Source organism: Trichechus manatus, unplaced genomic scaffold, assembly GCF_000243295.1.
Source record: "Trichechus manatus latirostris isolate Lorelei unplaced genomic scaffold, TriManLat1.0 scaffold00299, whole genome shotgun sequence".
In the NCBI taxonomy this organism is placed as follows: Eukaryota; Metazoa; Chordata; class Mammalia; order Sirenia; family Trichechidae; genus Trichechus; species Trichechus manatus.
In genome coordinates, this window is record NW_004444235.1 from 483,123 (window position 1) to 555,211 (window position 72,089).

General features: G+C 39.4%; 2 protein-coding genes across 4 annotated transcripts; one reads left to right on the forward strand and one right to left on the reverse strand.

The window, feature by feature from the left end:
• Window positions 1-6,551: 6,551 nt before the first annotated feature.
• Window positions 6,552-39,837, reverse strand: CPOX (coproporphyrinogen oxidase). Of its 3 annotated transcripts, XR_002822953.1 has the most exons (9): window positions 39,176-39,837; window positions 35,220-35,363; window positions 34,492-34,602; window positions 32,982-33,123; window positions 30,206-30,424; window positions 25,346-25,450; window positions 22,777-24,269; window positions 18,873-18,947; window positions 6,552-7,066 (listed from the first exon to the last, which is right to left on the reverse strand). XR_002822953.1 is itself a non-coding variant. In XM_004390444.2 (7 exons), exons 1-7 carry the CDS (start codon window positions 39,696-39,698, stop codon window positions 24,182-24,184), a joined length of 1,332 nt encoding a protein of 443 aa, XP_004390501.1. In that variant the 5' UTR covers window positions 39,699-39,837; the 3' UTR covers window positions 22,529-24,181. The 3 variants fall into 3 exon arrangements, 1 of the variants encoding a protein (XP_004390501.1); XR_002822954.1 differs by lacking the exons at window positions 6,552-7,066; window positions 18,873-18,947 and adding an exon at window positions 22,457-22,480; XM_004390444.2 differs by lacking the exons at window positions 6,552-7,066; window positions 18,873-18,947 and having other exon boundaries at window positions 22,529-24,269.
• A 22,972-nt stretch (window positions 39,838-62,809) lies between these two features.
• LOC105756957 (ferritin, heavy subunit-like) lies at window positions 62,810-66,334 on the forward strand. The gene is made up of 4 exons (XM_012559729.1): window positions 62,810-62,911; window positions 63,587-63,730; window positions 64,775-64,900; window positions 66,188-66,334. Exons 1-4 carry the CDS (start codon window positions 62,810-62,812, stop codon window positions 66,332-66,334), a joined length of 519 nt encoding a protein of 172 aa, XP_012415183.1.
• Window positions 66,335-72,089: the final 5,755 nt, after the last annotated feature.

The window sequence follows — 72,089 nt, forward strand, 5'->3', positions numbered from 1 at the left end:
CACCAATGACTGCCCTGACAGGGAACACAACAGAGAGTCCTGGATGGAGCAGGAGAAAGGTGGGGCGCAGAACTCAAATTCTAGTAAGAAGACCAGACTTAATGGTCTGACTGAGACGAGGAAACCCAGAAAGCATGGCCCCTGGATTCTCTATCAGCCCAGAACTAAAACAATTTCTGAGGCCAGTTCTTCAGACAGGGATTGTACTGGACTTTGGGACACAGAGTGACTCTTGTGAGCAGTATGCCTCTTAGCTCAAGTAGATATAAGAGACTAAATGGGCAGCTTTTGTCCAGAGGTGAGATGGGAAGGCAGAGAGGGTTAAGAGCTGGTTGAATGAACAAGGGGAATCAGGGGTGGAAAGGAAGAGTGTGCTGTCACACTATGGGGAAAGCAATTAGAGTCACATAACAATGTATGCATAGATTTTTGTATGGGGAAAAAAAAAAAACAGTGTATACAATGATAATAATTATAAAGATTCAGCTAATATGTATTCAGTGTTTATTATTCAATTACTGATTATTCCCATTTACATATGAAAAACTTGAGGAATGGAGAAGTTAAACAATCTTTCCAAGGATATTACATACTGTTTTATTTTTTTTTCATTTTCAATTTTAGCAAATAATTCAAAAATATATTTTTAAAAAATGAAATTAGAATCCAAAGTTTTAGGAACTCCTGAAGCGCTCCTGCCAAACACAATTGGAAAATCACTGCTTTGCAGGCAGAGCCAACATGGTGCTATAGACAGAAGCACCACACCATCCCTCCACAGCAAAGACCCAAAAAACTAAGTAAAACAGAGACAAACGTCAATCCTGGAACCCTAAGCATCAAATGAAGAGATAAAGAACTCAGCTGTCTTAGTCATCTAGTGTTGCTGTAACAGAAATACCACAAGTGGATGGCTTTAACAAAGAGAAATTTATTCTCTCACAGTCCAGTAGGGTACAAGTCCAAATTCAGGGCACCAGCTCCAGAGGAAGGCCTTCTCTCAGCTCTGAAGGAAGGTCTGTGTCATCAGTCTTCCTCTGGTCCAGGAGTTCCTCCGCACTGGAACCTCAGGTCCAAAGGACGCACTCTGCTCCCGGCACTGCTTTCTTGGTGGTAGGAAGTTCCCATGTGTCTCTGCTTGCTTCTCTCTTTTATATCTCAAAAGAGATTGGATTAAGACACTGTCTAATCTTGTAGATGTCATCAGTATAACCTCATCATAGTGACAGAGTTTACAACACATAAGGAGATCACATATAACCTCATCATAGTGATAGAGGTTACAACACATAAGGAAATCACATCAGATTACACAATCATACAATACTGGGAATCATGACCTAGCCAAGTTGGCAGATATTTTTGGGGGACACAATTCGATCCATGACATCAGCCAAGCACTGAATGGAATAAAAAACTGACAGAAAACAGAGAGCAAGGAGTGATATGTGCGGAGGTCCCCTATCAGCTAACGCAGCATGGATACGCCATCTTAGACTCCTGTCGGAGATCGGTGGGCAGGGAGTATGGGGAAGCAGCTTCATGGAGCTCCCAGCAGGAGATAGAGCACCTGGTAACCAGCGATATACGCTTTCCCACCCCCCATCCTTCTCCCCACTGCTCTAACTTCTCCGATTACTAGCTGACTGCAGTAGCTCAGCCGGCCAGGAAGTGCAGGGTCCCTGTAACTTGGATTCACCCCACTGACATCCAAGATCAGTGGACAGGGAATACAGGAAAGCAGCTTCACGGAGCTCCCAGCAGGAGACAGAACAACCAGTAACCAGTGATATACTCTTTCCAACCTCCCACCCTTCTTCCCCCCTACTCGGCCTCCTCTGCTTCCCGCCAGCCACAGTCTGGCTCCGGCCTTGTGTCACTTGGATTCACCCCGCCCACACCAGCTGGCTCCCTGAGTGCCATTTGTCTGTTGCTGGTGCTGATTTTTTCCACTTCTTTTGGTTTCTTCCATACCTCTCACCACCTCCCCCTCCTTTCTCTCAAACACCTGGCTCCATGTGCCATATTTGCTTCTTCTTGAAAGGCTGTGAAGCGCCACTTGACTGGAGAACTGCTTCCTCAGCCTGCGCCACCACATTGGTGGGATCCCCAGGGCTTTTCTTTGTTTTTGTTTTGTTTGTTTCTTTTTCTTTTCTTGGCTTGGGAGCCCCTTCTAGCTGGGCTGTACTGTACAGCTTGGGAGCCACATACTCGATCTGCACAGCTGTGACAGTGGGATCCTTGGGACATTTCATTTTTCTTTTTTTTTCCTCTTTTTTCCTTTTTGTCTTCTTCATTTCTCAGTTTCTCCTCTCTGTACTTACCTTCTTTTCCTGTCTCCTGAATACCTGGCACTGTGTGAAATCTCTACCCCTTCTAGCCACGCTATACTTCGAGGCCTGGGAGCCACTTCCCTGGTCTTTGCAGTCACATTGGTGAAGTCCCTGGAGGCTTTTCTTTTCTTTTTTTTCTAATTTTTATCTATTTTTTTTTCTTTTTGTTTTTCTCCATTTCTCAGTTTCTCATCTCTCCACTCCAATTGCAAGCTCCCTTAGCACTCTTTTTTGTTGTTGTTGTTGTTTTGTTTTTGTTTTTGGCTCCTGTTTCTCCTCTCTCTCCTCTTTCCCATACCCATCTTAGCTCCACACTTCACAATCTCCCCCTCCTTCTTGCTTACCTGCACCATGCACTGAACATCACAACCCCGAGCAGCAGAGGCATAGCCTACCGGAACCTGTCCTGCACTGATTCCCAGCCTGCCCTGTCCACCCTAGTACATGCATGCCACAAACAACACATCCCAGCCCCTCCCCTTCAGCTCGACCCGCCCTGCTGCACCATAGCTGAGAGACTGGCCCTACCCATTGGACAAAGAGGTGAAAAGTATCATGCCCACAGATGAGCAAACAACAAAGAATGCACAGCCCACCTACTCATACATAACCAAATAAAATAAAAAAGCAGGATGAAACAAACAAATCTACAATCAATAAATGAAGAAAATAACTACTGAATGTCCCAAAGACAGCAGGCAATATCAAAACATATAAAACAACAGGACAGGATGGTTCCAGCAGCTGTCCAAAATAAAATACCAGAGATGACTTTCCAGCAGAAGAAAAGGCACTAGAACTACCTGATAGGGAATTCAAATCTCTAATATTCAGAGATATCCAAGAGTTGAAGAAAAAAGCAGACAGAAATGAGGAAAAAATAGACAAATTCATGGAAAAGGCAGACAAATTCATGGAAAATACAGACAAAAAAAATGGAAGAATTCAGGAAAATAATACAGGAACAAGATGTCAAAATAAATTCACAGCTAGAAAGCATACAAAAACAACAGTTAGAAATCCAAAAGATAAGCAACAAGATTTCAGCAATGGACGGTGTCACAAAAGGGCTGAGAAAGAAGTTTGAAACTATGGAAGACAGGATCAGCAAAATTAAAGACAAACACTTGGAACATCACTGCTTTGCTGTTCCAACACAGAACCAGTGGGTGGAAGGGCAGATTTTTATTCAATACAATATATACATTTATTCATAATTAAACTGTTGGGTCCTGGAATAAAATGTCTTGAGAGTTTTTTTTTTTTTTTTTTTTAAATGGGAGAGATAGCAAGCGCCCTGTCATTGGAAATGTTCAAGCAGAAACAGGTCTTTCGCCTTTAGGTATATCATACCAGTAACCAACCAGGTGCTGTCCAGTGGATTCCAGCTCATGTCAACCTCATGTGTGGCAGAACAGAACTGTGCTCCATAGAGTTTTCAGTGGCTGATTTCTCAGAAGTAGATCACCAGGCCTTTTTTCCAAGCTGCCTCTGAGTGGACTAGACCCTCCAAACTTTCAGTTAGCTGCTGAAGTGTAAGTAGCATACAGTTGGACTCCCTTTCAAATTTAAGATCAGATGTTCCTATGAGAATAGACTCTCCACTGAACTGAGTTTAAGCTTCTGGTTGCAGAAGGCTGGTATTGCGGGGTTTTAATAATAAGTAAACACTTTTAAAGTGCTTATTATATTTTAACTGCTTTACATATGATTTCTTCTCCCCTATATGGAAACCCATTGCCATCGAGTCAATTCTGACTCATAGCAACCCTGTAGGGCAGAATAGAACTGCCCTATAGGCTTTCCAAGGAGCAGCTGGTGGATTTGAACTGCCAACCTTTTGGTTAGCAGCCTGAGCTCTTAACCACTGTGCACCACAGCAACAAGTTTGCTTTGGTATTGAGGTACATATTATCACAGAGGAGGAAACTGTGGCCCAGAGAGATTGAGTACCTTGCTCAAGATCACACAGGATTCTAACCTCGCAATCTGGCTACCAAGTCCATGTTCTAAAGAAGTTGCAGCCCCGGTGGCGTAGTGGTTAAGAGCTCAGCTGCTAACCAAAAAGTCAGCAGTTTGAATCCACCAGCTGCTCCTTGGAAACCCTATGTGGCAGTTCTACTCTGTCCTATAGGATCATCATGAGTTGGAATTGACTCAACGGCAACGGGTTTGGTTTAGTGAGATATTACAATTATACCTTAAAAGCAGAGGAGGGTTTAGCTAAAGCACTGCAGATAAATTAATAAACAGATGCAGGAAGTGGTTTCTTGCATACTAGGCAGTTTCTATCCGTGAATCTATAATTATGTCACCAAACCACAAGTTGACACTTCAACAAAAATCAGTGCCAGAGAAGGATAAGACAGTACACAATACTGTGAAATCTAGCACAACTTGTACAAGGCAAGGTCATGGAAGTTCCATAGACACATCCGAAATCCTTGAGGGACCGAATTGCTGGGCTGAGAGCTGCAGGGAACCATGGTCTCAGGGAACCTCTAGCTCAATTAGCATAATATAGTTTATAAAGAAAATGTTCTACATTCTGCTTTGGTGAGCAGCGTCTGAGGTCTTAAAAGCCTGTGAGCAGCCATCTAAGATACTCCACTGGTCTCACCCCTTCCAGAGCAAGGGAGAATGAAGAAAACTAAAGATACAACAGAAAGATTAGTCCAAAGGACTAATGGACCACAACTACCACAGCCTCCAGCAGACTAATTCCGGTATAACTAGACGGTACCTGGCTACCACCACTGACTGCTCTGAAAGGGATCACAACAGAGGGTCCCAGACAGAACTGGAGAAAAAAGTAGAACAAAATTCTGACTCACAAAAAAAGACCAGACTTACTGGCCTGACAGAGACTGGAGAAACCCCAAGCGTATGGCCCCCAAACACTCTTTTAATTCAGTAATGAAGTAACTCCTGAGGCTCACCCTTCAGCCAAAGATTAGACAGGCCAATAAAACAAAATGAGACTAGTGGGGCACAACAGCCCAGGGACAAAGACTAGAAGGCAGGACGGAACAGGAAAGCTTGTAACGGGGAGCCCAAGGTCGAGAAGGAAGAGTACTAACATGTCATGGGGTTGTTAACCAATGTCATAAAACAATCTGTGTACTAATCGTTTAATGAGAAGCTAGTTTGTTCTGTAAACCTTTATCTAAAGTACAATAAAGAAATAAACAAAAAAGAAGGAGGTGATAGGAGAGAAAAAAAAAAATCAGTGCCAGAAAAGCCTCAATAACATCAATATTCCTTGATTCTCAACTCAGTAAAAGTCAGCTTAATCTAATTTAAAATATACTGTGAAAAAAAAAAGGAGGAAACACAAAAACAGTATTAGTAGAGTATCAATTCTGTAGCCTTTGTAAAAAATTGTTTCCATAACAATAGAACATTTTTTCTCAGAGAACAACTACGAGACATTTACAGAATATTTATTGAATGATTGGATGCAAAATATGGCTAGGGGCTGTGAGGCAAGAGTTTGATTCCTTTAGAGCTTTCAAAACTCAGTGGTTTTGAGAGCAACCTTGGTGCCGGATTACTTTGGCTCAATATTTGCAAGCTCTGTTGTCTTGGGCACAGTACCTCACTCATACGGTTATTTCAAATATTAAATAGGTTATTCCATGTAATTTTAGAAAACTTCCTGTCACACAGTAAACCCCCTACTAGTGTTAGCTATTATTATTAGCTGGCATGAGGGAACTAGAACCTGGAAATACAAAGGGGTAAATAATATTCCAGGGTGTTATGTGAGAGACAGAAGAGAGTTACAGATACTAAATATGCCTAGGTTCAAAGTGAGGTGAGATCATTGTGGGTGTGAGCTGTTGGGACCACATGGGGAAGGCTGTCAGGGTGGTGAGTTGTGAGCAGGGCCAGGAAATAAACTCTTCTGTCCACCTTTGATGTGGCACCTGCTCAAATGCTGTGCAAGTATACTGTTCTCAGCTAAACTAAGGTGGTCTGAAAAGCACACTTGACCACAAGGAGAAACACAAAAAATAAGAATTAAGAGATTAAACAGCAGATAGGAAGTCAATACTGAATAATAAAAATTAAAACACACAGAAGGTAACAGGTTATTCCCCTCCCAAATGAAAAATAAATACATATAAATATATAGGTGTAATATTTTGATATATTTATTTGTACTTTTACAGAATTGCTTTTCACTTTTCTAGCTAAATCCCTCCTTTAGATTATTCAAATTTCTTAGTTTAAAAAATGAAGTATTATTATTGATGTTGACTACGAAAAGTGAAATACTTACCGATGTATCTATGTATAACATGTAAATGTATCTGCATGTATATATTTTCCACTGCAAGGGGAGCAAGAGCAATTGGGAATGACAAAACTCCACTCCCGACTAATCTAATCCACTCTTCCTTTTTCCTTCAAAGTGCTAACCAATCATTTGCCTAGTTTTTCTATTTATGAAATATCTGATAAATTGTTCTAATGTCTTCAGTGTGACTTTAACTGATTTACTAAACACCTGTGTCAGGGATCCCCAAGACCACCCTCAGGCTCAAAGATTTGCTAGAAGGACTCACAGAACTCAGAGAAGCTGTTATACTTACAGGCGCAGTTTGTTACAGTGAAAGGATCTAGTTTAAAATCAAGTGCATAGGGTGGCGTCTCGGAGACATCAGGCCCAAGCTTCCAGTTGTCCTCCCCCAGGCGGGGTCTACCACGTCCGGCAGATTGGTGGCTTCCTTTTTTTCAAAAAAAAAAAAATAAACATTTATTTTAATGATCCAGATAAAATAACATTTGACAAAAGAAAGTCCTGGGATATTCATGTTATTTTTATGCTGTCTACATCTATTTTAATCCTAAAATTCAGACAGAGGTTACCTAAAGGTCTAATGTTTGAGTTTCCTCTGTGCAATGGGAAATAATCTCCAAGACCAATGTGGAGGCAATAAAACATTAATGTTACCATGAGGACTTTTAAAGTAGTTTAAAAAAATACTTAAGAACAAACTGCTCTTCTAAAGCATTAGGTTGATTTGATGTTTAACATGATTATAACAAATTAGACATAATTGTATCTCAGAATTGTTAAGTAGAAAAATAACGTACTGATTTTCTTGTCAAAATTCAAAGGCCTTCTAAGATACTCCACTGGTCTCACCCCTTCCGGAACAAGTGAGAATGAAGAAAACTAAAGATACAAGGGAAAGATTAGTCCAAAGGACTAATGGACCACGTCTACCACAGCCTAGACCAGGCTGAGTCCAGTACAACTAGATGGTGCCTGGCTACCTCCAATGACTGCTCTGACAGGGATCACAATAGAGGGTTCTGGACAGAGCTGGAGAAAAATGTAGAACAAAATTCTAACTCACAAAGAAAGACCAGACTTACTGGCCTGACAGAGACTGGGGAAACCCCAGAGTATGGCCCCCAGACACCCTTTTAGCTCAGTTACGAAGTCACTCCTGAGGTTCACCCTTCAGTCAAAGATTAGACAGGCCCATAAAACAAAACGAGACTAAAGGGGCACACCAGCCCAACGACAAAGACTAGAAGGCAGCAGGGGACAGGAAAGCTGGTAATAGGGAACTCAAGGTGGAGAAGGGAGAGTGTTGACATGTTGTGGGGTTGTTAACCAATGTCTTAAAACAATATGTGTACTAACTGTTAAATGAGAAACTAGTTTGTTCTGTAAACATTCGTCTAAAGTACAATAAAAAACAAACAAAAAGATTACAGCCAAGAAAAAAACAATTCAAAGGCTTGATTGTGAAAGAGATCTACAGGAGGCAAGTTTAAACTAGAAATCTCGTGCTGGAAGATTACTGGTGCCGGAGCAGTTGCACGGACAGGGCTTAATTCTCTCAGCAGCTCTGTGTGACAATGTGTACAAAGTATGGCCAATCAGGGAACCTCCCCTGAGCCTTGGTGTCCAGGGTTTTTATTAGAGGTCAGTCATGTGGGTATGTGGTGCTCTTGTAACTGACCTCGGCGCCCTTGTGACTGACCTCAGTGACCCTCTCGTTCCACCCTGAGGAGGTCAGATTGATGCAGTGTGACCCAAAGCTTCAGCCATACAAACGCCGGCTTTCACCCTAGGTCACATTTTAAGCATAAACTATCTGACGTGGCCCAAGGCCTCAGACATACAAAGACACTGATCAAGCAGGATACTCCAAGGGCTCAGAGGTCTTCTCCCTGGAGCTGGGTGAAGGCCAGTTCTTGAGCAGTCCAGGCCTGTTATGTTAACCCTTTACTGACAATACCTAATGTCTGCACAGCACTTAACAGTTTATGTAACTCTTTCAATACATTAACCCATTTACTTCCCACAGTCACTTTGTGAGGTAGATGTTACTCATTCTGCCTTACAGATGAGGTGATAAGAGTAAGAGTCTGTGTGTCTTCTCCCGGATTACACAGATGAGACAGGTCTAAGATCTGGGCTCAGGGCACCTGCTTCCAAGTCCTTTATGGGGAATAGTATAAAAGGTTTAAGAAATGATCATTATGCATTTAAGCATCCTCTAGTGCCTGACTGGAACCTTAGTGGCACAGTGGTTAAGAACTTGGCTGCTGACCAAAAGGTCAGCAGTTCGAATCCACCAGCCACTCCTTGGAAACCCCATGGGGCAGTTCTACTATGTCCTATAGGGTCACTATGAGTCGGAATCTACTCGATGGCAACGGGTTTGGTTTTTGGCTTTTTAGCACCCGGTTAAAAATGAAAGTGGGGGTAAAAATACAGACTTGTATTTGGGCTTCTGCCTATAACTTTTTTGTAAGATATAATTTGTTTTATTTTTATTTTGTTTCTGTTTTTTCTTCTGAAAAAAAAAAAATCTAGAAAGTTATTTTTCCTCAGAAGCTTCAGAACCCTGCCAGGTAGAGCAACTCATTTCTACAACCCCTAACTGGTCTGGGCTGTGTATTCTTCAGGTGAGCAAGAGGTGGAGAGTGGAACAAAATCATCCTCTAGCAACAGAGATACACTGGACCTTTTCCCAGGAACTGTCCTTATTGATTCAGCCTCATTAGGGATTAAAGTTGTTGAAGCCACGACATTGTGTATGAGCTTCATCAAAACCCAGAAATTGAGAACTAGGGCAGCAAAGCCAGTTCCTACTGTAAGATCCTTCAGCAGAACTGGTGGTTCATGATGGGCCTGTACAATGTAAGGAATTATTAGTAACAGCTGGCAGATGGGGCCACTGCAGGAAGTGTAAACAGAAAGCCCAAGATAGCCCAGGAGCCTATTCATAAGCAGTCCTTGGCCACCAGAAAAGGGAGGAGCTTAACCCAACCCTGGCAATATAAACTCATGGCCTGATGACCTCTCTGGAATACTGCATCTCTTTAGCATAAGTAGAGTCCCTGGGTGGTGCAGAAGGTATTTTCACCCCCACTTTCATTTTTAACCAGGCACTAAAAAGCCAAAAACCAAACCTGTTGCCAACTGAAATGTTGGAGTCTCAACTCTACCGAGACGTGCCTCGGAAAGAAAACCTGGCGATCTACTTCCAAAAATAACAACCATTGAAAACCCTGGGGACCACAGCTCTACTCTGACACACATGGAGTTACCACAAGTTGGAGTTGACTTGATGACACTCATTTTAGTGTAAGGATTGAGGAAAAAGGAGTAAGGTGAAGCACAAGCACAAATTTATGGATTAGGGAAAATGGACAGGGGCATGTAGGAAGGAAAAGGAAGGCAAGATAGAAGCTAAAGGCAAGAAGGTTGGAGTCCACAGGCACTAAGGAGGGAACTTGAAGCTGGTGAACATAAAGCTGGGGTATAGCCAAATCGTGGCTATATTTGGCAAGTATTTGGGTACTGACCTCACTCTTGGCCCCATCTTAATTTTCCACCATTAGTTTCCTTCTACTAACTTTTCTTATTAATTGATTTTATCTTAGTATAGCTTATGCATTATGATGTTGTTAGTTGCTGCCAAGTTGGCTCTGAGTCATGGCGACCCCATGTGTGTCAGAGTACAATTGTGCTCCACAGGGTTTTCAACGGCTGATTTTTCAGGAAGCAGATCATCAGGCCTTTCTTCCTAGTCTGTCTTAGTCTAGAAGCTCTGCTGAAACCTGTCCACTATGGGTGACCCTGTTGATATATGAAGTACTGGTGGTGTACCTTCCAGCATCATAGCAACATCCAAGCCACCATAGTATGACAAACTGACAAACAGGTAGTGGATGTCATCTTAATTCCTTTCTGGGATAAGTCAGAAGTATAAATTAATAACTAGGTTATCGGAGAAAAATGTGGAACAGAACCTCAAATTCCCAAAAAAAAACAAAAAAACAAAAAAAAACCAGACCTCCTGGACTGGTTGAGACTGGAGGACTCCCTGAGACTATTGCCCTAAGATACTCTTTAAACCTTGAATGGAAACTAAGCTCTTAAGTCACCTTGTATCTAAATAACAAATTGGCTCAAAAAATATTGAATATCACCTGTAAGTACTATGCTCCTTTAAAAAAAATCACCTATATGAGATCTAATGTTCAACAATTACTTTATAACAAAGATGAGAATGTAAGGGGGCAGGGTAACTAGATTAATGGAAATGGAACAAGGAGAACAAAAATAACAAGAATCATGCATTGTGAAGAATGTAACCAATATCACTAAACAACTTGTGTAGAAATTGTTGAATGGGAACCTAAATTACTATATAAACATTCACCAAAAACACAATAAAATATTATCAAAAAAAACCTAGGTTCTCATCATCTGAAGCAACTATGTGAGGTTACATTTGGGTTTTGTTTTGTTTTATTTTTTTAACAAAGAAGGAAGGGACATGAGAGCTCGGCTGCTACCAAAAGGTCAGCAGTTCAAATCCACCAGCCGCTCCTTGGAAACCCTACGGGGCAGTTCTACTTTGTCCATAAGGTCACTGTGAGTCGGAATCATGTCAACAGCAAGTTTTTTTTTTTTTTTTAAAGAAGGAAAGGGTGAGGAGATATGTAGGACAAATTGCAAGGAATTAAAAAAGATATGCAAAAAAAAAAAAAGCGTAATAGAAGTTCCTTGTGCATGCAAGAGAGAGTATTTTAGTAATAGGACAGAAAGTATTGTGATTAATCCAGAGATGAAACATCAAACCACAAAGATTCAAACAAGAACCAAAATTTCTACATTAAAAAAATGAGTTACAAAAATGGAAAATGAATTTTGTGTTAAATTTTTATCAGCATTATATAATGAAAACATTTCTGATGAAAGAAAATTGAAGGATTCAAAGGAAAAACATATAACTGCCGAAAACATAATATCCTGCGTACATACATTTATCAATATGTGCTTACTTCCATCTCTGAAATGTTTTTCTGAGCTAATAAAAATTCAGATAAATTTTCATACTCTGTCAATAAGGAGGAGTTTATAGTGTTTCTGGCATTCTCTAAGATTATAGCAAGCACTAAAAAATTATGAGAAGTGAGAAACAATGAACTCAGAATATCACACTACAAAAGCAGAATAAGAATTAGAGGACTCCAATCCCCTCACACCTCAACCCTCCATCCACACAAAAACTTGGCCAGGCTATGAAACAAACCATGTAACAACATCAGGAGGAAACCCAAAGATTTCAGGAAGAAACATTCTTCTTCTTGTGATCCAGTTTTCCTAAACAGCAAGGGTCCTTCAAGCTTATTTCTTAGCTCACCTGTGCTGTGTCTCATACTACTCAAACCACAAAGCAAGGAGGCTGTGGTGTCAGGATACAGATTGTGTGATAGTCCATGGAGGAAACCAAATGTTTTGCTCAAGTCCCAGGTTGACTCATTCCTTCCACTGACCTTCCTCTAATTTGGCGGGAGATATGGAGGAACAGGAAGTTTTCTGCATTACTCTTCTTTAGTTTGGTCACTTTGCTTTCATTTCCCTGTTCTAGTAATTGGCAAGAAAATCATATGGAGGTTTTTCTGCCATGGCCAGTATTTTTTTTCAAGTTGTCAATAAAATATAGTTTGAAGAAAATGTAAAGTAGAACTATAAAAACGGGGATATGCTTTTTTTAAAAACCTTTCTGTATAAACACAGAGATGCTCAAGTTCCTATATAACTCATGAGGTATCTTTGTGGTTGAGCCCAAGGGCTACTGTGTTTAGAAAACATAACCCCAGAAATGATGGTCAAATTGTTAAATGGTCATTGATGATTTAAATGTAAATTCTAAACTCTCAGGCAAAAACTTTAATGAGGTCATACATCTGGGACACTGTCCAACCCTTCACCCTCTGAAATACCTCCCCCGCACATATACCTTGACGTGTCTGAAATCTGTGACTCTACAGTTTGAATTTCATGAAAAATAGTTTTCCTTATTAGTGTAAATAGAAATGATACTTGAGTATCACACAAAAAATTCTATGAATCTTTAAGAACTAATTAGAACCTGTTAGAGAACCTTTTGCTCTAAGCATACCTGATTTCTCTAAGATAGAACTAGTTAGAGGATAAAGTGAATTTAATTAATGTTAAGAATGAGATTAAATACAGGAAAGAGGCCTTCAGAAAACTCTGATAAAGCACTGGCAACTCATGTTAAAAATGAATGTAACAAAATGGAAAGTTGGTTCTGATAAGAAACACCTCTATGATGAAAAACATGCATCATTCAAATGCTGTTCTGAGGCTTTAAAAATGTCCACAACCTTTACTTTTTAATACTTTCATTAACCTAATAAATGCGGTCAGTTTTTAAAAAACCAAATAGTACTAAAGGAATTTTATAAGGAAAAACAGCAATCCCCTGTCCTATTCCTACCCATCAGAAACAATCATTCTTAAATCTTTCAGCTCTTTCTTCTGTTATTTACCTCCATATTTCTAAGTAAAGTTTAATTTCTTATCTGTTTGAGGATATTAATTAGAAGTTTGTTGGTCTTTCTCTCTCTCTCTCATACTTGGAGACTTTCCTCAAATGTCTGATGATTCTCGGCCATCTGTACCTATAATGAGGCACCAAAAAGCTGACTGGAAGCTCTGGGTGTTGGGGTGGGAATATCAAAATTCCTATTTTTTCTGGAAAAAGTATTCACTTAAAGAGTCCTTGAATCTCCTGCCTGGCCTGGAGGCCAAGTTTGCATGGAGGAAATGGGTGGTCATAGGTTAGAGCACGTCTCCCTCCCACCCCGACCCACCCGCACTCCTTCCACTCCCCCACCTCCTATCAGTAGCTCACTTTCAAGAAATCCTTTATGTTCAACCCCAGCCTGTCTCTGCCTTTGAAAGTTTTAAATAACAGGGGAAATGCTTAAGGTATAAAATTAAAAGATCAAGATACAAAATTATATGCACAGTATGTGTGAACTATATTAACACATGAATAAAGACCTGGAAGAAAAGACACCAAAGTATTAAGAGTGGTTATATCTGAGTGATGGAATAAAATGTGATTGTTATTTTTTCTTGATACTTTCATTTTCCCAAATCTCCACAAAGTAAATATATTAATTTAAATATTTGGGAAAAAATATTTTTAAAGAAACACAGGATGCCAACAACAAAACCCACAGAGGTACAAGTTGGTATCAGAGTAAGACAGCTTTTCTGATCCTGATTTAAAAGGATTTTGATTAAATATTTAGTATATACATATTAATATTTAGAAAACAGGAGTAAGATTTTAAGAAATATTCTATTGAGATACTGAAGTATTGAAACGGCCACTTGTATACCAGCACCTAGCTCAAAAAATACAACACTACCAACTACTTTGAAGCCCTGGGTGAGCCCTGCCTCAATCTCATTCCCCACCCTTGAATTTTTTTATTAGAGTTTTGTCACCTATGTGTATCTCTAAACAATCTATGGCCTAACTTTGCATCTACTGAATTTTATACAAATCAAATTGTACTGTCTGTATTATGCTGCAGGTTGCTTTTTTCACTCAATATTACGTTTGTGAGATTCATCCACATTAATTTTCACTGCTCTGTCTTACATAAGGAGCCCCGGTGATGCAGTGGTTAAGCACTCAGCTGCTAACCAAAAGGTCAGCGGTTTCGAACCCACCAGCTGCTCTGTGCGAGAAAGGTGTGGCAGTCTGCTTCCTAAAGATTACAGCCTTGGAAACTCTATGGGGCAGTTCTACTCTGTCCTATAGGTCGCTATGGGTCGGAATTGACTCGACTGCACTGGGTTTGGATTTTTGGTTTTTTATCATATATCTATATATATATGACATATATGAATTTATTTAATAAATTTATTTATAGACTCTATAAGACATATACATATGTTATATATATTTATATATCCTATTATTGATTAAAGTTGGGTTGTTTCTAGATTTTTGTTTTTATTGTTTTACCTCTTCTGTACTAATTTTTATACCTCTAATTTGCTTTTCTTCGTAAACCGGGAATTCCATTTTTTTGAGCACGCCTGCTCCCCCTACTGGTTCTTTCAAGAATTTCATATTTGAGGGCAACAAGAAACTAGAGATACACACTGGAATGTTACTGGAAATAATTTTATTGTCTAAATTTTAGTGCCTAAGAAGACCTTAGTAATTTATGGACTAGGATCTTTTTTTTTAAATTGAATTTAATTCCCAATTTATCAAACATGTTAACAGACATGTATTATTTTAGTATGTTCTCTTACATTTAGAAACGTAGCTATTGTAGCATTTTAACCCCTATTATAATCACAGCCACTTTGTCCTTTTCTGTTTCCTTTTTCCCTATTCCATGTGTCCAGTGAGCTGCTTCTCAGCCTCCTTCCATGACACCCTTTTTCGTGCTCATTTTTCTGTCCCCAAGTTCAGTCTCATGGCATGACGTGCACTTCCTTGGTTGGCTCACCTTCTTTCACTTTTTCAGTTATCACCACTACACAAACGATTACTAAATTTAGGTTTCTGGTCTGAACTTCCCTCCTAAGCTGTAGACTCACGTTTCCAAATACTTGCATAGATGCCTTGCAGGCGTGCCATACTCATCAAAACAGCTGCCTCCGTTCTTATTCCTGTTAATGGCATCTAGTCAGTTATTTATTGCTGTTTAACGAAACACCCCAAGTTTAAAGACATAAAACAGCAACCGTCCTATTATGCTCCCAGACTGTGTGAGTCAGGAATGCAGAGGGCACCACAGGATGGCTTGTCTGCTCTGCAAGGCCTGGGGTGTCAGCTGAGGAGACTCAAATGGCTGGGGCCGGAATCATCTGAAGGTTTTTACTCACACGTCTGCGCCTAGGCTAGAATGACACAAGGGTTAGGCTCTGCCTGGACTGTGGACCAGAGCGCCTACGTGTGCCCCACAATACATGTCCAACAAACACAGCTGTCTTAATCAGGGTTCTCTAGAGAAACACAATCAGAAAGATGTATATACACATAAAGAGAGAGAGACAGATGGGGAGTGGGCGTGGAGAGAGGAAGAGAAAGAGAGATGTTAATTGATTTAAGGAACTGGCTCATACGATTGTTGGGGACTGCCAAGTCCAAAATCTGTAGGTCAGGCAACAGGCTGAAGCTTCCTATAGTCCTGTGTCCCAAAATTTGTAGGTCAGGTGAGGGGGAAGAGTGAAGAGTCCTGGCAACCTGTCTATTTATAGTCCAGAGGCAGAATACAACCTAGGGAAAACTCCCTCTTTGCTGTTAAGGCCTTCAACTGATTGGTGAGGCCTGCCCACATTATGGAAGGTAACTGCTTTAATTAAGGTCAACTGATTTAATCACATGTAGCTACTTCACAACAGCATCTAGAAGCATCTAGACTAGTGTTTGACCAAACACTGGGCACTATAACCTAGCCAAGTTGACACATAAAATTTTCCATCACAATGCAGAAGCAACATGCTTTTTTCTGATCTAGCCTCAGAAGTTCTGTGGTGTCACCTCATCCACAGTCCATTGGTTATAACTGAATCACTAAGGCCAGCCCCAGATTCAAGAAGAGAAAATTAGACCCCTACTGTCAATGGGAGGAGTGTCAAGAAATTTGTGGTCATCTTTAAAACTGCCACATAGCCTTTCACACTCCAAACCACAAAGTAGACTTGACTCTCTCCCTCACTGCCCTTATCAAATCTTGTAGAGTTTACCTTTGAACTGTCTCTTGACTTCCTTTCTCTGCCCATTGGCACCACCCTACTGGATCCTACATTCTCTCTCATCTGAACTTTTGCAGTACTCTACTTTCCTCTGATCATTCTCCCTCCCTTCAGAATTATTTCCCCAAGTCCCATTATCCACTACCCTCATCAAATATTCTAAGCTTCCCTTCTCCAACAGCAAAGATTATAAACTCAGCCTGACATTCAAAGCAATCCACTATTTGATCCCTACCTTTCTTTTTAGACTATCTTCTTCTACATTCCTCCCATGCACCTCATCTTCCAACATACTCCCACCACTCACCATTTTTCTGAACATTCTCTGAATCCTGTCCCATCTGGCCTTTTTGCTAAAGCAGCTGCTAGCTCTGCTTGGAATCTTTATGCTCATGTCTATCCTTCCATGACCAGTTTTCAAATCTCCTTCAAGAAATTTTCTTTGGAATCAATGTAGAGGGTCAGCAATAAAGAGGAAGACTCTCAATGAGATGGACTGACACACTGGCTGCAACAATGTGCTCAAACATAGCAAGACTGTGAAGATGGCACAGGACTTGGCAATGTTTCCTTCTGTTATACATAAGTTTGCTATGAGTCAGAGCCAATTCCACAGTACCCAACAACAACAATTACAACAACAATTGCTCTCATCTGTATTCAATGCACAGTCTGTATTCAATGCACACTCCACTTATTAAAAATATTTAAGGTGTGTCTTTATACTATTTATAATGTCTACTATCTTATCGATAATGTGTTAATTAATCTTTGTTTTGCCAACATTGTTTTGCAATATATTGTGGTTTCAAGTTTAATATTGTTTGGATCTCTATATAACTGTGTTATACTTAGTCTATGAAGACAGAAGTTCCCAGTTTATATCTCTTAAAAGCCCATTTAGAAATTGTTTTCAAGGCTGTCTTCTATTATCCCTGTCACAGTATTAAATATGTATTTAAAACTTCACATTTTTAAATTTGGTCCTTCTTCCCAAAGAAATACACATATAAAATTATAATTTCATAATAAACCCAAATTAGCACACTTAAGTTAATGAAGCTTACACATGTACAAATGGCTTGACTAAATTCCCTTGTATTGCTACTTGAAACCAAGTCATAGGTTATGCAACATAAAACCTCGCAAACTGGTTTCTACAGGTAGTTTTATGTTGCATATGCACTAACATATACCAGCAGAGTAAGGTAATTAAAATGCATTCCATCTTCCAATCAGTGTAGTGGGTTCTACCTAGAAGTTAACTCATTCAATCAATATTTTAAAGAATCTTTCACCTGGTAATCCCCTTTCACATTCAAAACCTGTTTGAACATAACACTTAACATAATCTAACTCATCATGGTTTCAACAAGTTGGCATAAATACAACCATTTAGAAAAGCAAATTGGCTTTTTAGTAAGAGTTGCAACATTGACTCTGCCATCGATGTATTTGCTTCTAAAATGGTTGGGGAGGTATTAAACTAAATTCACAAATAAAGCTGGATCAGCTGAGTGCCTCTATTATTTAACAGCAAGTTAATAATACATTTGTAAATAAAAGTCTTCATAGTGATTCATCTAGGCTCAGGTCTAGTCACGGTTGCTTCCATTTTCCAGTTTGGTGAGGCAACCATCCTGAGCCTGCACAAGGAGTCCTTGGTTCCAGCATGAGGCTTTTGGAATCTGTTCCCCACTTATTGCTTGACATCCTTCTAACCATGAGTATAACATGCAAATTCAATCCCAAATTTATCAGTTTCTTATAACTCAAGTTGTAGTTTTAACTATTAAAAATAAGTCAGTAGATATTCTCAAGAACATTTTAATTAAAAATTATCTATATCAATGCAAATAATCTCACTAACTTCTGCTCCAAGTTGTTTTTACTCTTTAATGTGTACTTGATCTTATGTGTTATTTAACATCAGGGTGGTACTTAAAAATAATGTGAATATTTCTAGGAAAAAAAGAATAAGTACCTACTTTTCAGCTTTAAACACCCTGTGTTTGTAATGTGAGGGAGATATGATCTTGCCCTTCTAACTGCAAGACTCATGGAAGGATAAATCATAAAGAAATGAATTACCATATTTTTATGCAAATAACACATGCCTTCTCCATTTGTTTGCCAACCACCCCCTCCCCCAATGAGGTATTTTCGTAAGCATGGGATGCTTTGCTTTTCTTCCTTTCATTTTTTTTTTTTTTTTTACATATTTGGCTTCTTTCTAATCTGGTACTCTGTAGCATGCAGAAGTGTTTCTCATTTAAACACTTAGTTGAGTAGGTGGGTAAGGAGAGTATAGTAGTCAGTAACTTAAACTGTGGTAGGTCTGGGTTCAAATCTTATTTCTACAAGTTACTACCTATATAACTTGAGACAAGTTAGCTCACTTCTTTAAGTTGCAATAGATTCCTTCTGTAAAATGGGCATAATATAGAGCCTACCTCAGACGGTTATTGTGAGAATTAAATAAGAAAATGCAGGTAAGCACTTTGCACAGTGTTTAGCATGTCATAAACCTGCAAAAAAAAAAAAAGTCATTATTTAAAATCCTGTAAATTTCTGTTATATACAATCTTTATCTCATTACAGGCAGAGAGTTACACTCTATTCAGTAACATAAGGCACATGAAATGACATTGCTGTAAGCAGTTTGGTTAGCTTAGAAGGTGAGATACAGCAGGATTTTTTTTTCTGATATGCATGTAGCCAGAGATTACAGTATTTCTAAACATGCCTTGCCCCAAAACGGGAGCTATAAATCTATTACAGGTTACTCCATCCCTGCTAATGTTCTGGCTTTGGAAAGAGAACATTCATCATTTGCTATGGCTGATATTTGGAAAGAATTAAATATAATATTATAAGTAATAAAATATTCGACATATTGTTTAAGATGTTCTAATTTTAGGTACTGGTTTTTTAATTTTTAAAACCACCCTACAAGGTAAATAATACCATCTCCATTTTACAGACAAGGAAACTGATAAATTAGAGAGGCTTAATAACTTATTCATCATTACTTAGTAAATGGTAGAACTGGGACTGGAACCCTGGTTTACCTGATCCCAAAGACCATGCTGTTGGCAACTATTTACTCCAAATTGACTGCAAATAAAATAAGGCAACTCTATCGTAAACGTGATCATCTGTTTTCCCCAATTCTCACTCCCATGCCCTCTGCCCATGCCTTCAGCCCAGTTCCCCAGCTCAACTCTTGTGCTCTCCACTCCGACTCATCCTTACTCTAGACCTAAAATGCAAAGGACCTGTAGATGCAAAGGCTCTAAGCCATGCAGGCAGGGCTGAGCCAAACAACTTGCTACAGCTTCTCTGAGTTAGATGATGGGCCAACACACAATTTCCATGATCAGGAAAGACTGCTATTTTGAATTCAAGTATACTCACAACTAATTCTTACTTAGGAGAATAAACAAAACTCAAGATTGGGTCAACTAAGCATTTATTCATCCTCAAAACTAATAACAATGTATAGTTTTCTAAGATATAAGATGGCTCTGGCGTACTGTTGGTAGAGTGTATGCGTAAGGAGTTTTTAAAAATGAGTTTAGTAATGAAATACATAGCAATAAAATACCTTTTAACCACCTCTCCCATGCCTGATTGATATTAGTATGTAACACTCATATTCTGCTGGTGATTAAAATTTATACATTTCTGATCGACAGCTTGGAAATATATTATCAAGGCTTTTTTTTAAAGTACATGGTTTTTGATTCAGAGATTCTAACTTCCTAGAATTAATCCTAAGGAAATAAGTAATCATACACGTAAAGAGATACTCATTAAAGTGTTTTTTATGGTAGTGTCTTCCAAAAACTGGAATTGACCTAAATACTCATCAACTGATGAATGGATAAACAAACTGTGGTACATCCACACAATGCAATGCTACTGAGCAATAAAAAGGAATGAAGTAATAGTACATATAAAATGGATAAATTTCAAATGCATTATGCTGAGCTTTGTTTGCTCTATACTGTTATGATTCCACTTACATGACATTCTGGAAAAGGCAAAATTACAAGGATAGAAAACAGATGAGCATGGAGGTAGGGGATTGCCTACGAAGGGGCACAAAGGAATTTTTTGGGCTGATGAGAATGTTCTATATTTTCATTATGGTAGTGGTTACATGACTGTATGCATCTGTCAATATTCATAGAATTGTTCACTTAAAAAGGGTGAATTTACTGTACGTAAATTATTCTTTAATAAACCTGACTTTAATAACAGTGTTATTTATGACAGCTAAAAACTTAGAAACAAACCAAATTTAAAAAAAGAAAAATAGTGCCCAGGCTAACTAGATTAGGTAAAATGAAATGCTATAAAAACATTAAAATGACTTAGATGCATTTTATTGGCATTAAAAAATCTGCATATTTTTAAAACATAGTTATGGTTAGAATGTTTAGCATGAGGATGTACATAATAAATGTGTCAGGAAGAATACATAATTAAACGTGTTAATAAGGACTGTTACTAGGTGGTAAGATTTTATCTAATTTTAACTCTATTTTCTTTCTACTTACCTTTTTTTAAATTTTTCTATTATTTGCATTTTTTTTTTTTTAACCTCCTTTTAAATGGCAGTAGGAGTGGAAGTACTAGTATGGTGCATAGAAAGTACTGGTTAGAAATTTGCTCCAAAACATTGCAACCCTTTCTTCCTACTCTGCACGACCACTAGCATATCTGTGTGAGACAGTACAATCAGGTGCTCAGTATGTGCTCATGGAACAAAGAAATGCAAGCCAGGCCATTTGGAGGTACAGCCTGGGGCCCTAGTAAACTCAGAGTAGGTGTCAATAAGAATTTTAAAGAAAAATTCACTTTGAATAAATGGCAGAACGATCTATTTTTCAGTACTTATGCTATTTTTTTTCCAGATATAGCCTCTTCTGTAATGAAAATTACATGGTTATTAAAGAGCATGAAAAGCAGATTCACAGAAAAAATTTTCAAATTTCACCTTAGTGTATTTCCCAGCACCCAAAAGCCCTAAACAAACCACAAAGGCTGTCAGATCTACAATAAGAGACTTTTTATTTTAAAAGGCTTATTTGAACATTTGTTCCTATACTCTTCACTTATTGACTATTTTGTTATCTGACATTCCACATTTATGACAATAGTAAAAAATCTATTTTATGCATTAACAATGTATGTCCTGCAATAATGAACACTGAGGTGCGAAGTGAGTAACGATGGCTGTGATGGTTTAGGTTATGTGTCAACTTGGCTGGGCCTTAATTCTCAGTGGTTTGGCAGTTATGCAATGTAATTTGGCAGTTATGTAATGATGTAGTCATCCTCCATTTTCACATAACGCCCATTTTCTCATAAAGACCTGGTCTTTAGAACCTAACCAGGTTGATAGCTGAGTGGGTGTATTTTTATATTACACTTTTTTTCTTCATTTCATCAGCCTCATTGAGGAATAATTCACATATAATAAAATTCACCAATTTTAAGTTTGATGAGCTTTGATAAATGCACGGTACTGTAATTCCACCACAATCAATATACATTTCTATCATCTCAAAAGGTTTTTTGCCCTTTCACAGTGCATTCATTTCGTCCTTCCCCACCCTCAGCAACCACACATCCACTTTCTATCACTAAAGTTTTGTCTTTTCTAAGTTTTCATGTAATGGAGTCATACAGTAAGTATTCTTTTGTATCTAGTTTCTTTCACTTGGTATAATGCTTTTGATATTCATCCATGTTGTTGCATTTATCAAGTTTGTTCCCTTTTATTGAGAAGTATTCTCATGTATGGATATACACAATTCCTCTATCCATTCACCAGCTGATGGGCATTTGGGTTATTTCAAATCTTGGCTATCATGAATAAAGCTACTATGAAAAATTAAGTATAAAACTTAGGTTTTCATTTATCTTGGTTAAATACCTAAAAAAACCAAAACCAAACCATTTGCTGTTCAGCAGATTCTGACAAATGGTGACTCCATGTGTGTCAAAGTAGAACTGTGCTCCATAGGGTTTTCAATAACTATTTTCATACCTAAGTGTGAGGAAACACAGTTTCAGTACTAACAAATATTTGTCTTCTTTTTATCAATTATAATGACAAAAAGGAAGAATGCAAACACTTCTTAGTCTTATTTGTAATAAAATTTATTAGTGGATCTGTTGTAAAACAGTTGAAGAATCAGAGTACACTAAGCTTCATACGTTTTCTAGCCCTAAAAAGTCACACACAGTAACATATATTCAACATATTCCAAAACAATTCTTAATAAGTAGAAGATACTGTTCCCTAGAAATTTCAATACTTATAAATCAAAACAATATACTCACATTATCATATGAACAAAGAAGCTACACATTAGAAATTCTGTTGTGATATTCTCTTAAGAGCAAAGATAAGAATCTCCATTTTGCAGAAACTCTATTTTGAGAAAGATGGTAATTTCATTCCAATTCATTTCCAAAATGAGAAACTTTTCTAAAATCACAACTTTCCCAGCATTATTTTTAGTCTAAACTTCCATACAGAAATGTCTAGAATAGAAAATTTTAAGTATCAGAATCCAGGGATATAACTTTTCACATTCAACAGTACAGAGAATACCAACATTAACAAATTACCATATTTTTACACAAATAACACACGCCTCCAATGTTTGTTTGCCAACTGTCTCCTCCCCCGCGAAGTATTTTCATAAGTGCCACTACGCCCATTTTTTTTTACATGCTAGCATAGTGTGCTTACAAAAATACCTCAGGGGGAGGGCGCGGTTGGTAAACAAACATAGGAAGCGTGTGTTATTTGCACAAAAATATGGTATAGTTCTACAAAAGTCAAAATTACAACTTAGACATCTTTAAATACCAATAATGTCACTTTAGAGGTTAATAACTATAGGTAATCATTGAACTGAACCACATGCAGAGACTAGGAAAATATCAAGTTTTCCTAAGTATATATAGTTAAAAAAATGAATATTTATTTTCCAATATTTTGGTCTCTACCAAAAAATCCATTGCCGTCAAGTCGATTCCGACTCATAGTGACCCTATAGGACAGTGTAGAACTGCACCATAGGGTTTCCAAGGAGTACCTGGTGGATTCAAACTGCCGACCTTTTGGTTAGCAGCCGAGCTCTTAACCACTATGCCACCAGGGTTTCCAGGGGGATATAAAATATAAGCACGATGATCCAAGAAACTTTAGGAAGGACAAAGTAAAACTTTTATCTCAGTTTCAAGCTACTTCCTAAAATTACTAGTAAGTCTCAATTTCACTGAATTAATGAAAATGAAATTTATCCCAGTGTGGAGATTTTTGTGGCAAAAATGAAAACTTTTAAAAAATATATGAAAACAAAAAAAATGAGAAGCTTCATGATATAATTATAATATTTAGATTCTCTTTATTCAGGACTTATAAATTCAATGTCATATTTCATAAACTAGTCATATAAAACCATTCTAGAAGTATAAACAAGTTTTTATATTGACTAAATGGCTCTAAAGAACAAACAATTTGCCATCTCATAGACCAACACTGACAGCATCCACCAGGAAGTTGGTGTTTAAAACACATTTTACCCCCTGCAAAGGAGGTAGGCCCAGAGTGAAGAAAACTGGGAAACACGAAGGCACGGGTACCAAACTGCTCTGTAGTGGCCACATGCCAGCCAGGGGGAGGGGGCACACACCCTGTGTCCCCCAAGCCCCAGCATGGCTGCTCTGCCTGCCATCAATGCACCCAATCTCTTGGGTGGCGCAAAACTTCCAGAATTTCAGCTTCTTTGGAATTCTCTGAGGGTGAATGCATGTACTCCCATCTGTGCAGGACCAAAACAGAAGGGAAGAAATGTAATAATAATAAAAGTAATAAAGGACACACATACTTTACTTTTTATTTCAAAATAAATGAAAAGTTTCTAAATATAGGAAATTCTAAAAGAGTAAAAAATGCCTTACACGTCTTTGTCTCCACTGTGCCTAATGTGTCTTGCACCCACTAGACTTTTAAATTATGCGAGTGATGGTGGTGCAGTGGTTAAGTGCTTGGCTGCTAACCGAAAGGTCGGCGATTGGAACCCATCATCCACTCCACGGGAGAAAAGACCTGGTGCTCTGCTCCCATAAACATTAAAGTCTTGGAAACCCTATGGGGCAGTTTTCCTCTGTTCTATAGGGTTGCTATGAGTCAGAATCAACTCGATAACACATAACAACAACAACAAAAGAAATTAAGTTTCTTAATAAAAAAGCTATGTAATTTTTTTCTGATCTTTCAGTCTGGACACACATAATTCTGACTTTGTTATAGCCAAGAACACAACTGCAGATCTTAATACCCTCAACCTAACAGCACCAATATAAATATATACGTGGCTTCAAAATTCCCCAAACAAATTCAACGAGCGTTTACGGATGACCACTAGAGCAGTACGTAAAGCACAGAGAAAAAGCTGTGTGCCTGAATTACCCCTCATGCTTTTAAACAAGTATAATACCTCATCCTGGAAAGTCAGATGTTTCTACCAAGAACATTAATTTCTAATAAAGTCTAAAAAGCTGATGTATTCAAATAAACTGCTTTGCCCACAGCTCTTCCCAGAAAATTCCCAGGTACCGGGAACGTTAACTTGGCCTCCTTAGATACCACCACCACCCTAACTTCCCACTCGTATGCTCCCCCTGTTCTCACACACAACACCAGGCCATTCATCCTTCACCCCTTAAAAAGCCAATTTGATTTTCCATAATTATTTGATCTTGATTTTCCTATAAAATCAGCAAAATCAAGTTCAACTAAGTCTGAGGTAAGACATTTGGGGTGTTAACTTTCATATTCTGTTGGGGACAGGGAATCAAGGAGAGGAGGAATAACTACTGTAAATTATCTCCTTACCGGGCAGTTAAAGGTAAAGACATCAAGATGCTTTCGATCCTGGATCCTGGAGTAAAGAGGCCAAACTTTGTGCCCCGATCATACAGCAAGTTAAATTCCACATACCTGCCATAAAGACATCAATAATATTAAGGGTCAGCAGAGTAAAATCTTAAGATTAGCTCATAATAAATACTTTAAGGGGAGGAGGGCTTTTCCCCTCTGCCCCCTCCCCAGTCAGCTGGAACTGGTTCAGAGAACGCCAGTATTTGGCTAGTTGTGTTTTCTCCATCTGGACGAGCATGAATAAAAGGGTATTCTCCCACCAAACAAAAGGATATAGAGTCTGCCCCAGCACAGAAAGTTATGAAACAAGAAGGTTATGTTTTCCAATAAACAAACAGAATGGACACAAAGCTGCAAACCTGAAGGCACAAGGACAATTTAAAAAAAAACAAAAACTGTCATTCTTTCTCAGGATAGCACAGCTCCTGCTGGCCCTTCCCATAGTCTGAGATGTTTCAGAGTCAAGATTTCATTTCACTGTCTATAACTCACAAGTACTTTCACTAAGACAGTATAAAACATTTATAATTGAAAAACCAAGTATAGCTAACAGTAATGTATTAATAATTACTAATATATCCTGAGACTCCCCTTTTCTTAAAGTAGTTAAGTGCATCAACAAGTAGTCATATAATCCAATCTTCCTGCATATTAATAATTGTACTCAAAAGGGAGTGTTTGCATTACAGTGCTCAGTTTTTAGTTTTTTAGAAAACTATCCTTAACATCAGCAAAAACTTGGTCCAACACATTAAACTCATTGCTGTCAAGTCGATGTTGACTCACAGCTATCCTACAGGACAGAGTAGAACTGCCCCATAGGGTTTCCAATGAGCGGCTGGTGGATTTGAACTGCTGACATTTTGATTAGTAGCCAAGCTCTCAGTTTCCTATTAACTGCCACAGAGTCAGATCTACATAGACTCCATCCAGCCTAGAGTCTATGTCTGCCTTTGACTTCAGGGTATACTTTGTGAAATGGTCTGTCTGCCTCAATTTCAAAAGGATAATTACTACTACCCAAAAGAATTTAGAATGATCCACAGATCTAAAAATTTCACTAAATAGTTCCTCTTTCAGATCATTTCTCAGTTCATTCAGAAACTACTCTCTTGGTCTAAACTTTTCTTAGATCTTAACATTTATTCCACTGGCTCCTGTCTGTAAATCCAACCCGGTGCTGTCGCGTCGATTCCAACTCATAGCGACTCTATAGGACAAACTGACACATAGGGTTTCCAAGGCTGTAAATCTTTATGGAAGGCAGACTGCTACATCTTTCTCCCGTGGAGCAGCTGGTGGGTTCGAACCTCCAATCTTTAGGTAAGCAGCCAAGCACGTAACCACTGCACCACCAGGGCTCCTTTCTTTAAGTCCACAGAATCAAAATATTTTCTAGAATCCCATAGCACTTCAATTTTTTTAAAGACCTTTCTATAAAAATTTAAACAAAATGCATCCATGGATCCCTTCTTAGCCTTCATCATTTATTTACCGTTGATTGAATTTTGTGCACTAGTAACTAATACCTACCTCATGCCTGTTACAAAAGATAATTTAAGAGAAGCTTCCCAACTTCTTCCTCACCAAGACTCTGGAAGGGAATTTCAGTCTTTTGGCCACCTTTTTGTTAACCCTGATCTTACCTTTCTGAAACATGATCTCTAAGGGAGGGTCATGATTCTCTAGTTTGTACTAATATATACAAAGACCTTCCTCACAGACCCTTGTAAGGAGCTCCCTAAATTAATTTCCTCTGGCTCACTTAATTTCTATCCTGTGATCAACCTGTAGGATCCCTGCCTCCTTTTGTTTCTTGAGTGAATGATGCCACATTCCCTACATTAAACTCTCTGACTCCCACCGGGTTCAATTTAGATCTGAATTTCTGATCCTTCCCTTACATTTATCCTCTCTGAGCTGCCTGTGAATTATGGACTTTAACCATTCCCTTTAACGTAACTAATGCTCCAAATATTATCCTGTTTCTCCTTCCCCCCCAAAAAAAAACAACAAAAACGAGTCAACACCTTTAGTTTCTATTCTCCTACGAAAAAAGTGACTATGAAAGTGAAGTTCAAGGGCTTAGGGAATGTAACTGAGGGCAAAAGACTAGATAAAACTGCCAAATAAGAGACTGTAAAGTCAAAAGGGAACCAGGCTAGCCACTGCAAAGCAAACTCATATTTTGTGGTGAGGGGAGTAGGGAAGAGATATAGATAGGGGGTTAGGAACGTAGTATAAGAAAGCGAAGACAGTGCTGATAACCCCAGTAAATAGCTGGGGTAATCTTAAACCGCAGAAGGTACTACCATCCTAAAGCTCAGAGATAAGGGAGACAGAACAGAAGCAAGGCTCACTTTGAACAACAGTCACACACCACACCACACCACAGAAAGTTAATCTAACACCCCACGTTTCTGCCTAACTCGAAAGACACCAGACATGCAATGATATACCCCACAAATGTAACTTTCAGAATGCCTCGTCATCCAAATAAATTGAAAACTTATGTCCACACCAAAACCTACAGGTGAAATGTTTATAGCACCTTTATTCATAATCGCCAAAAACTGGAAGAAACCAAGATACCCTCAACAGGTGACTGGATAAGCAAACTGTGGTACCTTCATACAATGGAATGTTATTCAGTGACAAACAGAAACGAACTACCGAGATATGAAAACACGTGGAGGAACTTAAATGAATACTGTTAAGTGAGAGAAGCCAGTCTGAAAAGGCTACATACCCTATGATTCCAACTATATGACATTCTGGAAAGGGCAAAACTAGAGACAGTGAAAAGATCAGTGATTGCCAGGGGCTTCGGGGGAAGGGGAGAAGGATGAGTAGGTGGAGCACAGGGCATTTTATAAGACAATGAAAGTATTCTGCATGATACTGCAACAGTGGAAACGTATCATTATGCATTTGTCAAAACCCATAGGACTGTACAACACAAAGAATGAATCCTAATATAAACTGTAGACTTTAGTTAATGTATTAACATTGCTTCATCAATTGTAATAAATGTGCCACAGGAATGTAAGACATTAATAACAGGAGAAACTGTGTACACAGGTGAGGAGGTATATGGGAACTCTGTATTTTCTGCAAAATTTTTCTGTAAAGCTAAAACTGCTCTAAAAAATACATGTAAAAAAAAACACCTTGTCATCAAATGATATAAAAAAAATAAAAAAAATTACTCCTATGTCTAAGAAGTTTTATACATTATAAAGGCTTTACCTCATTAGTATTCAAAAAAATCCACCAGTTTTGCATATGAAATCTTGTACAAAACTAGAACCGCATTTTCATAGAGTTTTAAATTATCCTTTTAAGTATGTCTTCCCCACTCAACTGTGGGGTTCTTTTTGGCAAGATCCATCTCATGCTCACCTTTGCAGCCAGCAGAGTGCCTGATCACAGAGTCACACCATAAAAGTAGGGTGAGGGAAGGAAGGAGTGATAGAAAATATCTAAGAATGACGGAAACAAATAAAAACAAACATGTCCCAAAACATATGCATTGTTTCAGAAATTTCTAAAAAGAAAACTTAATCAACTCTCACTTATCCAAGTTTATAAATGGGAACCAGATAATATAGGCAAACACAAAAATCATTTCTCTTTAGTTTTGGAACATGATTTAAGTTGGCCATTTCAGAGCAATAGTTTTACCTTCTTAAGTACCCAACATTTCTTACCCCTGAGACAGAATTAACATTAAATGAGAAAATCCCTTTTATAGGCCAAGGACTAGTAGTATAGATGCAACTAAGATGGCAGTGGGAAACGGACATAGTCCAGCTGTGTGGAAAACTTGAAGCTGATTCACAAGTACGTATTGCTGAAGATGACCTCAGACTGGTCACCCAACTGAGCTCACCGAACTCAATGCACAGAGCAGGCTGGCTAAAACGAGCACCATAGTGAGACACACAAACTGATTCAACTACTTAACTTCCTTTGAGTGCAGGAAAGGTTGTAAGTTTGGAAGTCATGATGTCCTAGTTCCACATCTAGGGTCTTAGATCCACCAGCTGTGTCATCTTGGGCAAGGGATATACCTTTCTAAATTTTATCATCTGTAAAATGGTAATAATTACACCTATCTCATTAGTTTGTTGAGAAAATTAGATTCAAAGTGTCTAAAATATTATCTGGCACATAGTAAGGGCTCCATAATTTATAAATATTATTCTTAAGTATAAATAATTTTTGAAATTATTACTTCAATTAAAACATTCATGAAACCTTTAAGATGAATGAAAAGAGGTGTGATTCCAAGTTTACCAAGCAGCAAAAACATGAAATGATGATCATGTCTTGGCCTAAGGCTGGCGGGTATTGCTAGAAGACTAACCAAAAGAAATCAGCTGAATTAGATTCAGTAAGTATTTACTACATGCCTACTATGAGTCTCTAATGTATGTATAGATGAATTAAATAAACTTTGCTATTCCTGGTTGCACAGTGGTTAAGAGCTCAGCTGCCTACCAAAAGGTCAGCAGTTCGAATCCACCAGCTGTTCCTTGGAAACTCTATGGGGCAGTTCTACTCTGTACTATAGGGTCGCTATGAGTGGGACTCGACAGCAAGTGGTTTTTATTCTTATAATACTATTGTATACAATGTGTCCTTTAATATTCATTTAACATAATTCAATATTCACCTACTTATGAAAAATAACTAGGGTAATAAGGAGACCATTACAAAGTATCTGTCCAAGCAGCAAAGCAGCCACTATTATTACTGCTGCTACACTTCCCCCAGTTATGCAAGAAGACTGTTTATTCTCGTGTCACTCACCGGCCTCTCCTGAGCTGCTGCCACAGCTTCTCCTGGGGAGTGAAGGAGTCATCACAGTGCTTTTTCACAAGGGGAATGTAAGAAGGGACTACAGCCTGGGCACAGCTCTGCACAAAGCGGAACACCTCTTCCTTGGATGGAGAGTCAAGATCATCAAAAAAGATCCCCCCGATGCCTCTCCGCTCTCCTCGATGGGCTATAAAAAAGTAATCATCGCACCTGGAAATGCAACAAGGCAAAATCAGGGGCCAAAGGGAAGAAAAGAAAGACATGAAAAATCAATGTGAACATTTCTGTTTAGAGCACTATCCTTGATTCCTTTACTTCTAACTATGATAAAGAAACTAGGGTTTTAGATAGATTTCTTACAGATATTTTCAATGTAGAAAATGCTTATACTCTTATCTGCCAAGCAACAAGGCAATTTAACATAAGTCTATCTAAATAAACCAAACCCAAACCTGTTGCTGTGGAATCGATTCCAACTCATACTGACCCTACGGGACAGACCAGAACTGCCCCATAGGGTTTCTAATGAGCAGCTGGTGGATTCGAACTGCTGACCTTTTGTTTAGCAGCCGAGCTCTTAACCACTATGCCACCAGGGCTAAGTCTATCAAAAGGGTATGAAACTCTAAGAACTTTTAGTGAAAACAGAAATCAAAAGTCCAATATTAATACCGTATTTCTTGAAGCAAGTGGTGCTGCTGCCCTCATAAGCACTGCTGCTTTTGCAGGAGGCAGGGGGACAGGAATTCTCAACCAATAATGACACCAACCAGGTCTGTGACTGGCTGCAAACCCCTGAACTCTCTAGAGTCAGTTTTCTATTCACCAAAGAGAGGTATGGTAAATAATCTCTGAGGTTTCTGTCAGCAATAAAATTTGACAACTTGATAGCATGCATGAAGCCCTGGTGACACAGTGGTTGAGAGATCAGCTGCTAACCAAAAGGTCAACAGTTTAAATCCACCAGCTGCTCCTTGGAAACCCTATGGGGCAGTTCTACTCTGTCTTATAGGATCGCTATGAGTCAGAATCGACTCGATGGCAACGGGTTTGGTTGTCTGGTTTTATGGCATGCATGACGGTGGGAGGAGCTGGGGGAAGGAAATGTTGAGAGAATAAGAGTCTTCAGTCATATCCAACATTGCCCAAATGAGTCGGCACATGAAATGATCCATGCGTCCTTGAGTCTTTCCTATCTTTGCCCACTAGAGTGGGTTTCCTAAGAAACTATTCCCTAAGTGTTAAATTTGTAGAATAATTTACATCTTGGAAATATAGTTCTTTTGATGATCTCTATATAAGGGCTCCAAAATATAAAAACCTGTACAAACAAAAACTAAAAGCAATTTCAAAGGTCACCTTAAAAACAGCTTTGATTGCTTAAATAAAACAAAACAAGGCAGCAAGCATATGCAAATCCCTAGAATGGATGCGGTGGTAAAATTCACCCCAGTTGTGAATTGTTGGCTTTCCTGTACATGAACATTGTATTAATTTAGTTAAGAAAGTATACCTGAGCAAGATGGTTGACATCAACTTTTAAGCCCAATCCTATTATTTCAAAATCTCCCTTCACGAGATTATAAAATTAAGAGTTTTACTAAATACTTACACTAAAAACTTTTTAACTACCCTACTCTTAGATATTTTATTAAGCAGTCATGTTTAAAGTCTTTCACTAACAGCTGGGAAGAGTAAGCCAAGAAGGAAATGTCTACCCACCAGTTCCCCTGCAAGGATACTGGTCTGTGGGACAGAGGAAAAAAAAACACTAAAAAAACCTGCATATGATATGCATGTGTCTATGGCTACGTATTTTTCAGTGTTAATGTTAAATCAAGAGAATATGCAAGTGTTTTTATTTTTTCTGAGAATTTTAAAGCTGAAATCCATGCTGTTGCATAAATAACATCAATCTTCCCCAACTATTAGCACTGTAAGCAAAGCAAAAAAAAAAACAAAACAAAACCCAAAAGCCTTTCTGTTTTTCCTTAGTAAAGAATGCCAATCAGCTCTAAGCAGTGTTGAGTACTTTACTCCTTTATGCCAAGATCCATCTACCACATATTCCTGTTTCTTTTTCTTTTCTTACTTTATCACTAGAGTTCCTTTACTTTTAACAAAAGTCTTCAATTCCACTTTTCTCTTTGTCAAAATCTCTAGTATATTTGCACCCACCCTCAGTCCTCAGTTCTCTGATCATTTCCACGCACAAATGGATTCCCATGGCAATAACAGGACAATTGCACTCATCTGGGATGGTGACTATACCACCCTAAGTTCTAAAGCCCCTCATCCTCAGGCACAGATCACTCCTCTGTAAGGCTCTGTAAGGCTTCTATTCTACCATTCTAAATCATCTGGGATCAAAAAAAGATGCTGCTGCCCAATTTGTGTTATACCAAAACTCATTGCTGTCGAGTCGATTCCAACTCCGAGCGAACCTACTAGGACAGAGTAGAACTGCCCCATAGAGTTTCCAACGAGTGACTGGTGGATTCAAACTGCTGACCTTTTGGTTAGCAGCTGAACTCTCAACCACTGTGCCACCGGGGTTTCCAATGTATGTTATAGACATACACATATTTCTAAATAACTAATTTATTAAAACCCCTCATATTAAGATTGGTATTCCAATTCTGGTGAGCAAAGTTCCATCTTCACAAGCTGAAAAAGGTGTTTAGTAACAGAATAGTTACCTTTGGGACCCACAGAGAAAAACGGAATATACTTTTAGAATCATGGTAAGTTCAATACCGTCACCTACCATTTTTTAAATTTGGGGTACAGATCTGGACCATGCTGGTCACAAGCCTTCTTTAGAGTTCTGTGAAAATGGACAGCGTCGTCTAGGTTCAAGTATGTTGGAGTAAGGTCACATCCACCACCAAACCACCACTGCTTGTTACCTACCGAGTCAAGACATATGATTCTGATGTGGACTTTGAGATTCAGCACACTATTAATCATATTAGCAAATTAACTTATCAGCTTAAATTTATTAAGCATGAAATGAGTGACAATCAAAAAAAACAAAAACCAGAACAATGTCTCTAGCCCTAAATGGCTGGTAAGGCCTAGGCAGGAAAGAAAGAAGAGGTAGAGGCAGAAAGAAAAAGAGAAGTAAGAAATTAAAAAGTGAGAGAGTAGAAATGATACACAGGGCAGGGGAATGATAATGCCCGTGACAGTGAATGATAAACACCACACACTGGACCAGACAGTGGATCTCAACTCTGGCTGCATATACCTCTGCTAGATCTCAATTAAAATCACATCTCTGGGTGTAAGACCCAAGCATCTATAGTATAAAAACTCCCCGGGAGATTCTGATGCTCCCTGGATAAAGAACCACTGCTACCACCTCCCCCTTCCCACTAGAACATTTATGGAGGGAGGTAACTTAACTATTTGAGAACGACTATTTTTATGTGCTTACTTAGGTCTATAGGTTGTCAGTACTAGTTTAAAAAAAAAAAAAAAAGTTGCCTTGGAGTCAACTGCGACTCATGATAACCTGCTCCATAGGGTTTTCAATAGCTGTGACCTTTCGAAAGTAGATCACTAGGTCTTTCTTCTGAGGCATCTCTGTGGATGTGAACCACCAACTTTTCGGTCAGCAGCTGAGCACTTAACTGTTTGTTACCCAGGAACTCCCATCAGGGCCAGTTACCAACTTTTAAACATGTAAAGGTTGAACAAACTGAATGATTTCGAAATGAAAAGTTACAACAGTAACTTTAAATGCCACTGACTGCAGAGACATCAAGAGGTCTAGGTGTGGCGTTGCACAGATGCTCTGACATGTGGTGACAGCTGGCCCCACTGATGGGAGACACAGGCTGGAACCACATGGCCATAAGGCATGATCAACCGCACTCCGTTTAAACCCCTGACAACACACTGGTGACTGGCAATGCTATGCATCTAGAAAATACTTTCCAAAAGCAGGTTCTCAATTTCATCTTAACCTCATACATGAGGTTTTCCTTTGGGTGTAATGAATTTATATTTGCAAAGAACCCAGTGTGTGCTCCAACATTACTATATTATACTGCAGAAAATACGGGGAGATCAGAGTCCAGACACTACCCTTCTTACTTCTCATGTCTATGGCATAATTTAGTACATCTGCCCAGGAATAAATTTTTAAGTGCTGTCTGAAAAACCTGGTAAGACTGTGTTTACTCTTTCTCAGTTTTAGATCCTATGCCCTTTCATCTGTTTTAAAATACATATTTTGCACAGTAAGTTTCCACAGCACCAGCAACCCTTACCATCTGCTTCTTCTACTTCAAAGTATCTGTAGTTGAAATGGATGGTAGGAGCATGAGGATTCTTGGGATGGATAACAGAGCTCACGCCCATAGCACAAAATGGCAATTTACCTGTAAAGTAAAACGCATAGTGAGCTGCAGGCAAACACCTGGATTCATACAAATTAACTCCAATGTGGTTTCTGGATCAATCTTCAACAGAAGATTTTAAATTACCTGTTAAATATAATTTTTTAAAAGTAATTGCTGTTAGCTACCATCAAATCTGCCCCTGCCTCATGGTAACCCCATGCACAACTGAACAAAACGCTGCCCAGTCCTGTAACCATCCCCATGATTGGTTATAGATCGGACCATTGTGATCCATAGCGTTTTCACTGGCTGATTGTTCAGAAATAGATCACCAGGCCTTTCTTCCTAGTCTACATTAGTCTGGAAGCTCCACTGAAATCTGTTCAGCATCAGACTAGCATTCAAGCCTCCACTGACAGATGGGTGGTGGTTGTGCATGAGCTGCACTGGCCAGGAATCGAACCTGGGTCTCCCACATGGTATGCGAGAATTCTACCACTGAACTACCAATTACTCCTCAAAAAGTAATTACTAATATGTAACCTAGCATAGGTACTCAAATGGCACTTTTCAGAAGCAAGATTTATTTTATAATAAGACTTGTAGGGGAAAAAAAGGTTTGCATGGACTGCTAAAAGCTGTTAAAATTGATTTACCATCTTTAGTCTTCAGCATTTTCCCTCTGCTTCTCATTTGCTTTGATGCTTCCTCAGAAAGATTTCCGTGAACAACAGAGACGCTCACTCCAGCCTTTTCAAAGACACGACCGTCTTGAAGCACACAGCTTATGCCACCACCTCCTATTTACATAAACGCAAAATGGGGAGACAATGTAAGGGTGTATACAAAACTGAAAACAGTGCTTGCATGAAGGTGGTGGGATTAGGAGTTATTTTCTTCCTCTAGTTTCCAAATCTTCTAAAGTATCATTATATTCATGGTTTTTAAATACAATAAAATTAGATAACTAATTTAACTTTATGATATTAGCGACCGATACTTGGGCAAAGCTTATGCCTCTTCACCACTCTAAACTGAATACTTCTACATTCTTATGCTGTCGGCTACAATAAAGCACTAGAATATTTCCTTCAAATGCTGCTGCTCAGAATGGCATCCATCAATTATGATGTATGAGAGAAGGCTAAGGATAAAAACAGGAATGGGTATATTCGAAGGGAATTCCACTATTACTGAATTTAAGAACTCCAATATTGTCTAAATTTTTAAAAATTTTATTGTTCTATAGGTGGAAGTTTACGGCCCAAACTAGGAACTCATTCAAAAATTTGTAAATTGTTTTGTGACACTGGTTGCAATCCCTACATTGTGTCAGCCTCCTCCTTTCCACCCCAGGTTCCCCATGTCCATTTGTCCAGTTTTCCTGTTCCTTCCTGCCTTTTGCTTTTGGGCAGGTGTCACCCATTTGGTCTTGTATACTTGATTGAACTAAGAAGCACGTTCCTCACATGTGTTGTTGTTTGCTTCATAGGCCTGTCTAATCTTTGGCTGAAAGGTGGACTTCAGGAGTAGCTTCAGATCTGAGTTAGTAGGGTGTCTGGGGGCGATAGTCTCGGGGGTTCCTCCAGTCTCTGTCAGTAAGTCTGGTCCTTTTTTTGTGAATTTGAGTTTTGTTCTACATTTTTCTCCTGCTCTGTCCGAGATCCTCTATTGTGATCCCTGTCAGAGCAGTCGGTGGTGGTAGCCAGGTACTCTGCTTCATGTAGTCCATTAGTCCTTAGAACTAATATTTTCCTTGTGTCTTTGGCGTTTTTCATTCTCCTTTGCTCTAGATGGCATCAGACCAATAGATGTATCTTAGGTGGCCACTCACAAGCTTTTAAGACCCCAGATGTTACTCACCAAAGTAGGATGTAGAACATTTTCTTTATGAACTATGTTATGCCAATCGACCTAGATGTCCCCCAAGACTATGGTCCCCAGCCCTCAGCCCTAGTCCCTCAAGGTGTTTGGATGTGTCTACGAACTTTCTAACTTTCCCTTGGTCAAGTTATACTGACTTCCCCATATTGTGTTGACTTTCCCTTCACCAAAGTTAACACTTGTTTAATATCTAGTTAGTGATTTCCCCTCTCCACCTCTCCTTTCCTTGTAACTAACAAAGATCATTTTTTACTGTGTGTAAACATTTTCTTGAGTTTTTATAATAATGGTCTCATACAATATTTGTCCTTTTGTGACTGACTTATTTCACTCAGCATAATGCCCTCCAGATTCATCCATGTTGTGAAATGTTTTGTGGATTCATCATTGTTCTTTACTGTTGCGTAGTATTCCATTATGTGTATGTACCATAATTTGTTATCCATTCATCTGTTGATGGGCATTTAGGTTGTTTCCATCTTTTTGCTATTGTGAATAATGCTGCAATGAACATGGGTATGCATATGTCTATTCATGTGATGGCTCTTCTTTCTCTAGGATATATTCCTAGGAGTGGGATTGCTAGGTAGTATGGTATTTCTATTTCTAGCTTTTTAAGGAGACACCATATCATTTTCCGTAGTGGTGGTACCATTTTCCGTTCCCACCTATAATGCATAAGAGTTCCAATTCCAATCTCCCCACAATTTCTCCAACATTTGTTCTGTTCTTTTTTTTTTTTTTTAATTAGTACCAGTAATGTCAGGGTGAAATGGTATCTCACTGTAGTTTTGATGTGCATTTCTCTAATGGCTAATGATCATGAGCATTTCCTCTCGTGTCTGTTAGCCACCTGAATGTCTTCTTTGGTGAAATGTCTGTTCATATCCTTTGCCCATTTTTTGTTTTTTTTTTTTTTTTTTTTGTTATTGAGGTGTTGAAGTATTTTATAGACTTTAGAGATTAAACCTTTGTCAGATATGTGGCAGCCAAAAATTTTTTCCCAGTCTGTAGGTTCTTTTTATTCTCTTAGTGAAGTCTTTTGACGAGCGTAAGTGTTTAATTTTTAGGAGTTCCCAGTTATCTAGTTTATCTCCTGGTGTTTGTGCGTTGTTAGTTATGGTTTGTATTGTATTTATGCCATGTATTAGGGTCTCTAGTGTGTTTCACTTTTTTTCCCCTCAGTGTGCTGTTGGCCTTTTAATTCTGTTCACAGGCAACTAAAAAACAGTAGCTATCAGAACTCCTAAGGATTCAGAACCTTACAATAAGTGAACCAACCAATTACTGTCAAGTCAATTCTGACTCATGGAGATCCTATGTGTGTGAGAATAGAATGATGTTTTCAATAGCTAATTTTTTGGAATTAGATCACCAGGCCTTTCTTCTGAGGTTCCTCTGAGTAGACTCAAACCCCCAACCTTTCAGTTAGCAGCTGAGCACATTAACCAACTGCACTACCCAGGGACTCCTACAATGACTGAGACACCCACTAGTATTTAGCCATGCTGTTACTAGCTGTTAGAAGCTGTTTGTTAAAAGCACTTGGGTTTCCAGAGGGGTAACCGTTTCATGAGGGTGCATGCTCAGTTTGTTTTATTTCTATGAACTTTTAGAACTGGACGGAACATAAAATGATCCAATACAATCCTTGAATATTCCAAACAAGAAAACTGAGGCCCAGAGAGGCAAAACATCTTAACCAAGATCACACAGCTAGTAAGTGACTGAAACAATTTGTCTCAGCACTTTCTGTATGTCAGACAATATTCTAAGAGTTTTATATGTATTCATCCCATTTAATCATTTAATACCCCTATATAGTATTATCTCAATTCACAAATGAGGAAACAGAGGAAAAAAAACAAAAAGGGTAACTTTTCAAGGCCACACAGTCAAGGACCTGAGGTTGTGTCCTGCTTTACTGGTCTTCGTTTGAAAACATTTCAAGATTGGAAAACAGTATGAAAGCCAGATTTAATGTCATTTAATATAGATGTCACAGTATCACAGCTCAGAATCTGCTAGTGACAAACTGCTGTAGTATCCCCAGCTAGAAAAAGCCAGCAATCCTTCAGAGTGTGACCAAGATGTGGGGTTTCACCGTAAAGGCAATTAATATGGTCATGAATATATGACTCCACAAGAACTGGTTTTTAATACTAAAGTATTCTGGCATTGGAAGAGAAGCATTTTCCTGGCAGGAAATCTCAAGGGAGCATTTGGAAGTACTGACAAACCAATGAAATATTTCTTGTGCAACGGGAAAAAGAAGTGGGAAGATTCTGACACAATGACACCCTTACCTGGGGAAGTCTAGTTGACACTTAGCGTGGAGGAATTCCCCCTTCTATCTCCAAAGGAGTGGAAAAGGTAAAGCACGCAGAGAAACAGATGAAACGTTAGGAAGATTTACCTTCAATAGCAAACTGTGGCTATGGCTGCAAGTATTCCTAAAATACCTTTAATAATGCCATTATATAATTGGAAGATTTTCAAATGCCCAGAACTAGAGTGACAGCAGGTCTGGGTCCACAATTATAAGCAGAGGGCTGACGATCCTTTCGGTGTCAATCTTTTTCACGGTGTTCCTCCCAAGCAGCCCGCCGGTCGGTCGGATACCCTCTTCTCACCCCCATCTCTCTACTCTGGGCCCCTTTCTGCCTGCAACCTAGAGCCCGACCGCTTTTCCCGGACTCCACCTCTCGCTAGGGGCCAACTTCCTCACCTTCCTTCCTCTCCCACCGGTCCACAGAGAAGCTGGCGCCTCCGTCTACCTGTGCCAGCGCCTGGCACACCTGGGCCTGGGTCTCCATGATCAACAGCTCCATCTTGGTCTTCATGTCGCCTGGCCTCCCCCGCAGCTCACGCAGGTCGGTCACAGGCGAGGCCATGAAGCAGCTGCAGCGGCGGGCCAGCTCGTCCTGCTCCTCTGGCCTCTCCGGCTCGGGGCTCCGCGCCCCCGTGCTCTTGGGCACCATCTCCGCTCGCTCCACATGTCCGAAACCGACGGCGGCGGCCAGCCCCGCAAGCCCCGCGAGCGCCGCAGTCAGCCCGGCCCCCAGCCTGGGGCCGCCCCGCGCTGTGGGGCCGTGTCCCAGCTCGCGGCTATGCACCGTGCCAGCCGTGCCAGGCAGCCGGCAGATGCGCCCGGTTGCGCACCGCTGGGGCCAAGCGCGCAGCGCGCCGCAGCTGCCCTGCGCCACACGCCAGCAGGAACTGGCGCTCAGTCTGCTCAGGTGCAAGGCCATGCTCCCAGCGCTGTCACCCAGGGCAATGCCTGCGCTGCAGACTCGAGACCCTGAGTCCGGTAGGCGTGAGCGGCAGCGAGCTGCAAAAGGAGAAGGAAATTTAAGCGGAGAAGAGCTACTACCGGGTCCAGCTGCCGGCAGTGGCGAGGGATGCTGGGAGTTGTAGTTCCGGCTCTTATCGCCACCTGCAGGCGCGGTGCCTGCCCATCCCCGGCGATAAAGAATCCACCGCCGCAGAAGGGCTGGCGCGACGGGAAGAGCTGGGTGCGGAGGGTGCAAGTGGGCTGTGCAAGCTAAAGGGAAGATAAAAGAGGTTCTTTGGCTCTGGTGTTTCTTTTCCACAGGGAAAAGACAAAGCAGGACTGGGGGATTGAGGAGGGACCCGAGCAGAAATATGGCCAGAGACAGACCCCCGCCCCGACTTAAATTTTCAGTTTGCAGAATGCAGGTTCTTGCTCCATACCTATGAAGTGCCCCTTCGTTTGCAGTCCTGGTCTCCTAGACTTTCTGGAGCTTGTAGGGGGCGGAGCCTGGGAAACTCCTTACCTAAGAGCTAATTTCTAAAGGGAGTAGGAAAAATTGGTAAAGGGCTCTTCAGAGAATCCTAGGAAGAGACTGTGCGATCAAGTCCACGTCTCAGTTCTGAACCTAAAATCTTCCCAGACATTGCTCCTCCAGTGCCCACCTGATTATTTTAGAAATAGGAGAAGCAAAGTAACTCTTTTACTTAACCAGCCTAAAACTCCTAATTGGGTGTTTCGGTGCTAAGAAATAGGAGGTATAAAATACTTATTATCCTACAGTTATAGATTACTGCCAAATGTTTCTTCCGTTTCATTATCCTGACAACTATAAACCGAGGCAGGGAAATATCTGCACTCCCTCCCGCCATCCAGCTCTCCACCTGCGGTCTCCCCCTCCAGCACACACTTTAAAGGCATGAGGACAGAAGCTAGCATGATACTCAGGTTTTTTATTAATGTGACCATCCCAATGGGAGTCCCCTGGTGTTGCAAATGGTTAAATGCTCCACTACTAACCCAAAGGCTGGCAGTCCAAACCCACCGAGAATTCCTAAGAAGACAGGCCTGGCAGTCTGCTTTCTAAAGGTCACAGCCTTGAAAACCCTATAGAGCAGTTCTAAGTTCTAAGTGGATGGACATGACTGCCCACACCTGGCAGCTAAGATTCAATGGAAGGGAAAGGCCTGGATTGAGAAGGGAGTAAACTACTTTGGGTGAAGAAAAACTACAGGCTTTTATCTGTAGCGTAACTTGTGAGGAGGCTGAGCTGGAAGAGGAGGAAAGGAAAGATAAGAATTATCACTCTAATAGGGGTTGTTTGCCTCTTCTGGGTGCCTGTGATGGAGCTCGGGGAGCCTGGTGGTGGTGATAAATGAACCTAGGTAATTGAAAGGAACCTCTTTGGCTCATTTTTCTGTAAGAACCCTTTTCAGTATTGCCCTAGTTCTGAGAATACCCATAATGTTAGTAAAAAAAATAAGCAGAAACAGTCCATCTGAAGGTTTGCCCAGTCACACAGGCTGGTCCTGAGCAAATTGCATGCTAGCTTCTGGGTTTCCAGCCCTTCCACCATCATTAGCTCCCTCTTCAATGGGCTTCCCTCCTTTCCTCCTCTGGCGCCAGCCCCCTACCTGTCTTCATCCCTGAGAAAGGCCTTAACAGTTTGGTTAGTGTGAATTTGAATCATCTTCATGGGGTTCAAATTATCTCCAAGTGGGTACTTACACTTGTTTTATTTGTTAGTGTAGGAAAAAAAGATGTTTCCCTACTCAAGCAGTCTCCAGCATCAAAATTCTAGTGGGGATAAAATAAATTGTAAAGCATGAGATATACAGTTGAGGTTCTCATCCTTTTTTTGTTTTTTAAACCCAGTGTCCTGCACTGCTTTATAACTTTATCTTCTGTACAACTCTACCAGCTTTATACAAAAAGATTCTGTCTAGCTTTATACAAAATCACTAGGTATAGGTATATTAAACATCATTTTTTTAACTCTACATGCTTCTCCCAATCCTTATGAGCTTCATCTCTCTTCCATCCCCTAAAGCCCTGTTGAACATCACTGATTTTAGGCCTGCTGGTGGTATATTAGTCTGTCATTTTCTAGAGAGAAGTAGAAGGGTCTCTGACTTCATCCCTCTGGTAGCATTACTGCCACACACACACACACACACACACACACACACACACACACACACAATCATATAATTCCTTCTAGTTTTACCAAATTATACTATTGTCACCAATTCCCAAATTTTAAGAACCAAACTTAAGAAATGTATTATCAAAGTGATTCAATTCCGTTACTTTCAGATAGGTACAGAAATGCAGGCTAATTGTGAAAAAGTGTTGCTAAAGAGGGAGACCCTGGTGGTATAGTGGTTAAGAGCTATGTCTGCTAACCAAAAGGTTGGCAGTTCAAATCTATCAGGCACTCCTTGGAAGCTCTATGGAGGCAGTTCTACCCTGTCCTATAGGGTCGCTATGAGCTGGGATCCACTCAACGGCAATGGGTTTGGTTTTTTTTTTTGGTATTGCTAAGCAGATGTGTTTGCCTTGTCACACTTCCATGTAACTTACTGGAAATTCTAATGGAGATGATGGTAGGGTGATGGTAGTAAAATTAGCAAAAAAGTGAAATCTTTGAAAATTTTACTCTATTTTAGTCCTAGAATTTCTATTTAAAATTTTTAGGCACCTGCTTTCATAAATCATTAATACAGTTGATTCTTAAAGCTAAGCATAGACTAAATATCCAATGCAATTTGATGTTGCTGACTCCTCACTTTTTCTTTAACTGAAGTAATTTTTTTCTTTTTTTAAAATAACTATTTATTGTGTTTTCAGTGAAAGTTTACACAGCAAATTAGGTTCTCATTTGTTGATTTCTATACAAATTGTTCAGTGACATTAGTTACATTTTTCACAATGTGTCAACATTCTCTTTAATTGTGTTCTGGTTGTTGCATTTCCAGTACTCTGGTTCCCATGCCCTCTTATCATCTCATCTTTGCTTTAGAGTAATGATTGACTTTTTGGTCTCATATCTCATATAGATGGTTTTTTAATGGAGCACCATACTTACAGTTAGTATCCTTTATTTTGTGTACCAATCTGTTATTTTGTCTAGAAGGTAACTTCGGGATAGTTTGGGTTAACTGAAGTAATTTTAAAATTAATCTCTCACAGAGATATAGATACCACTCAGATATTCCAGAAAGTTTTATAAAAGGGACAGACTCACTTGGCCTGCCTCTTCAGCCTTTTACATTTTCCCTTGAGCATCTCCTCAATTCTTCCCTGCTATAATATACATGTGATGTCTGGAGTGGCAGCAGCCATTTTGTGACCAAGATTATGAACTTCATATGATAAGCTGTACAGAGTAGGAAGGTAGAAGAGCCTGGGTCCTGATGATATCCTTAAGGAGATGGAGCAGCCCTGGGCTGCCTACCTTGGAATTTCTTGTTATATCAGAAAAAATAATTTAAGGTATTGTTTGTCAGGTTTTGTGTTGTGGCAGCTTAACTCTTTTTGTTACAGACTCTAATTATTCCAACTTGGATCAGATGCCCACCCTGGAACCAATCAATGACGGCTGGGGCAGGGGTTGGGATCACATAAGAACCAGGGAGAACCCACTATAATTAGTGTTTAATGGGAGTGGTGGTGAGGGTGTGGGATATCATTTCTAGAAAAAGGAAATGTGATGAGTAGAAAATACCTTAGATGTCTACTCTAGGGTATACAGAGGCATATCTACTGAAAAGAGTGCCTATGGAAAGCACTGAAATTGTGCCCCTGCAGAGGCATAGGGACCATAACGAGCGCCCAGGGGAAATCTCTAAGTTGTGCCCTCCTCCCCATTTCAAGATGAATAGATGTTGATGGCAGATGCTTCAGCAGAAACTCCTTCCCCACTCGTGCCCAGCTGCCTCAGTCAGGCGGCTTTCATATTTGTGGTGCCTTGGAATGTCATTCTGCGCCTTGTCTGGCACTTCCTTGGAGTTGGGCCCAGGGGCAAGTGTCCCCCTCTCCCTACCCCTCGCTATGACTATGCCCCTCCAAACATCTGACATCCATCTTTTAGATAATTTGCCATAATATCAGCCCCAAAATACAAGTCAAACTCGCTAATCTTTTACTTACCACCTCATGGCACTACATGAAAATCACAACTGCACTTTCCTTGCTTTCACGATGAAAATTGGTCTATGATATGCAAGTCATTTTTTTTTCAGTATCTTCTCTTTCTACACTCAGCAGAGCAAGATCACACAGTCTGCCTTGACCCATAGAGTCCCTCAAATATGAAAATATTAGTTTTAGCTTGCTGAATGATCTTTCACAGCTGGCAGTGGAAACTGAGATGGTTAATAGAAACAGCTCGGTGGTGCGCGTCCCCCCCACCCCTTCGCGTGGTGCCCAGGCAATGTATCATACCTGCCATACCTTAGCTACGCCTCTGGCTAAGATTTGCAAAAACAAAGAGTTCAAGAAGAACTAGCAGATATGGAGTGGGAGTTTATAGACGGGACAGGAGGCAATTAATTTGATATAGACAGTTATCAAAAGGGTTGTTTCTACCTGTTTAGTGGAAGCTCACTATCTGTTCCACTTTCCCAGGTACAGGAAGGACTGTACCCATCACTGTGCAGTGCTCTTACCACCCCTTCTAGGAGGCTTAAGAGCGTCATGGGCTAACTGAAAGGATGGGTCGTTTGTGTTGGCACAGAGGCTTCCAATATTGAATTGAATTTCCAGAAGCTGCTGAGGTCTGACGAGAGAGACAATTATCTGACAAATTCAGACAATATTCATATAATTCTTTTGGTGACAAAAATAAATTTATGGTAGTATTAACTTGTGAAGTCATTGATATGGAAGTAATTTATCCTGCTACGGCCATTAAAAATTGTATATCATGGAAGAATGTAACTGATGTCACTGAATTGTACATGCAGAAAATTTCAAAATGGTGTCACTTTGGCTATGTATATTTTCACCAAAAAAAAAAAAAAAGTCCTCCCAGGCTGAGAAGGGAGAGTGTTGACATGTTGTGGGGTTGTTAACCAATGTAATAAAACAATATGTGTACTGACTGTTTAATGAGAAACTATTTTCTCTGTAAACCTTCATCTAAAGTACAATAAAAAAAATTTTTTTTAATTGTATATCACGAAATTTGGCTCTTTTGTAAGGAGCTGATAAAAAGGATCAGATACATCATCAACGAATGTGTGACACTCATGCGTGTACACTAGAGGGCGCTCACCTTCTATTCTTTCCTATTTGAACAAACGAACAGCAATGGTTCTCAAACCACACTAGGTAGAAGAATCACCTTGGAATCTCGTTAAAAATGTATGTTCCTACGCTGTGGAGCGGCTAGTGAATCTGCCTTTTAATGGGAGGAAATATAGGACTGTGGTTTAGAGTATACCTTGCGGAGCCTGACTCCCAGAGTTTGAATCCTGGCTTTACCGCTTGGACAATTATGTCTCTGTGCCACAGTTTCCTCATCTATCAGATGAAATTAGAAATGCACCTGCCTCTTAGGGTTGTTGTGATGATTAATGAGTTAACTTAGAGCAGAACCTAGTGCCTGATAATAAGTATTAACTCTATTATTATAAGTATTATTTTTAATAAGAAGGACATCGTGTTTGGTAAAGTGGAGGGTCAGCGAAAAAGAGGAAGACCCTCAACGAGATGGATTAACACAGTGGCTGCGACAATGGACTCACACATAGCAATGACTGTGAGAATGGTGCAGGACCCAGCGGTGTTTCTTTTTGTTGTACATAAACCAAACCTGTTGCCCTTGAGTTGATTCCAACTCATAGTGACCCTACAGGACAGAGAAGAACTGCCCCATAGGGTTTCTAAGGAGCGCCTGGTGGATTCGAACTGCAGACCTTTTGGTTAGCAGCCATAGCGCTTAACCACTAGCCAGCAGGATTTCCTTGTTGTACATAGGATCGCTGTTAGTCGGAACACCGAACCTAACAACAACAACATTTTTAATAAACGCTTTCATTGATTTTTGTTGCTGGGAGACCCGAGAACCACGCTTGAGAAACACAGGACTTCTTTAAAAAGAGAAACAAATAAGAGGATACTCTTTCATCATAGCAACTCATAGATACCCTATACAGGGATGCTGTGAGTGGGAATTTGACTTGATGGCAACGGGTTTGTTTTTGTTCGTTCTATCAGCTAAGTGAAGATCTCAGGTTCTGCCCCTCAGCTAGAGCGATAACGGAATGGCAGGAACCAATGAGGCAGGATGGGAACAGAGTAAGATGAGTCTGGTCTTTGTATGTTCTGCCGAAGAGTTTACTCTATTCAGAAGTCAGCGGTAATCCATCAAAGGTGTTGAGGCAGTAGATGGCATGATCGGATTTGCATTTGGGCTAGATCACCCTGGAAGCAGAATGGGGGTTGAAAGTGAGGGATGAGGCTAAAGGCAGATAGACTGCGGGACTCAGGTAAAGCAATGCTGCTCCTTTCTCACTCTAAGGAAGGGACTCTAGAAACCATTAGATTATTCACATCAGCGACTCTAATAATACAAATTTGAACCCTATAACTCCTTTCTTTTTAGGAGCTCAAAGAGGTGTCCTATTTGTGATAAACCACTCTGCCCCCTCCCCTGTGGTTCACACACACCATATAGTATTCAGTTTCCAGCAGGCAGCCTCTCTAAGCTTGGAGACAGCGGCGACGGCCCCACAAAGAGGACTCCTGTGAGTTCTGCAGTCACCAAGGGAAAACTGACTGCTACCCACAGCCCCAGAAGCCGAGGAGTATCCTACATCTCGCCTGGTGATCTGGTAGATGTGGGGGTGGATTTCCAAGAACTGCGACCGCTTTGGAGTGTCTGACCTAAGAGATGTTGAAATAAATTTCAGTTCTGCTTTATCATGCCCCGGGCAGAATAGAAAGGGCAACCAAGGGCGAGGCTAGAATCACTCTCTCTCCTTGGCTGCACCTAGAATTCACCAACAAACACTCTTCTGTCACCTGCAAATTAGCAGGGTCAGCAGTGCCAGGGAAAATAGCTAAACAAATCTTTTCTCTAAGATCTGGGAATGACTGAATGATTTCATGAGAAAGGAATTCACCCATAGGGGCCTATCTGCTAGGATGAGTGCCTACATCTATATTCAGCAAAGCCTTATGTATAATCCACATACCTAGTCTCTAACCTGATATGTGCGAAATGTTAATAGTTGTGCCATCTGTTAGAGTTGGTTAGATTGCAAAATCATAGAATATTATCTAAAGCTGTTTAGAGGTAGAGGAAATCTTAATCCAATGGTTTTCCAACTTGTTTTAGTAGCAGATCCCTTCAAACGAAACCCTACAAAGAAATTAAATTAATATGTAAACAGAACACAGAGCTGCTTCTATTGAAGGGAGTTCTGGCTGGGCAGTTCTGTACTGTTTGTCACGCTTCCAACACCCTATCATATGAAGCACTTCTTTGAATCCCTAGGACAAAGAAGAACACAATCTGAAGGGCATGAATAAACTAATTCCTCCATTTTACAGAGGACAAAAACAAGTCCCAGAGCGTTAAAAATTATTTGAGTAGAGTGTGATAAGAGTAGTCAGGGGGTACATAGTAATAAAATTGAAGGTTACTGTTAAAATTCATGGTAGAGAGTAGCGGTTGGAAAGAATTTTTTAGGGTTTCTTTGGGGTTAGATAAATGAATCAAGAACAAGATGAAGCAGGATGTGTGATGGGTGAGGGGGAGGTTTAACATAAATCCAGAGAAGAACTTCCAATAGAAAGGGATAAAAAGTAGAACTTTGAAGTTTTTGCCCTAGAGCCTGCTTAATGTAGCAAAGCTGCCTATTCTAGAAAGAATCCAAGCTAGCTTTTAATAACAGTCATGCACTGAGGTAGAGAACTTCAGGTCTACCAGCCAATGGTCATCCTCATCATCTTCAGCCTTGTCAAACATCCATTAAGGGTCTTTACAAGTTAAACACAGAGGTACTTTTCCCACTGGATACCATTTTTGCAGACAAATCCAAATATTTTAGACAGACAACAACATAGCAATTTTCTGATGATTCATGGAAGAAATATTACCCAGTTTCAAACCTTTCCGCCTCCAAAATCAAACTCAAAACATACCTGGTCCAGGAAATGTCTACCAGCAACTTTTCTATTTTTTAATTTACTTCACTAAACTTCTATTCCTCACATGCAAAGTCAGGACAATAAGAAAATTTCTTGTTGTCTTTATATGAGTATAAAGAAGTAAGATATGTAAGATATATTAGGTATTTAACACAGTGCCTAGCGCACAGCAGTTATTCAAAAACTATTAGTTTCTTCTCTAGAGTGGATCTCTAATTTAAGGACACTATGTTAATTTAAGGTTGCATATTGTAATCACTAGAAACACTGCTTAAGAACACAAAGAGGTACAGCTAAAAATACAGTAGAGAAGTTAAGATTAAATACTAAAAATATTTGATAAATTCAAAAGAAGGGAGGAAAAGAGGAACTGAGGAACAAAAACAGATAGGAAAAATAGAAAATAAATAGAGGGGAACTGCTCCTTTTTCTCAACACTCTAACCATTCTCACGGAACTTTTTCACATTCTACCTTGCTTTATAATTATTTTTTTCCATATTTTTTGTCTACTAGATAAAACTTTCTTGAGGATGAAGACCATGCTCAAAGGGAAAAAGAGTGGAAACCATGCAGACTTTCAAATTCACTAGAGTTTCAGTCTAGATTTCTTCTGGATGTCTTGTTTGCTCCCGTTTGAGTTAACAAAAGTGAGTAACAGAGTGTAAGTATGAACAGTCTTTACATGTTCTTGTCATATTTCAAATAAACTTTTTGCCCTACTGGCCAATTGGCCTAACCATTTTTACACAGTGGTCACCAACAACTACACCTAAACCAGATGACAAAGAGCTTTCTTGTTTATGATTGCCAACTCCAACTGACTGGTTGTGAGGCCACATCATACTCAGTAATCAAGGGTGTCACAAGTGCCTTAATATCAGCCATGGGTGTAGGAGAGAGAAATAACAGCGTACAGGGTATGATAGACTAACCCAATTTAGAATATGATAGTGCTAATGTTTATTATGACCACAATTCCTGTATTTTCCAGAGTAATCCTATAAATACATTCTTAGTTATTAGATAATGTGTCCATAGTGGAAGTTCAGATACTATGATTGCCATACTTAGGAAAATGTTATTGACTTGAATTAACATGGAAGTTCCTAAAATCACCCTTCCTCAAAGGCATTGTTCTCATAACCACTCTGCAAATGATGAAATGAAACTTGCTAACCTGGACCAAGAGTACATGATCTCACTTTATTTTACTACAGCTCTCATCAGGGCTCCCAGAGTAGTGGTTTGCAAATAAACATTTTTGAAAAAATAATATTTTCATACGTGAGCCATGATGATCTACGTACAGATACATTGACTGAACTTTGAGCATTTCATCAGTGGAAGTTGGTTTTTAGTCCTTCAGTTTCCATATCATATTCAAAAAGACAAAAAAAGAAGTGAATTTTCCATTGACTGTGTGAGAATTGTTGGAATTGACTCTCCCTAAAGAGTAATAGAAAACCTTATGGAGCAGTTGAGCAATTTTCCTCTGCATACTTGGGGTTGCCATGAGTCAGAAACAACTCAACTGCAACTATTTTTTTTTTTTAATGTAAAAAATAAGAAACTTCTCACCATATACAGAAATCAATTCCAGGTGGACCGTAACTCTAAATATGAGAGTAAAAAAAAAAGTCATAAGAAAATATAGAAGAATATCTTCAAGACATTGGAGTGGTAAAGGATTTCATAATCAGGACACAAAAACCCCCAACATAAAGATTGCAAAATTGGCCTACATTAAAATTAAGAACTTCTTTTTATCCAAAGATCCATTAAATGAATGAAATACAAACAAGCAGTGCACATATCATCAACAAAGGGCTGTGTCTGAGTCTGAATTCTCCAGAAAGCAGAACCTGAGAAAAGGATTTGGGTACAAGGGCTCTGAAGTGCTGTTGTACTTCACAATAAAATAACTTAACAACGAAAGGAAAAAAAAAAAAAAGAACATGGTCCTAAATGTAATAGCTAACATTTATTAAATGCTTTCTATATGTTAAGTCTTGTTCTTACCTACGTGTTTTACATGTTATCAACTCAGTGAACCCTCAAAGCATGCCAAGAAATTGATATCGTTAAAATCTCCATTGAGGAGGAAACTGAGTTTCAGAATGGTTACTGTACGAAAGCTTAGTAAGTACAGTTGGTGAAGCAGAAATTTTTTTGTCTATTTTGTTTACTGCTACACCCCTAGTGCTTAGAAAAATGCCTCTTGATTGAATAAAGTGTCAAAGACAGGGTTCAAACCCAGGAAGTTTCTGGCAAATCCTGCATTCTTAAGCATGGCAGTATACAACTCATGATATCACGCATTCATTCAAAATCCCCTATTCAGATCCAGGCTGTAAGATAGAAAATAATAAATGTCTAAGAAAATGAAAAGTAATTACAATATTTCATCCATTAATCTAGATTTCTTAGAGGAAAGGGGGGATGGGAGAAACCAAAGGCCTGAAAAATGTTTCAAAATATTTGTCTTCCTTACTAGGCTTTTCAAGATCATATTCCTGCCACACCCAGCCAGCATGTTAGCCCTTACCAGTGATTGTCACAGACTACACACATTCATCACCCCTCTTCCCACACCCGAGCTTAGTCCCTGTGTCACCCTCCCCCAGCTGAAGACATGTTAGTGCTGGCTGTTAGCTCAGCAGTTGTGTTTCCAGCCACTGGGTCATATTAAGCTGAAACCAAAACCAAGCACATGTTTCTCTAAGAAGCAGATGGCCGGGGCTTTCACGCTAAATACTGTGTGTATTTGTTTTCCAGTAGTCCAACAGCTCCAGCAGTTCAGGGATACTTCGTTGTTTAAAGGTCTTCTGTCATTGTAGCATTGACATCGGTATTGGTGGTGGTGGTGGTGGTGGGTGAGTGTGTGTGTTTGAAATAGCAAAGTGCATGCGACATTCTGCTCTCATCTTAAGAGAAATTATTACAAATATAATTTCATATAATAAAGACACTAAAGTTTGCTCTGAGAAGATCACAGTTTTTCTTCAGGTGGATGATGGCTGGGTCTTTTGGGAGTGGAAATGGGATATTCAAAAGTATTACTCATATTTTGTAATTGAAACATTTGTCAATTGAAGCTATAGAAGTAGCTATTACGGTGACTTTAGGTACAAGTTTTTTGGCACTAGTGGCTATATCTACAGGGAAACTATGCAGTCTAAAATACTAATGTATTTCCTGTGCATTTTATCTTCTATGAAATTTTTATAGACTCATACACATATTCATTATCATAAGAAGTCACAGTGACTTCTTATTGCTATTTCCTCAGGCTCATTGAAAGTGGATGATTTATATTTTTCTTAGAATACATTAAGTGTATACTCAGTGATCTTTTATGCAGCCATAAAAACTGTATTTATTATGAAAGCTGTAATTACATATACTCTTTCTAGAATTATATGTAATAAAGCTCCAGACGGTAGGGAACAACTTGGGAGCAGGGGGGAGGGCTATCTGAAAGGCTAAAGAAAAAATTTTAAATATCTAATATTATACACAGGATTTTTTGCTATTTGTCACATTTTATATATTTTGTTTTTTATAACTTAATTCTTTTTGATATAAAAGAATCTGTAAGTATAACTGTGTTTTAAGTGTTTGTATGCTATGACTTTTTATACTTACATTAATAAATCAGAAAAATAAAGCATTTATTTGAATGCAATGGGAAGAATGGCTCATTAGAAAGAGTGTGGAATGCTGGAGTCACACAGAGATGAGTTCATGTTCTGACTCTGCCGCTAACACTGTGACTGTAAGTGAGTTGCTTAATCTCTTTTAGATTTTGTTTTCCACTTTCAGAACAAAAGGAATAATAACTATTGCCTGGCAGGTTTGTTGTGAAGGATTTTTATCCATCGGTTTCTTCAATATTTAAACATTTATAAATCCTACAACTTCATAATGTAACACAAATATTTGAAATAAATACCAAAAAACCAAATCCATTGCCGTTGAGTTGATTCTGATTCACAGCGACCCTACAGGACAGAGAAAAACCACCCCATAGGGTTTCCTAGGCTGTAAGCAGACTGCCACATCTTTCTACTTCGGAATGGTTAGTGGATTCGAACCACCGAACTTTCAGTTAGCAGCTGATCACTTAACCACTGCGCTACCAGGGCTCCTGGCAATAGGAAATAAATAAATTCTGTATCCAGTTATGCTTCAACTCATCCATATCTCAAAAATGTGGAAGCAGAATTAAATACAAATAATGGTAAAACATTAAACCGAAAGCTCCTCAATACTTGTCTATCTTTATTATCAAGATAGCACTGATCAGCTAGCCACCTCTGATGGGTGCTAGGTAAGCGTGTATTGGATAGGTGGACTCTGAGAACACCAGTGGATGGTCACTGCATAGTAACAACAGAACTGTTATGTCCTGTGATCTGATCACTAAAAATGCTTATTCAAAACTAAATTGCATTTGTGTTTCTGTCAGCTCTTTGCTTATATTGAATATTCACGCAATTAAAAATCCAGGTCTTATGGTCCCGGGGAACATCTAGCTCAATTGGCATAGCATAGTTTATAAAGAAAATGTTCTACATTCTACGTTGGTGAGTAGCATCTGGGGGCTTAAAAGCCTGTGAGCAGCCATCTAAGATGCTCCACTGGTCTCACCCCTTCAGGAACAAGGGAGAATGAAGAAAACAAGATACAAGGAAAAGATTCTTCCAAAGGACTAATGGACCGCAGCTACCATGGCCTCCACAGACTGAGTCCGGTACAACTAGATGGTCCCCAGCTACCACCACTGACTGCTCTGACAGGGATCACAACAGAGGGCCCTGGACAGAGCTGGAGAAAAATGTAGAACCAAATTCTAACTCAGAAAGAAAGACCAGACTTACTAGCCTGACAGAGAGTGGAGAAACCCTGAGAGTATGGCCCCCAGACACCCTTTTAGCTCAGTAATGAAGTCACTCCCGAGGTTCACCCTTCAGCCAAAGGTTAAACAGGCCCATAAAGCAAAACGAGACTAATGGGGCACAACAGCCCAGGACAAGGACTAGAAGGCAAGAGGGGACAGGAAAGCTGGTAATAGGGAACCCAAGGTTGAGAAGGGAGAGTGTTGACATGTTGTGGGTTTGTTAACCAATGTCATAAAACAGTATGTGTAGTAACCGTTTAATGAGAAACTGCTTGTTCAGTAAACCTTCACCTAAAGGACAATTTTAAAAAAAAAAGGATGGAAAATAAAAAATAAAGTACAATAAAATTTTTTTTTAAAAAATCCAGGTCTTTTTCTCATGAACTACTATTTAATAAGATCTCTCACTTTCTGTTTATGAGCTATAGATTTAGTGAACTGAAATAATAGGATTTTATATTCATTGTTAAGTACAATTCGTCATATTAGTTTCAGCCAATTTGATTTAACCAGTTTAGTTCTGTGGATCCTTGGTTCTGTCATTCAATGTACTAAATATCTCCTCCATATTTGTGACATGTGTAATTTTGATTGTTGTTGATGTTGTTTGCTGTTGAGCCTGCTCTGACTTGTGGAGACCTTCATGTATAACAGAATGAAACACTGTGGTTCTGTGACATCCTCACAATTGTTGGTATGTTTGAGCCCATTGTTGCAGCTATTTTGTCAATCCAACCTGTGGAGGGTTTTTCTTGTTTTTGCCGACCCACTAGTTTACCAAACATGACGTCCCTTTCAAGAGATTGGTCTTTCCTGATGGCGTGTCCAAAGTAAAGAAGACAAAGTCGTGCCATCCTCACTTCTAAGGAACATTGTAGCTGTACTTCCTCCAAAAGGATTTGTTCATTTTTCTGTCAGTCCACAATATATTCAATATTCTTCATCAACACCACAATTCATATACATCAATTCTTCTTCAGTCTTCCTTTTTCATTGTCCAGCTACCTGGCCCATTTTGATTAGGGTACCAAATACTAGTCAGCAAATCATTAACTTAAAAAAGAAAAAGTGAAAAGAAGACATGGTTGAGTATAAAGCCTTATAATGGATCTCCAAAGACTTTGGCTAAATTGTTACCAATCCAATAAACAACTTCCTTTTAGCTTCAGATGCCAGTCAGCTTAACTATAGTATCACCCAGTACAGACTTCTGCATCCTGCCGCCAAGATATCACAAAAGTCTTTAATTGTATTTGGACATTTATCTCAATATTCTTTAAACAGTACCAACAATGCTTCCTAAATCACTTCTAGAAGTCATAATTCAACAAAAGAATGAAGTTCACCTAGACCTGGAGATGTATCCTGATTTAAATCTTATGGGTACTTTTTTATTCCCTGATACTATTCTTAGACTTTATTTCTCTATTAATATTTGAGCTTTGATCTGTTTGCACGTTTCTCTTTGATATACAACTTTATTCTGCTTTCTTTGCATCCTTGGTTAGCATTGCACTTGTTGTCCCATTAGTGTGTCTCTCTCTTCTACCTTGTTCTTGATCAAAAACCTCTCCCTCTCCTAACTCTAAATCCTATGGGATAGTTCTACTATTTCCTATGGGGTGGCTATGGGTAGGAATCGACTCGACGGCAATGGGTTCTCTTCATTCTACTGTGTACTTCTCTCCCCAAAACTCTTTTTGTTGATCTTAGCTTTAAAAAAAAAGAGAAATTCCAACACACATGAAAGTTTCGATTTTCTGATATTTCTTTTACCTTTTTATTCCCCTGTTGTGTTTATCATCAATCCTTTTATGTTTAAGAAGCCCTGGTGGTGCAGTGGGTAAGCATTTGCCTGCCAACTGAAAGGTCAGCTGTTTGAACCCACCAGCTGCTCTGCAGGAGAAAGATGTGTCAATCTGCTTCCGTAAATATTTACAGTCTTAGAAACCCTATGGGGGAAGTTCTACCCTGTCCTGTAGGGTCACTATGAGTTGGAATTGACTAAACGGCAATGGATTTGGTTTTCTGTTTGTGTGTGTGTATGTGTGTTTGCCATTTAAATGTTTGACTGTTCACTTATTCACTCAGAATGAATGGATGTCTCTTGACTACCTACTACATTCTGGCCTACACTAGATGCTAGATTCTGGAGATACCAAGTCATGTCAGTGACTAACTTCAAGGCGCTCATGACCTAGTAGAGAAGACAGGTAAGCAAGCAGTTACAAAGGTATAGAGAGAATTATCATAACCAAGGAGCATAAAGGCGGGCATCCCTAATCCAGACAGTAAGAGTTAGAAAACATGGTCTGTAAGATGTGATAGCCATGCTAAGTCTGTAAATAGAGGCTGGTCATGTGAAAGGGGGTGTATTGTTTGTGGAGAGAGCAGGATATCTGCAGGCAAGTGGGTTTCTGTAGATGTCACCTCTCTCTTTCTCATCAGAATCACTTGTGACAATTCATAGCTTTTAAGACCTAACATTTCTTTGAGCTATCTTGATGAATTATTTCATTCATTCACTCTTTCATACATGAACATTTATTAAGGGCCCACTCTGCGTTACAAGCTGTCTTCCCTTTCAAAGACTTTTGAAATTGTTATTGTTAGGTGCCCTCAGGTCAGTTCCCACTCATAACAACCCTATGTACAACAGAGCGAAATACTGTCTGGTCCTGAGCCATCCTCACAACCATTGCTATGTTTGAGCTCATTTTTGCAGCCACTGTGTCAATTAATCTCATTGAGGGTCTTCCTCTTACTCACTGACCTGCTGCTTTACCAAGCATGATGTCCTTCTCCAGGGACTGCCCACTCCTGATAACATGCCCAGAGTACATGAGACGAAGCCTCGCCATCCCAGCTTCTAAGGAGTATTCTTGCTGTACTTCTTCCAAGACATATTTGTTTGCTATTCTGACAGTCCATGGTATAGTCAATATTCTTCACCAACACCATGATTCAAAGGCATCGATTCTTCTTCGGTCTTACTTATAGTCCAGCTTTCCCATGCATGTGAGGTGATTGAAAATACCATGGCTTGTGTCAGTCACACCTTAGTCCTCAAAGTGACATCTTTGCTTTGTAACACTTTAAAGAGATCTTTTGCAGCAGATTTGCCTAATGCAGTGTGTCATTTGATTTCTTGACTGCTATTCCCAAGGGCATTGATTGTGGATCCAAGTAAAATGAAATCCTTGACAACTTCAACATTTTGTCCATTTATCATGATGCTACTCATTGGTCCAGTTGTGAGGATTTTTGTTTTCTTTATGTTGAGGTGTAATCCATACTGAAGGCTGTGGTCTTTGATATTCATCAATAAGCGCTTCAAGTCTTCTTCACTTTCAACAAGCAAGGTTGTGTCATCTGCATATCGCAGGTTGTTAATGAATCTTCCTCCAATCCTGATGCCACATTCTTCATATAGCCCAGTTTCTCAGATTATTTGCTCAACATACAGATTGAATAAGTATGATGAAAGGATACAACCCAGACGCACACCTTTCCTGATTTTAAACCGTGCAATATTCCCTTGTTCTGTTTTAAGAACTGCCTCTTGATCTATGTACAGGTTCCTCATGAACACAATTAAGTGTTCTGGGATTCTCATTCATCACAATGTTATCCATAACTTGTTATGATCTACACAGTCGAATGCCTTTGCATAGTCTATAAAACATAGGTAAACATCTTCCCAGTATTCTCTGCTTTCAGCCAGGATCCATCTGACATCAGCAATGATATCCCTCATTCCATGTCCTCTTATAAACCGGCTTGAATTTCTGACAGTTCCCCGGTTGATGTGCACTATAACCGTATTTGAATTATATTCAGCAAAATTTTACTTGTGTGTGATATTAATGATATTATTCAATAATTTCCACATTCATTTGGATTCCTTTCTTTGGAATGGGCACAAATATGGATCTCTTCCAGTCAGTTGGCCAGGTAGCTGTTTTCCAAATTTCTTGGCGTAGATGAGTGAGCACTTCTAGTATTGCATATGCTTGTTGAAACATCTCAATTAGTATCCCATCAATTCCTGGAAGCTTGTTTTTTGCCAATGCCTTCAGTGCAGCTTGGAATTCTTCCTTCCATACCATCAGTTCTTGATCATGTGCTATCTTCTGAAATGGTTGAATGTTGATCAATTCTTTTGGCTACAATGACTGTGTATATTCCTTCCATCTTCTTTTGATGCTTCCTGTGTAGTTCAATATTTTGCCTATAAAAAAACAAAAAAAACCATTGCCGTTGAGTTGATTCCGACTCATAGCAACCCTATAGGACAGACTAGAACTGCCCCATAGGGTTTCCAAGGAGCGACTGGTGAATTTGAACTGCTGACCTTTTGTTTAGCAGCTGAGCTCTTAACTACTGTGCCACCAGGGCTCCATTTTGCCTATAGAATCCTTCAGTATAGCAACTCAAGGCTTGGATTTTTCTTCAGTTCTTCCCACTTGTGAAATGCTGAGCATGTTCTTCCCTTTTGGTTTTCTAACTGCAGGTCTTTGCACATTTCATTATATTACTTTACTTTGTCTTCTTGAGCTGTTCTTTGCAATACTCTGATCAGCTCTTTTACTTAATCATTTCTTCCATTCCCTTTAGCTGCTCTACATTCAAGGGCAATTTTCAGAATCTCTTCTGACATACATTTTGGTCTTTTCTTTCTTTCCTGTCTTTTTAATTACCTTTTGCTTTTTTCATGTATGCTGTCCTTGATGTCATCCCACAACTTGTCTGGTCTTCAGTCATTAGTGTTCAGTGCCTCAAATCTTATCTTGAAATGGTCTCTAAATTCAGGTGGGGTATACTCAAAGTTGTACTTTGGCTCTCGTGGACTTGTTTTAATTTTCTGTAGCTTTAATATGAGCTTGCATATGTGCAATTGATGGTCTGTTGGCAGTCTGCCCCTGGCCTTGTTCTGACTGATGATATTGAGTTTTTCCATAGTCTCTTTCCAGAGATGTAGTCGATTTGACTCCTGTGTATTCCATCTGGTGAGGTCCACGTGTATAGTCATTGCTTATGTTGTTGAGAAAGGTCAATAGGTTGTTGGTCTTGCAAAATTCTATCATGTGATCTCCAACATTGTTTCTATTATCAAGGCTACGTTTTCCAACTATTGATTCTTCTGCTTTGTTTCCAACTTTCACATTCCAATCATCAGTAATTATCAATGCATCTTGACTGCATTTTGATCAATTTCAGACTGCAGAAGTTGGTAAAAATCTTTAATTTCTTCATCTTTGGCATTTGTAGTTGGTGCATAAATTTGAATAATAGTCATATTGACTGGTCTTCCTTGTAGGCGTATGGATATTATCCTATCACCGAAAGCATTGTATTTCAGGTTAGATCTTGAATTTTTTTTTTTTTTTAACAACTAATGTGACACCATTCCTCTTTAAGCTGTCATTCCTCATATAGTAGACCGTACGACTGTCCAATCCAAAATGGTCAGTACCAATCCATTTCAGCCCACTAATGCCTGGGATATCGATCTTTTTGCATTCCATTACATTTTTAATGACTTCCAATTTTCCTAGATTCATACTTTGTACCTTCCATGTTCTGATTATTAATGGATGTGTGCAGCTGTTTCTTCTCATTTTGAGTTGTGCTACATCAGCAAGTGAAGTTCCTGAAAGTTTTACTCCATCCACTTCATTAAGGTTAACTCTACTTTCAGGAGGCAGCTCTTCCCCAGTTGTATTTTGAGTGCCTTCCAACCTGAGGGACTCATCTTCCGGCACTATATCAGGCTGTTCTGCTGCTATTCGTAAGGTTTTCACTGGCCAATTTTTTTTACAAGTAGATCACCAGGTCCTTCTTCCTAGTTTATCTTAGTCTGGAAGCTCCACTGAAACCAGTCCACCATGGGTGGCCCTGTTGGCATTTGAAATACCAGTGGCAAAGCTTTCAGCTTCACAGCAACACACACCAGCCACCACACTACAATAAACTGACAAATGAGCGGTGGCTGGGAATTCCACATTTTCCTCTCCCTCAATTTTTGGAACTTTTGAAATCTGCTTTTCAAAGTGCAAAGTACTTGTCTTTGTTCATTTTTTCTTCTTTGACAACCAACAACTTTAAACTTTTTTGTTCCTTTTACTTTCAAATATTTATTCCATTTTTCATTGTTCAGGTTAATATAAATACCATCTAAAGGAGCCCTGGTAGCGCTGTGGTTAAAGTACTCGACTGCTAAAGGAAAGGTCGGCGGTAGGAAACCGTCAGCTGCTCCTCGGGAGAAACATATGGCAGTCTGCTTCCGTACAGATTACAGCCTTGGAAACCCTATGGGGTTGCTATGAGTTGGAATCGACTTGACGAGTGGGTTATTGCCTTCTAATGGCAAGTCACTGTACTAAATGCTATAGGAGATATAAAGATGACTAAGATTTACCTGCTTTCCTCATGAAGCTTATAAACTAATAGCAGAAACATGTGCATTGAGAACACAAGAAAGGGAATAATAAATGTTGTACTAAAGCTATTTTATTTTTAAAGGCAAGAATTAAGTCCAAGAGAAAGCTCCTTGTTTCCTCCTCAATCATAGACAGATGATAAAGTGAAGTACTAACACAGTAAAGACAGAAAGTTTGGACTAAGTTAAAAAAAAATTAAAGAGGAGTTGTATAATTAAAAAATAAAAAGTGTCTTTGTCTTTCCAGCACATTCCAGGGGAGAAGGCAAATGGATATTAGATAACAATCTGATCATATTCCATAATTCAAAGATTAGCTCATCATATGGATCAAATTACATTTTAAAATATATATTGGCACTAAAGGGTTAACATGGGCTTTCACTTTCTACATTACATATTTCTGTGAGGTCAGAATATTATAATGATCATGTATTACATTTATAATTAGGAAAAAACAATATGTTCATAAATACATATGCTGAGCTCCTATTAGGGTGAGACCTTGTACTAGTTCTATACAAAGGGATCTGTTAAGTTTTATTTTCAAAATGAGAAAAAAAATACTATTATTGCCCCTCCACCTCCCACCCCATTGCCCTTTAGTAGATTCCGACTCATAGCCATCCTATAGGACAGAGTAGAACTGGCCTATAGGGCTTCCAAGGCTGTAAATCTTTACCAAGCTGACTGCCTTATCTTTCTCCAGCTGAGCTGCTGGTGGGTTGGAACTGCCGACCTGTCGGTTAGCTGCAGAGCACTTAACTATTGAGCCACAGGGCTCCTTAAAAACTATTATAATATTTGAAAAATATGGAAAATAGAAAACTAAATAAATCTATCATACCAGCACAACTGTTACTGATGTTAATGATGTGTTTCTTTCTTCTCTCTTTTTCTGCATATTGGTGAGGTTGTTTTTAAGCGGTTAGATAGCAATATTTCTTAATAATATCTAATCACAAGAATAGGAATATTCTTTATTCCTGTTCTGTATTTTCCGTACCCAGTTCTGTATTTTGGCCCAGATGGAATGGTGGAATCATAGAGTGCTTACATGGGAAGGATCTTAGAGATCATCCAGAAATATTCAAACTCTTATATTATTTCCCCAGTACATAAAATCCATATTCTCCTGATATACTAGCTTGTAGATGGAGTCATATTAACAGTAATAATCCAAACTGTATTGGTACTTGTCCTGACCTGCTCACATAGGACTCTAATCTCCTAAGAAGTTCCCCCAAATTCTTTTGGGAGTTCAGATCATGTTTTAAATGCCTAAGAGCAAAACCAGTTAACTACAGCGCCAGTTACCGTTTTCTTCCCTCTTCTGGTCTAGCCCTCATAGGTTAGATATTGCTGAATGTCCTGGCACTGCTTCCTCCCTTCCATGAGGCACATAGTGGTCTTAGAAGCCTTAATATGTCAGAGTAGTTTAGCAATCTGTGGAGAAGCAGCATTGAATGCCTCTTTCATCATGTTTGGTAAAGTAGGGAGCCAACAAAAATGAGGCAAACCCTTAATGAGATAGATGGACACAGTAGCCACAACAATGGACTCAAACATACCAACAGTCATGAAGGTGGTGCAGGATTGGGCAATGTTTGTTCTGTTATACATTAGTCACCATGAGTCGGAGCTGACTCGACGGCAACTAACACCACCACCAATTAGAGGGGTCCTCAGCAGTGCCACTTGTGCCCTCTGTCTTACAGAATTTTTAATGAAATAGCACTTTAGGAATGTACTTGAAGCTTTGCCAACAGTGTTTGACCACAATGCTAGAAATGTGGAATCTCAGGCCCCATAAATCAAGAATTTGCATTTTAACAAGAGCCCCAGATGATTCCTATACACATTAAAGTTTGAGAGTACTGGCTGTCTTAGTCATCTAGTCCTGCTCTAACAGAAATACCACAAGTGGATGGCTTTAATAAAGAGAAGGTTATTCTCTCACATTCCAGGAGGCTTCAAGTCCAAATTCAGGGTATCACTTCCAGAAGAACGCTTTCTCTGTTGGTTCTGGAGGAAGGTTTGTGTCATCAATCTTCCCTTGGTCTAGAAGCTTCTCTGCACAGGAACCTCAGGTTTAAAGGACGCACTCTGCTCCCATCATTGCTTTCTTGGTGATATGAGGTTCCCATGTGTCTCTGCTTGCTTCTCTCTTTTATACCTCAAAAGACACTGGATTAAGACACTAACCAATCTTGTAAACCTCATCAGTATAATTGCCCCTAATCCATCTTACTAGATCATAGTGATTGAATTTATAACACATAAGGAAATCACATCAGATTACAAAATGGTACACAATTTTACAATAGTGGGAATCATGACCTAGCCAAGTTGACACATATTTTGGGAGGACACAATTCAATCCATGACACTGGCATAAAGTGTCTTCCTCTTCAAAGGACTAAGGCATGAATTCAATTAAGGGCAAGGGCAGTGTTGGGTGAGGAAATAAAGTGACAAATAACAGGCTGTTTGTAGATTCATCTCTTCCCTATGATGACCATATCTTTGTGACTGGGCAAAACTTGGAGTACTTAGCTCCTTCTCTTAGAATGAGTTCTCCCTCAGGAGGCTCCCTCACTTCTCACTGCCTCACAGAAATAGACTTCTGGTTCCTGCCACTTCTACTTCAGTTCAGCCAACATGGCTCAGGCTTAAACTAGGAATCCACCAGACTTACAGGAAATCTTACAGTACAGTACATATAACATATATTTTTATTTAATAAACATTGATTTACCATATATTATTTACAAATACTTCATGATAATCTGTAGGAACATGAAAATATAAATTTAAAAAATCTCTACCTTGAAAGGAGGTAAATGAAGAAGGTGTGTGTTGGGGCAGGTAGGGACCTTTGGGAAATAATTTGAGGAAGGAAATAAAAGGTTCTAAATGGTGCAGTGTTACTGTAGTTTGAAAAAACCACTGTTAAATCTTGTACCTACAGCCTGTGTGTGTATCTGCTGTAGAATGTTCTTCTTCCATTTCCATTTCTCTACATTCTTACCCACCTTCCATGGCTAATTTATCAACAAACTCTGTCCTAATTCGCTTAGCTAAATATGAATTTTGACTCTTCAGAATGCCCATTGTATTCTACCTTAAGATCAGATATGTGTATTGAGGACTTATGGTTGGGGACAGGGTGATAAATCTTTTATAGGCAGAGAATGTATTTTAATCAGTCTTTTTGGATTCCCCATAGAAACCAGCATGATGTGCCATGAATGTTTTTGAAGCTAATGAATCCATTATGTTAATATTTCCACAAACAGCAAATTTAGGTCAGCCTTCACAAATCACCATCAGACGACAGAGAGAGCAGAGAGACAGACACAGAGAGAACACTGACTGGGAGAGTTGGTAGAGTTATGCCTTATTTTTAACATTTTCTCTAGTCAGATTGGTTCTTTCATCTTCACTGGTAGATTTGTTGTTGTTAATCTCAGCTGGATGGAATCTAATCTGTTTGTGGGAATGAGGCTGGCTATCGTTAGCATTTAAGAAGAAGCCCCTTACTTTAACAGGTAGCACACTTTATGCCTGGATTTCCCTAATGTGAGATGGAACCCCAGGTCCAGAGACCCCTCCCTGAAGACTGTCAGATAGCTATTAACCAAGTGGCATCTTATGAGCTCCATATCAGCGATGCTTATTCATCCATGGTGAGTATGAGCTCTTAGGCCACTGTAAGGAAGGTTTGAGCTCTGATTCAGCTGACGATTTATCTTCTATTAATAATGTGGTTGTTTGTAGTCTGATGCTCCATGAAACAGCAACTCAGGTGGCTAGGATATTGCTGCTCTGTGGGCCAATGATTCTGAGCCGTGATTGTGATCTATGGGCTATGATAGCAAGAATCATAGCTCTCTAGTGGGTTCCCAGAACTACTAGGACATCAAACACTGATGGTGGCTGAATAAAAAATTTTACTCACATACGTTTCTTATAATTAATGTTCATATGTTAGGAGTGACAAAATGGATTCTATTACAATGTCAATTTATGCTAGACTTTCATGATGTGTCTGTGCAATTACTGGATATAAGTGCTATCGTATGGAGCTCACACATCTAACCTTTTAAGAGGCCATGATATCCAAGGATTAGGCACCAGCATTTTGGAATCTGGGTGACTGCTGTTTGAGGTGACCTAGGTTCAGGGAGAAAGCTGGGCCTTCTGGAAGTTGAAGGACAGAAAAAGCATCTAAGACTGACCAAGGAAGAGCAGGCCTCTTTCTGGACAAATACTGAGTCAACAAAGTAAGTTTGTGTGAGATTTCTAGTCTTAAATATCTGCTTCTCACCTCCAGTCTCCCCCTACGCTCACCTCTGTCCCAGGCCTGTTACTACAATGAAGAGATGGGAATACCTCCTTTTGCCAAATTCTTCCGGGAGCAGGCTGATGTGAAGAGGGAACATGCAAAGCAGCTCCTAAGATATCTAAGAAAACATGAGGGTATCGTCTGCCTTCCAGTTATTAAGGTGACTGTGTAACTTTGTTATGATGACCCCAAGGGGTCTTTTCTGGGTCTAGAGAACTAGATTACTAGTTGAGACCTAACTGGTTAGGTCACTGTGTTCCTCAATAGACTTCTTAGCAACTGCCTTTGAGGGCAAGCATGTGTCTTATTTGTAGCTCCTTAACACTTTATTTTGTCCAATTTTAGCCACTACATGCTTATTTGGCTTTTCTCAATTAGTGCTACACAAAGTACGGTCTCTGGACCAGCAGTATCTGCATCACCTGGGAGCTCATTAGAAATGCAGATTCATGGAGCCCACCCTAGACCTACTGAATCACATTCTCTGGGGATGGGGTCCAAGGATCTGTGTCTAAATAAGCTCTACAGATGGTTCTAATGCCCTATGAAGTTCAAGAAGCACTAGTCTAAAGGCTTCTTCCTAGAGCTGTTAGCATACTATTTCAAATCCTTAGTCTAATTCAGGTGCACATTCAGGTGTTTAATATGGCTGTCTCTTCAATGTAGTAGAACAAACTTGTTCACTGGGACAGACATTTCAAAGAAACGGTCTGAACCTTAGTTGGGAGTATTATATCCAGGTACATTCCTACCTGGAAAGAGAACTAAATGTCTGGCAACTAGAAATGAATCATCATCATGGAATTCCAAAGCCAATGGAATAATTGTGCTACTGGTTCCCATTCTTCGCAGCACATTAAAATCACCTGGAAATTCCAGATAGTTTTTCACACATGCTAAGAGCAAAACCAGTTAACTATCTAGAAAGTTATTGTTTTCTCTCCTCTTCTGCTCTAGCTCTCATAGACTAGACACTGCTGGATGTTGATGTCCATGTTGTAGCCCATACCAATTAAATCAGAATGGCTGGGGCTAAGAGCCAGGAATGAGTATTTAAGATCCTCTGTTGATTCCTTTGTGCTACAAAGCTTGAAAGCCATTGGCCTATGCAAATCCAATCATATGACCCTACACAGGAAGTAGGATATGAATGACAAAGCTGTGCCTGACGTCTGAAACTTGGGTCCCTATTCCTCTCCAACAGAGGCCTGATATAGATAACAGGGGAAGTGGCATACAAGCCCTAGAGTCTGCTCTGCAGTTGGAGAACATGTTAAGCAAGGCCCTGCAAAACTTGAAGATCCTGGTTTGTGAGAAAAGTGAAATTAATGTAAGTGGGTAACTGGGTCTCACAGACAGTGCCGTCTTTCACTTCTCATTATAACTTGCTTCTGGGAAATGGGCCAAAGGCAGTAGATCACCCACCATTTGCTCATTTTTCCCACAAGGAAGTATAGGAATTTATTTCTGGGGGTGGGTGTGGGGTAGAGATGCTGGTAAGGAATGCAAGTGAACACAGGATGATGTCTTTCCAGGAGTAATGCACTCTGGACAATTAAAATAACTATTCTGTTGCTGCCTTGTGAATCTCCCAGGCCAGTAGTGCTTTAACTTGAGTGAGCATCAGATTCACTTAGAGAACTTGTTAAAGCAAACAGCTGGGCCTCACCCCTGGTGCTTCTGATTCAGTACATTTGTGGTGAAGTCTAAGAATTTGCAGTTGTAACAAGTCCTCAGGTAATGCTGATGCTGCTGGCCAGGACCACACTTTGAGAACTGCTGTCCTAGGTTGTCCCAGCAAAGGCAGATGTTAATGGTGACCTATTACCCTACAGTCTTCTCTGCAGTTTTCCTGAACACTCTACCTTGCAGTGGTAACTCCTTTCTCACCAACGCCCTAGCTTCTCAGGAAGACAACGAGAAGAAAATGCCCTACTACAAAAGTTATAAACCCTAGATGCACATTGGACTGAGAAGCTCTGAAGAGGTACTAATGCCTGAGCCTTACACCAGACCACTTAAATCTAAATCTTTGGGAGTGTGGTCCGGGCAGCTACTCAAAACCTCCATGTGATTCAAATAAGCAGGGTTGAAAACCACTGCAGTAGTAAGTAGCTTGTTACTTAAAGTAATCTGTAGTTTTGATGAGATGCCCTAACACTTATCTACATTGAAACTGTACAGGGCATTAGAATCTTCTGGATACTTGTATTCACCTGGAGGTCTTGAATGTCTTAGATCAGTACTTCTGAACTTCAATATGTGTATGAATCACCTAAAAACTCGCCGCCGTCAAGTCGATTCCGACTCAGAGTGACCATATAGGACAGAGTAGAACTGCCCCATAGGGTTTCCAAGGAGCAACTGGTGGATTCAAACTGCTGACCTTTTGGTTATCAGCTGGAGCTCTTAACTACTGTACCACCAGGCCTCCATGAATCACCTAGTCCCTTAAAATTCATGTTCTGATTTAGTAGGTCTGGGGTGGGACCTGAGATTCTGCATTTCTGACAAACTCCCACGACTGCTGGTCCATGGATTACAATTTGAGTAGCAAGATCTTGGATAGCCTCTCATTGATCCTTAATATGGAACCTTCTCTGTCTTATTTCTGTAGCTCTCAGGCTTCGTGAGAGAATTTCTGGATAAACAGATGAAGAACATAGAGTATCTGGAATACCATCTTGTCTATCAGAAGGAATTAGAAGAGCTGGTTCAGCAGGAAGCCCTGTTTGTAAAGCCTGCTGCCAAGTCAGATGAATAACTCTGCACTTACCATCATGGCAGGACGTCTGTACTTAAATTCCCTAATCTTCTCCAAATGCCAGAAGACTCCTTTTCCTTTTTATCTACTATCCTATTCCTCGTTGTTTTGCATGCAAATAAATCTGCTTTGCATTATAATTGTGTAAAGAGAATGCTACTGGAGCACAAGAAGAGTTAGTTTTACCAGTGTGGAATCGGTGAAGGCTTCCTGAGTGACAATGGTGCATTAGACTTTAAAAAAAAAAAAAAAGACTTTCCCAATCTTCCCTCATGGCCTCAACAACACCCAGATGACAGAATCGGGATTTGGTAAATCCTATCAGTTCAAGTAGATCTGCTGGAAATTAAGTGGTAGAACCTCAGGTCTCACTTATGCCCCACACATGCATACATACTTTAAGTTTATAAAGCAGTAGGGGGTCTCTTCAAAGCTAACCTTGAAAGAGGAGACCCCTTGGTCTGGAATGACTCTTACCTGAAAGGTGTACAGTGGATGGGCAGCTGCATGCAGGTGCGCTTTCATAGCCAGGGGTAGGCACAGGGAGCATGACGGTACATAGAGGTGATTAAGATACTGTAGCCAAGTATGTGGGTGCCCCTACCCCGTCTGCCATGGGCCAGCTAGCAGCTACTGAGGCAACTGCTTTCAAGGGTAAAAATGAGCATGCAAGCTTAAGTCAGACCCCTCAAGGCCTCATGTGACTGGTTGTTGTTAGCTGCCATCGAGTCAACTCTGATAAACCTTACGTTAAAAAAGAACAAAACATTGCCTGGTCCTGCATCATCCTTATAATCACCGTCATGTTTGAGTCCACTGTTGCAGCTATTGTGCCAATCCATCTAACCAAGGGTCTCCCACACCCTTATTGGCCCTACTTCACCAAATATTATGTCTTCCTCTAGCAACTGATCCCTCCTGATGACATGTCCAAGCCAGCAAATCAGACAATGTTCTGTTGTGATCCATAAGTTTTAATTGGTAATTTTCAAAAATAGATCACCAGGCCTTTCTTGCTAGTTTGCCTTAGTCTGGCAGCTCCACTGAAATCTGTCCACCATGGGTGACCCTCCCGGTATTTGAAATACTGGTGGCATAGCTTTGAGCATCACAGCAACATGCAAGCCACTATAGTACACCAAACTGACATAGAGGTGGTGGCATGAAGCTAGTATTACCAGGTAAGAACACAGGGGTTCTTTAGGATTGTGTCCTAGCTCCAAAAATTACTAACACAATGGCCTTGGGTAAGTTTTTACCTCCTCATTGCTTCAGTTTACTCATCTGTAAAGTGGAGCTGATGGTACTTACTTCACAGAATTAATAGAATTAAGCAAATTAATACATATAAAATGTCTAGAACAGCACCTGCTCAGATTATACATTCTGTTAGCTTGTATAATCGTGCTACCTCTTAAACTTGAGGAAAGTCAGTGACATGGAAAAGAACACACATAAACAGAGGCACTTAACAACCAGAAAGTAAGTGACTGAAATTGAGACAGAAACTTAAAACAGTTAATATCCTTAGAAAGGAGTACCTTGTTTGAAACAAGAACAAGTGGTCATCAGAAAAAAACCAATGAGATACCTCAGAAACAATTCAAGTTAATAAATGGATTAAATATCCAAATAGATACAGCTAATCAAACAAGCCATCTAAAAGAAAGCTTACCAGGACCAAATGGCTACACTGGAGAATTCTACCAAACAGTCAGAGAAGAGTTGACACCAATCCTTCTCAATCTCTTCAAAAACTCAGAAAAGGAAGGAATACTACCGAACTTTTTCTGTGAAGCCAGTATAACCCTGATACCTAAGCCAGGCAAAGATATCACACAAAAAATTACATCCCTTGTGAACATAGGTCAAAAATTTTCAACAAAATTCTAGCCAACAGACTTTAGCAATATATATTAAAAAAAAAAAAAAAAACATACACCAAGATCAAGTGAGATTCATACCAGGATTACAAGGATGGTTCAACATTAGAAAATTAATCAATGTAATCCACCACGTAAATAAAAGAACCATATGATCATATCAATCGATACAGAAAAGGCATTCAATAAAATTCAACATCCTTTCCTGATAAAAACCCTCAGCAAAATAGAAATAGAAGGGAAATTTCTCAACATAATTAAGGACATATATGCAAAACCAACAGCCAACATTATACTCAGTGGAGAAAGGCTGGGAGCCTTCCCTTTGAGAACAGAAATGAGACAAGGATGCCCATTATCATCTCTCTTATTTGACATTGTACTGGAAGTCCCAGGCAAAGAAACAAGAAAGAGAAATAAAAGGTATCCAAATCAGAACGGAAGAAGTAAAACTATATTTGCAGATGACATGATCCTATACATAGAACATCCTAACAATTCCACAAGAAAACTGCTGGAACTAATAGAATTTAGAAACATTGAAGGGTACAGGATCAACACACAAAAATCAGTTGGCCTCCTTTACACTAGCAAAGAGTACTCCAATAAAGAAATCAAGAAAACAAGACCATTTATGATAGCCCCCAAATCAATTAAATAGCTAGGAATTAACCTAACCAGGGACATAAAAGACTTGTACAATGAAACTTATAAAACACCATTACAAGAGATTAAAAGAGACCTAGGAAAATGGAAAGACATCCCGTCTCATAGATCGGAAGATTAATATAGTAAAAATGTCAATTCTACCTAAAGTGATCTACAGATACAATGCAATCCCAACACAAATCCCAACAACATTCTTTACTGGGATGGAAAAACTAATGACCAACTTCATTTGGAAAGGAAAGAAACGCTGAATAGCCAAAGCAATACTGAAGAAAAACAACAAAGCAGGAGGCCTCACACTCCCTGATATCAAAACATAGTATACAGCCACTGTAATCAAAACAGCCTGGTCTTGGTTCAATGATAGACACATAGACCAGAGGAATAGAATTGAGAACTCAGAATTAAACCCAGTGGTCTATGGACAATTGATTTTTGACAAGGGGTCAAGTCCTTTCAGTGGGGCAGAAACAGTCTCTTTAATAAATGATGCTGGCAGATTGGATATCCACCTGCAGAAAAATGAAACAGGACCCACCCATACCTTATACCATACATAAAAACTAACTCAAAATGGATCAAAGACCTAAATGTTAAACCTAAAACCATAAAATTCCTGGAGGAAAACATAGGGAGAAAACTATGGGAACTAATCTTGGGTATTAAACATAACAACAAATGCAAAAATAGAAGAAGACAAAATAGATAGATGGGACCTTATAAAAATTAAAAATTTATGCTCATCAAAAGACTTTATTAAAAGAGTAAATAGGAAACCTACAGACTGGGAAAAAAGTCTTCCAGAAATGACTCGTCTGATAAGGGTCTAATCTCTAAAATTTACAGGGAATTGCAACAACTCAACAACAAGAAGACAACCCAATCACAAATAGACAAAGGATATGAACTGAACCTTCCCCAAAGAGGACATCCAAGCAGCCAGCAAACATATGAAAACATATGCACAATCATTAGCCACTAGAGAGATACAAGTCAAAACTACACTGAGGTAACATCTTGTTGTTGTTGTTAGGTGCCGTCAAATCTGTTCCAACTGATAGCAACCCAACGTACAACAGAATGAAACATTGCCCGGTCCTACACCATCCTCACAATCGTTGCTGTGTTTGAGCCCATTGTTGCAGCCACTGTGTCAATCCATCTTGTTGAGGGTCTTCTTTTTCAATGACTCTCTACTTTAAAGTATAATATCCCTCTCCAGGGACTAGTCCCTCCTGACAACATGTCCAAATTGTGTGAGACGAAGTCTCACCATCCTTGCTTCTAAGGATCATTCTGGCTGTACTTATTCTGTTTGTTCTTCTGGAATTCCATAGTATATTTAATATTCTTCACCAACATCATAATTCAAACACATTAATTCTTCTTCAGTCTTCCTTATTCATTGTTCAGCTTTCGCATGCGTATGAGGTTATTGAAAACACCGTGGCTAAGATCAGATGCACCTTAGTCTTCAAAGTGACGTTTTCACTTTTTAATACTTTAAAGAGGTCTTTTGCAGCAGATTTGACCAAGGCAATGAGTTGTTTGGTTTCTTGACTGCTGCCTCCATGGGCGTTGACTGTGCATCCAAGTAAAATGAAATCCTTGACAACTTCAGTATTTTCTTTATCATGATGTTGCTTATTGGTCCAGTTGTGAGGATTTTATTTTCTTTATGTTGAGGTGTAAACCATACTGAAGGCTATAGTCTTTGATCTTCATCCGTAAGTGCTTCAACTGATTGTGGATCCAAGTAAAATGAAATCCTTAAATAGGGCTGGAGGTGGCAAAATGCCCTCCTGGAACCAATAGGTACATAAATGCAAAAAGATAAGACTTCGTAAAGAATCATGAAGACAAACTAAAGTTGGATGAAATCAGTTGATTTTGTGACTACAGAAAAGAGAAATACTGAGTTAGAAGAATCAAAATCTCTTAGCCTGGCTTACTATCCTGGTCCCTTCTGACTTATAGGAAATTCCTGTAAATAGCTGATCCAGAAGTCCCCAACTCATACAACAATGCAAAATCAGATTTAAAGAAAAAATCTTTGTCATGGAATCCATATAGATGTTATTAGAAAAGAGACTTGGTGGCTCAGTTAAGGGCTCAGCCGCTAACAGAAAATTGGGCAGTTTGAACCCATCCATGGGCTCCCTGGGAGAAAAAACCTGGTGATCTGCTCCCATAAAAATTACAGCAAGAGACACCTATGGGGCTCTGCCGTGTCATGTGGGGTGGCTATGAGTCTGAAAATGACTGGACAACTCAACTGCCCCAACAGGAGAAAAAGGAAGGAAAATAAAAGACAGCTTATTAGCGTATGAAGAAGACTTATAAAAATATTGCCAAGAAACAGATTAGAACTGTGAAAAAAATTTTAATTTTTAGCCATTCTAGGGAGGATATAGTGTATCCCACTGTGGTTTTAATTTGCATTTCCCTGACAGCTAAGATGTTGAGCATCTTTTCATGTAAATATTGGTCATTTGTAGGTATAATCCATATGACCTAGTGATATATTAAAAGTCAGGGGTGAGTAAATGAGGTTATTTTTCTTTTTTTTTAAATAATGTTTTAGTCCTATTTTTTATTAAGTTTGTAGTCAATCTTTTAAAAATGCATACGGTTTGTCTTTCCTTTGGTTGCAAAATCAAGAAGACTAGGTTAAAAATGCCAAGGAAGCTAATTGGTTGCTTCAGGCAGCACCTTATAGGCAATACTTGAATACTTTCATATACTGCACATTCCAGGACTGATCAGTTGCTCTGCAATCAGGGCCAGACACTCAGTTTTCTCAGTTCACCAAAAGGTGATCAGACTCCAGTGGACTGACTCAAGCTTGCCAAACTTATAAGGAAGGGATTTATAAACTGGGATACCACTTTATTCATTTACAATGAATATTGAACTCATTTCCAGAATTGGGCCAATCTCTTCACATGGTTCTCTCTTCTTCCTAACAAAAGATCATATTAACCTTCAGAAGATTGCCTGGTTAGCAGACATTGAGAATAGTGTTTCCAAATTCCAAAAAGATGTTAATCTTCTGGATGTAAGAAAAAGATATTGGAATTCCAGGAATTCTTAATACATTCCAAAATCCTAAGTTATTCATAAAATATTTCCAACTGTCTTCATATTCTTTATTCATTATCACGGATAACTGAAACATTTGCTTGTTGTTGTTGTTAGGTGCT

What these genes read in the sequence shown, in the direction of transcription:
- CPOX (XM_004390444.2), bottom strand. Translation starts at nt 39,698, where the DNA reads ATGGCCTTGCACCTGAGCAGACTGAGCGCCAGTTCCTGCTGGCGTGTG. An exon ending in AATGCTGAAGACTAAAGATG is followed by an intron (nt 34,603 to 35,219) that starts GTAAATCAATTT and finishes TTTACTTTACAG; the next exon opens with GTAAATTGCCATTTTGTGCT. An exon ending in CAGCAGCTCAGGAGAGGCCG is followed by an intron (nt 25,451 to 30,205) that starts GTGAGTGACACG and finishes TCTTTATGGCAG; the next exon opens with GTATGTGGAATTTAACTTGC.
- LOC105756957 (XM_012559729.1), top strand. Translation starts at nt 62,810, where the DNA reads ATGGAACCCCAGGTCCAGAGACCCCTCCCTGAAGACTGTCAGATAGCT. An exon ending in GCGATGCTTATTCATCCATG is followed by an intron (nt 62,912 to 63,586) that starts GTGAGTATGAGC and finishes CCTCTGTCCCAG; the next exon opens with GCCTGTTACTACAATGAAGA. An exon ending in TCTGCCTTCCAGTTATTAAG is followed by an intron (nt 63,731 to 64,774) that starts GTGACTGTGTAA and finishes CCTCTCCAACAG; the next exon opens with AGGCCTGATATAGATAACAG.